This window comes from Dasypus novemcinctus, chromosome 4 (assembly GCF_030445035.2).
Source record: "Dasypus novemcinctus isolate mDasNov1 chromosome 4, mDasNov1.1.hap2, whole genome shotgun sequence".
NCBI lineage: Eukaryota > Metazoa > Chordata > Mammalia > Cingulata > Dasypodidae > Dasypus > Dasypus novemcinctus.
This window is the reverse complement of record NC_080676.1, coordinates 33,040,952-33,113,040: the sequence shown is the minus strand read 5'-3', so window position 1 is coordinate 33,113,040 and position 72,089 is coordinate 33,040,952. Positions and strand designations below refer to the sequence as shown.

The 72,089-nt window shown below is 35.7% G+C and overlaps 1 protein-coding gene across 1 annotated transcript; it reads left to right on the top strand.

The window, feature by feature from the left end:
- The first annotated feature begins 42,829 nt into the window (after positions 1-42,829).
- LOC131278345 (endogenous retrovirus group K member 5 Gag polyprotein-like) lies at positions 42,830-67,640 on the top strand. The gene is made up of 4 exons (XM_058296427.1): positions 42,830-42,925; positions 43,119-43,218; positions 65,585-66,475; positions 66,601-67,640. The coding sequence occupies exons 1-4, from the start codon at positions 42,830-42,832 to the stop codon at positions 67,638-67,640; spliced, it is 2,127 nt and encodes a 708-aa protein (XP_058152410.1).
- The last annotated feature ends 4,449 nt before the right edge of the window (positions 67,641-72,089 follow it).

Genomic DNA, 72,089 nt, shown 5'->3' with positions numbered 1-72,089 from the left:
AACATGGGAATTTATAGGGAGGGAAGGGAACGTGTACATCGGTGATAGGCTGGTCTTGTGGGTGGCAGACGTCCAAGGAGGGGATTGGCCGACAGTTCACACTGGGTCTGCGGAGTTTCGCGCCTTGCGCATGGGTATTGCTGTGGTCACCTGAGTAGTGGTGGGAGGGGGAGAACAAAGAAGCAGGGAGGAGAAGAATAAGGAAATGACAGGGCGGATTTGTGAACTCTGCCATGTTGTGAGAGGCTGTAAACAGACCTCACAGCGGGTGGCTCCCCACAGTCTTCCACACAACAGATGCAATCCCTTCTTATTTCACAGGGAAAACCTCAATCTTTTCCAGCCTATCAGATTGCCAAGAGACTTCTAGGGCAGAGGGATATTATTGCTTACAATGAAAACATCTTCATTATGCTAACTCGTTCAGGCTGGGTTTATAGCACAAGTGCAAACTCTGGTATTAATGAAGGACATGGAGGGGCAAATTTTAAAAATATTTGGCTAAGCCAATTCTTCTCACATTCAATTTCTCTGTGTTCAGTTTATTTACCATGAACTTGACCTTAGGAGGAGTGTTTTCAAATCACAGGACAAAGTGTTCAAAATGTCCCAGCTAACCAGAGCAGTTAATTTAATTTCAATAAAACAAATTCAAACTCTGGAAAAGATGATAAATGCAATCATAGATTGCAATGTTTTCATCTGTATGTGAAAAAAAGTGGGATAATCTTTTTACACTGTTCTTTAGAACTTCAAAACCAGTTTTAAAAACAAAATGAGGTTGAAAAAAACTAGATTCATATTTAAAAGTTCTTCTGCTTATAAAGCTTACTATTGTTTATATTCTCCAGTACAAAGATGTGGTCTCTGCAAAATAGTTACTGAAAAGAAAGAGGTTCCACAGAAATGTTCTTCGATATTATAGTCGTTCAAATTGAACCGTATGATGTCATTTTATAGGTCAAAAAAGTCAAATAGTTTCATATCTTTCACACTAATAGCTTCATAGTTACAATTTGTGTAATCTGCACATTTTGTTTTGAGTCATGCCAGCGGTTCACTAACTTTGGTGCACATTAGAGTTATCTGGAATAATTTAAAACCTACTGATGCTTTGGTGCCACCCTAGATATTCTGATTTAATTGGTATGTGGTGTTACCTGAGCATCATTTACTATTCTTCCCAGAAGATTCTAATATCCAGCAATGTCTAAACTATAGTTTGTTACCCATTGTTGTTTAATCGCATAGGAATCTGGTGGCATCTCAATAATCACAAACTCCATTCCATGAGAATCTGATTTAGAAGATATAGGGTGGTCTTCTGGGATTGGCATTTTAAGAAGCAGATAGTCTGATAACATTTTTGAAGAAACGTCTAGAGCAGTGGTTGCCACTATGCATGTACTCTAGAGTGCATCCAGTTAATAACAGAATACAGGATTTCTAGAGGTAAAGCCTAGGCTCCAAATCATCAAACTCCTTAGATGTTTCTAAAGTGATGTCAGAGCTGAAAACCACTTGTCTGCAGTTTCAATTAGGAATTATGATAAAAGCTTCAATTTCTAACCAGAAACCATAGTCTGAGTATGCAATTCACTTAATAGCCTTATGAGTTAGGGCCAATTCACTGAATCTTACATAATTTTTGTCATATGAATTGAATGAGGGTAGAAACCTAAATGTTATTCTTTAATGGTTGAATGAGAGGAAAAAAAGCATTAAATATGGCATGTAATTGATTTTGAAAAACAAAGTAAAATCATAACAACAACAAAATAATCTTGTCAAATTCCCAACCCATCTGCCTGTTTTAGCTCTTACATATCTTGAATGGGTTCTAGAGTCAGACTCAATCAATGCTCACTAATATTAATGGTAATTACTCATATTTCTACAAATACATTTTGTCCTCTGTCTTCGGAACACCAGTCTCCTCTTACCTCACTGGCTGTCACTTCTCAGTCTTTTTGGCTGGTTTGTCCTCCTGAGGAACTTCTCCAGGGTATGGTTCTGAGAACTCAGTTCTTTTCTACATTTGCTCTTCATCAAGTTGATGTGATTCGGTTAAATGAAAGTGCTGCTCTTAAAGCAGCTGTCATATTTAACCTTCATGTTTTTCTATAGGTAGACATTGATAGTTTAGCTAATTAAAAACAGATGGACTATTTAAACACAGAGAGTAATAAGAGCTCTGCCATTCCCAGGTTGAGTAGTTCATGAAAATAATATTTCCAACAGCAGGTGTTTAAAATGCCATCTATGTGATTGGAAAAATATGTGTTGTGCATAGATGTTACTCGCAACTTGTTCAGGATTTTTTCTTGTTTTAGGAAATGATGTCCTATTTAAATGTGATCTTCAAGTTGTATTTCTTCTAATAAACTTAACTGATCATTAAAAAATGATATTTATAATCATTCAGCATATAGATTCCTAGATGATTGTAGTAAAATTTTCATAATATATTGTGTTACTAATCTCTTTAGTTTTATAATTATTGGCTTAAAGCTTGGTCTTTGTAACACAATACAATAAACAAAGATACACTCCTTGTACTTTGGCCCAAAATTGGAATATAACTGGTAAAATGTGAATATAAATTCTGCCCTGTTTTCTTCATAGCATTGTTTAAAGAACCAATGCAATAAATTGAAAGTGTATTCTATTGTGCCAGAATTGTCTTTCATTATATTTTTAATACTTAATATTACCAACAATTTAATTTATATTTCTAAATAAAAGATGCAGACTGGTACTACTCATATTATTTTTGCTTAACATGTATGGATGCTAGCAGTTATTGTAATAGTTCCTTGTGTCTGTCCTAGGAATACCAATGACAGACTGAGAAAGTTACAATGAACGGTTTTCTGTATTTGACTGACCTTGCTTAAGCCTTTTAAGTGTGGCAAGAATCTTTTTAACATTACTTTTGTTAAGTAAAAATATCCATAATTTGTAACTGAAGCAAGAGGATGACTGCCTGCCCTTTCAATGTCACTTTTTAACAGGCTTACTCAAGAATTATTTAATTATGTAGGCGACTGCACCTGTTTTACTTTGCTATTTACTATTTTATTAGAGACCTAAACTGTGAAATTAAGTGTTAACTTACCAGTTGCTGTCAGGTAGAAAAGATAAGCTCAAAGGTTTGTTTTAAGGGCTATAGGACATTGACCAGTTTTATTTCTATTAGCAAATTTTTTTTCAAGTTTCCTTTGATAAATCTTTGTTCCTTGAATTTTCCTTTGAGCTAGATTTACTATCTTACTGGTTTCTTCCCTGATTAATGAAATGAAAGAAATCTTTGACACTTGTTTATTCTACATTTGCATGAGAGCCATGCTTTTAACTTTGAAAATTATACTTTAACTATTTTGGAAATACTAGTCAAGCAAAGTAGATTCACATGCTGGAGTCAGTTACATTAAGTTACCTGATTATTGCACCTCACAGTCTGTTTAAACCCAGGCCCATTCTCCCTTGGCTTCCAGAAAGATTCTCAAAAGATATTAGAAATTTAACTTTAGTGACTCTGTTTTCCTTTTTATTTTTCCTAACTTTTCATTTTAGACCTTGTTTCTAGTCCTTGGTTAAATTTGGTGATGTTATAGAATCAGCTCCAATTTCTGTGTGCCTCCCTATGCGTGAATCAAGATGACCTGTTATCTTACATTTTGTGAGTTGAAATATTTTCCACGTCTCAGATCATATTAGTAAATTAGATTATAAAGGCTCTTAAATTAAAGGAGTTCTGTCCTAATTGCTTTAGAGAGGATAAATGGGCTGACATAAATTTAATATAAAAAATAAATCAATTTTTAGTGTTTCACATTTACGAGGCTTTTAAGAAAAAAATATTTTAACAAAAGTTGCTATCTTAGGAGCCAGCTGATATGAGAATACAAGTTCACGAAACATTGTTGAATACTTTGATTCAGGCTACTCTAATAATTATGGCTTAAAAATATATTTCTCTGTGAGTTTCTTAGTACAGAATATACTATGTATACACTTTCTCTAAGATTTGGATTCATTATCACTGCATAATATTTAAGATTCTGAAAATGTAAAAGTAAATGTTCAATTAAATTGAATCATTTTCAAAACATTTTTATAACAACAATTATGCTTTGTAGTAAGTCAGCTTGAACACAATTTCCAATAGGGTTGAGAAATTTTAAAACATAAAATAATCTTAAATGAATTGATTAATGAATAATATTTTTAGATAAATTCTGAGCAAACTATGATATTAAAACTTTGCTTACTAAGGTTAGTTTTTAAATATATTTTTATTGTATAGTTATGTATATTTTTAATACATTATTTTTAAAAAGATACTTAGATTACACAAAATGTTACACAAAATAATGTAAGGGATTCCCACATGCCCCACTCCCCACACCTCCCACCATGCCCCACATTAACATTTTTTTTCATTAGTGTGATATATTCATTGCAATTGATGAATACATTTTAGAGCATTGCCACTAAGCATAGACTATAGTCTACATTGTAATTTACACTCTCTCCCACTCAATTCTGTAGGTTATGGCAGGATATATTATGGCCTGTATCTGTCATTACAATGTCATTCAGGACAAATCCAGGTCCCCAAAATGCCCCATATTACACCTCTTTTTCCCTCTCCCTGCCTTCAGCACCTCCAATGGCCCACTAATCCACATCAATAGTATAATTTCTTCCATTGCTAGACTTACAATGAGTCTATAGTAGAATACAAGTAAGTCCACTCTAGTCCATATTTCATTCCCCAATACTGAGGATTCTGGGATGGTGATGCCCACTCCCCCTCTAACTGAGAGGGACTTTGATCCCATATGGCTCATGGATGGGATTCTCTTTCTTGCAGTTGTAGATTCTCTCAGTTCCTTGGTATGGTGGTTGTCCATCCTCACTTCCTTGTTAGTTGTCCTGGATGAGTCCAATGAACTAGAGTGTTGCAACTCCACTAAGGATCAGTGCAGCTAGCACATGGAGATCCCAAAGATACAAGTCTCTTGGACATATATGTAACAACTCCAGCACCAATTAAAGGTTCAAATAGAAGGGACAGAAGAAGCATGTGTAGAGAAGTCACAACTGAACCCAACTTTGTCACACTTGGGAGCACAAACTCCAAAGTAGGGCCTACTGGTAAGGCACCAAACCATGGAGCTATCTGCCATGAGAAGACCATAGGACCTGCATGTCTCTAGAGCCCTCAGGTGCCCTGCTATTTGGGGAAGTATCTATTTGTCAGTCTATGAGATCCTGCTAGGACATGTGTAAGCATTACCTCTGGGATGAACTCCAGACTCACTTTGAAGTCTCTTAGCCATATAAATTCATTTGTCTTTACCTTTTCCCCCTTTTATTCAAGGTCTTTTTCTAGTTGCATTGCTAGTCAGTGCTTGATAGTAATCCCTTGGTGCCAGGTAGGCTCATCCCTGGGAGCCATGTCCTATGCTAGAGGAAAGATATTGAATATGCTGAATGGCTTAGAGAGAGGCCACATTTGAACAACATGGAGGCTCTTAGGAGGTAACTCTTAGGCACCCTACAACACTAGGCTAAATTTCAATTTCAAGCAGAAAGGCTCATAAGCATAATAGCCAATAACAAAGGCCTATCAATGGACCATCCTTTTTCACTAGTCATTGCCCTGTACTTGGGACATTTTGCTGTTCCACTAGAGAATGTGGTAGAGCTCCCCAGGATGGGAATTCAATATTCTTTGGTTATTGTGTGAATCTACACCCACCATGACAATGTTGCATGAACATTTGAACATATTTATATATCTTATATGCATGCCCAGGTGGACCTCCTCCCATGTACCCCCCATCACTGAAACCCCACACCAATGATCCACCCCTATCATAGTTGTAACCCTTCTATGGTCCAACACTTCTTTGAAAATGAAGCCAAAAATATTGCAAATACAATTAATAAGAAAATGACACTACAATGATAGGTCTAAACATAAGAAATAAAATACATAATATTTTAGAAAAACTAAAACTAAAATAAAATTTTAAAATTGGGACATTAAAAAAATGATGAAAAATATATTAAAAACTTTTTGACATTTTTCCTTTCATCACAGTAATATCTTTTGTCCTGCATGTACAGTGACATTTTCTTACCTTTCTTCCCCAGTGTCTTACATTTTTTCATTTTGTCTTCAAAGAAGTTTTAGGTCACAGTAAAGTCACATACAGAACACAGGGGACTCCCATATACCCACCATCCTCCCCCTTTCTCCCTTAATGTATCAATAACCTTTTTATATGGTACATTTGTTACAACTGATGTACAACTATTGAAACATAGTCACTGACCATGGTCAATGGTTTACATTATGGTCTACACTCTAGGCCTTACACTTTTATAAAATGTTGATGAAATTCAATATGACCTGACCCATCATTGAAAGATCATGCAGGACCCTTAATTGCCCCCTCTTCCATCTACTCTATTTCTCCATCCCCCTCCCCTCAGGGACAATAGTGACCACCAGGCTTCACTCTTTGAAGGGCAAACAAGATTCATAGTTACTTGCAACAACACTGAGGGCTTGATACACTGGTCTGTCCTCCCATTAGGAATCACTCATGCTCTCGAAAGACACCCTCCAGTCTGTTTGAGAACATATCTGGCCTCCCCAGGATGGGAATCAAACACCTTCTTTCTCATTATGTGGATCTCCACCCACTGATACAACACACTATGTCAAAATGATTACTTGCATATTCTCCAGAAGACTTCCCTACGTGAACCCTATCACATATGTCCCACCCATCCAACACCCTAAACCAGTAGCCCTTCCCAGTCATATTGCCATATAGCTTTCCCAACAATGTAGTTTCAACCACAACCGACCAGTCCCCAGTGTTCACACGTTCCCTCCCCCAATCCCACCCCAGTTCATTGGACCTTGCAACCCACTCTCCCCACTCTTCCCCCTGTCAAATTTGTATCACCCAACCCAATAGTATCACTACAGCCCTGTCATATCCCTTCACTGCACAATCAATCACTTCCACCTTATCAGAGATTTTGCCCATATAGCCATTGGCTCACAAACTTCTTCTTCCTTTCAATTTCCTGTAAATCTGTTTTCCAGACTCTAGCCCTCTGAGTCTGCTCAATTTGTTTAATTCATTTCAGTGAGGTCACATAATATTTGTCCTTCAATACCTAGATTTTTTACTTAATGTAATGTCCTCAAGATTCATCTATGTTATCCTGTGTGTTAGTACTGTATTCCTTCTTACAGTTAAATATTCCATTATATGTATATACATTTTATTCATCCACTCATCTGTTCATGGGCATTTGAGTTGATTCCAATTTTTGGCAATAGTGAATAATGCCACTATGAACGTTGGTGTCCATATATCTGTTTCAATACTTCTGTGTGTATACCCAGCAGCAGAATTGCTGGAACATATGGCAGATCTGTAGCTAGTTTTTGAGGAACTGCCAAACTGTCCTCCACAATGACTGGATCATTCTACATTCCCATCAGCAGTAGATGAGGGTTCCCATTCCTTCACATCCTCTCCAACACTTGTAGTCCTTTGTTTTTTTTTAAAGGCCACCAGTCTAATGGATGTAAGATGATATCTCATTGTAGTGTTTATTTGCATTTCCCTAATAGCTAGTGCTGTTGAACATCTTTTCATGTGCTTTTCAGCCATTTGTATTTCTTCTTTGGAGAAGTGCCTGTTCAAATCACTTGCACATTTTTAAAATGGATTGTTCATCTTTTTATTTATAAGATATAGGATTCTTTATATATGCTGAGTATTAGGCTCCTATCAAATATATGGTGTAGCAGTTTGATATGGTTAAGAATTCCAAAAATAGATATTGGATTATGTTTGTAATCTGGTCTGTACCTGGGCATGATTAAGTTATTATTAGGACTTTGATTGGGACACATCATTAGGGCATTGCCCTAAAAGGCATGGCAAAGGACAGAGCTGGGGGCTTTTGATGTTGGAGTTTGATGCTGAAGTCTTAAGTTGGTGCCCCAGGAAAAGAGACAAAGCCATTCACCTGATAGTCTACAGCTGACCTTGAGGAGAGAGGCAAAGACTAGAGAGCCTCATAGTCAACAACTGACCTTGTGGAGAAAACAGAGGAGCTGAGCCTAGAGGAACCAAGGAAGTCTGAACCCTGGCAGACATCCACAACTATTTTGCTCCAACATGTGGAAATAGACTTTGCCGAGGGAAGTATCCTATGCTTTATGGTGTGGTATCTGTAAGCTCCTACCCCAAATAAATACCCTTTATAAAAGTCAACAGGCTTCTGGTATTTTGCAACAGCATCCCTTTGGCAACTAATACATATGGTTATCAAATATTTTCTCCCACTGGCCAGGCGGTCTTTTCACTTTCTGACAAGCTCATTTGTAGTGAAAACTCATTTTGAGGAGGTCCCATTTATCTATTTTTTCTTTTGCTGCTTGTGCTTTGGGTGTGAAGTTCATGAAACCATTTCCTATTACAAGGTCCTGTAGAGGCAGCCCTACGTTATCGTCCAAGGTCTTTATGGTCTTGGCTTTTATTTTTAGATCTTTATCTTGAGTTTATTTTTGTATAAGGTGTGAGATGGTGTTCCTCTCTCATTCTTTTGGATATGGATATTCAATTTTCTAAGCACCATTTGCTGAAGAGGCCATTCTCTCCCAGTTGTGTGGGCTTGGTGGCCTTGATGTATATCAGATGACTGTATATGTGGGGAAATACATCAGAACTCTCAATTTGTTTCCATTTGTTGGTATGTTTATCCTTGTGTAAATATCACTCAGTTTTGACTACTCTAGCTTTGTACTTGTTTTAAAATCAGGCAATTTGATTTCTCCAATTTCACTTTTTTTCAATATAACTTTGGCTATTTGGGGTCTCTTGTCCTTCCAAATAAATTTCATAGTTATTTTTTCCAATTCAGTAAAAAATGCTATTTTGATTTTTATTCAGATTGCCTTAAATCTGTAGATCAGATTTAATGATGTTTATCCTTCCCAAACATGAAGAGGGAATATTCTTCCATTTATTTAAGTCTTCTTTGATTTCCTTTAACAGTGTTGTGTAGTTTTCTGTGTATAAGTTATTTACATCTTTAGTTAAAATTTACTCCCAGGTATTTTTTCTGTTAGTTGCTATTGTAAATAGGATTTTTTTTCTTGATTTCCTCCTTAGATTGCTCATTATAGGTGTAAGGAATGTTACTGATTTTTGTGCATTGATCTTCTAACCTGTGACTTTATTGAAATCATTTATATGCTCTAGAAGCTTTGTTGCAGAATTCTGAGGGCTTTCTATGTATAGGATCACGTTGCCTGCAAATAGTGAGATTTTGACTTCCTTTCCCATTTGGATGGCTTTTATATGTTTTTCTTGCCTAAGTGCTTGAGCAAGTACTTCTAACACAATGTTAAATAGGAAAGATGATAGTGGGAATCCTTGTCTTGTTCCCAATCTTAGAAGGAAGGTTTTTAGGATTTCACAATTGTTTATGATATTAGCTGTGGATTTTTCATATATACCCTTTATCATGTTGAGGAGTTTTCTACCTATTCCTATACTTTAAGTGTTTTTAGCAGGAAAGGGTGCTGTATTTTGTCAAATGCTTTTTCTGCATCTATAGAGATGGTCATGAGATTTTTTTCTTTTGATCTGTTTATGTGGTGCATTACATTGTTTGATTTTCTTATGTTGAACCATCCTTGCATACAAGGGATGAAACTCACTTGGTCATGGTGTATAATTCATTTGATGTGTTGTTGAATACTATTAGCATTTATTTTGTTGTTGATTTTAGCATATATGTATGTTCATTAGGAAGATTGGTTTGTAATTTTCCTTTCTTGTGGTGTCTTTGTTTGCTTTGTTATTAAGGTAATGTTGGCCTCATAGAATGAATTAGGCAATGTTCCTTCTACTTATATTTTTTGGAAAAGTTTAAGCAAAATTAGTGTTCTTTCAAGAATGTTTGGTGGAATTCACCTGTGAAGTCATCTGGTCCTGGGCTCTTCTTATTTGGGAGGTTTTTGATGACAAATTCTATCTCATTACTTTTGATTGGTCTCTTGAGTCCATCAATTTTTTTCTTTCATCAGTGTAGGCTGCTTCTGTGTTTCTAGGAATTTGTCAGTTTCCTCTAAATTATTCTTGTTGGCATATAATTTTACAAAGTTTGCTCTTATAGTGCTCTTTATTTCTGTATGGTCAGTGTTGACATACCCTTCCTCATTTCTTATTTTGTGTTTTTGCATCATTTCTCTTTGTTAGTCTAGCTAAGGGTTTGCCAATTTTATTGATCTTCTCAAAGAACCAGTTTTTGATTTTGTTTATGTTTTCTAGTGCTTTTAAATTTTTTATTTCTTTTAGTTCTGCTTTAATATTTGTTATTTCCTTCTTTCTACTTCCTTTGTGATTAGTTTGTTGTTCTAATTCTTAGAGGTGTGTAGTTAGATTTTCAATTTTAGCTCTTTTTTTATGTTTGTGTTTTTGGCTATGAATTTCCCTCTCAGTACAGCTTCTACTCTACCCCATAGGTTTTGATATGTAGTGTTATAATTTTCATTCATTTCAAGGTGGTTACTGATATCTTTTGTATTTTCTTCCTTGATCTACTGTTTGTCTAAGAGTGTGTTGTTTAACTTCCATATCTTTGTGTCTGATCTTCTCTGGCCATTACTTATTTCCAGCTTCCTTCCCTTATGATCAGAGAAATCATTTTATATGATTTCATTCTTCTGAATTCAATGAGAGTTGGTCTGTGGCTTAGTTTGTGATCTGTCTTGGAGAAAAATCCATGTGCACTCAAGAAGAAAGTATATCTGGCTGTATTTGGTGTATTGTTCTGTATATGTCTATTAGGTACAGATCCTCTAATGTATTATTCAAAGTCTTTGTTTCTTTATTGATTCTCTGTCAAGATGTTCTTTCTAATGATGGTAATGATGTATTAAAATCCCCCACTATAATTGTAAAGGTATCTATTGCTCCACTTATCTTTTTCCAGTATTTGCCTCATGTATTTTGAGGTGCCCTGGTTAGGTGTATAAATGTTTATGATTTTTTTTTTCTTGAAAGATTTCCCCTCTTGCTAATATATAATGTCCATCTTTCTCTCTTAAAACAGTTTTGAAGTCTATTTTGTCTGATATTAGTATATCTACTCCCTCCCTTTTTTGCTTGTTGTTTGCTTGTAAAATTGTTTTCCAGCCATTCTCTCAACCTCCTCAAATCCCTGGGTCTAAGATGGGCTTCTTGTAGACAGCATATAGATGAGTCATATTTCCTTATCCATTCTGCCAATCTGTGTCTCTTGACTGGTGAGTTTAATCCATTAACATTCAGTGTTATTACTATCAAGGCATTACTTACATTAGCTATATTTTCTTTGAGTTTATGTATGTCATATGTTGCTTTTATTTCTCTTTTCTTTTTTTTTTTTACTCTTTTCTTACACTTTCCTCTGACTCTGTCCCTCCCTTTTTTTTTCCTTTCAACTTGCAGCACTCCCTTTAGTATTTCTTGATGTGCAGGTTTCTTATTGGCATACTCTCTTAATTTCTGTTTATCTGTGAATATTGTGAATTCTCCATCATTTTTGGATGCAGTTCACTGGATGAGAATTTTTAGCTTGAAGGATTTTTTTCTTTTAGCACTTTGAGTATTCATACTACTGCCTTCTTGTGTCCATAGTTTCAGTTAAGAAATCAGCACTTAATGTTATCGAGCTTCCCTTGTACTGGTGGTTCTCTTTTCTTTTCTTGCTTTCAATATTCTCTCTTTGGCTTGAGCCTTAGACAATTTGAGAAGTATATTTCTTGGAGTAGGCCTCTTGGGATTTATACTGTTTGGGGTGTACTGCACTTCCTGGACATGTACATCCATCTCCCTCATTAGGGTTCAGAAGTTTACAACTTTATTTCCTCCAGTACTCCGTCTGGTCTCTTTCCCTTCTCTTCTCCCTCTGGTATGCCTATAATATGTATGTTAGAGGGTTTTGTGTTGTCCTTCAAATCCCTAAGTCCCTGCTGGATTTTTTCTATCTTTTTATCTATCTGTTCTACTATCTGTTTGATTTCAGATGTACTGTCTTCCACATCACTAATTATTTCCTCTGCCTGTTCAAATCTGCTGTTATGTGCTTCCAGTTTATTTTTGATTTCTTGGATTATGCCTTTCATCACCATCATGTCCATTATCCTTTTATGTATGTTTTACAATTTTCAGTATGTTCTCCAGTGTCTTCTTAATATCCTTAATCTCTTCTTTCACTTCATTAATTTGGTTTATGATATTTCTTTGGACAGCTCTGATTAGTTGTTCCATGTTCTTTATCTCTTTCTGGTTTTCTGTTTCTTGATTGGACTGGGCCATGTCTTCCTGTTTCTTAGTATGGTTTATAATTTTATTTGATGCTTAGATATCTCTTTATCTTGATGGGTTTATTCAATTGATTAGTTTCTCTCTCTACTCTAGGGTTTTATTTAGTTAATGTTTTTATTATGTTGTAAGTTTTCTCTTTGAAAGTTTTTTTCCTCTTATTCTATTTTCTTGCTGTTGTCTATGTTCGCTTGAATGAGAAAGTTTAGGGCCAGAGAAAGCAAAAGAGTTAAGAAAAGAAAAAGGATAATTAAGAAATAAAGAAAACAGAGAAGAGAGGAGATAGAAATAAAAACAAGAAAAATTAAAGACTAAGTGGAGAGGTGGAATGTAAGAACAAAAACAGATAGCAGAAGATAGGAAGATGAAGGAAGGAAAATAAATAGCATAGGTAGACAAAATTCCTATACAATTTCTTGTTAAGCAAATAAGAAACAAGACAGCAGCACATAATTTTTTAAAAATGGGGGTAGGGAGAAAGAGGAGGAAAAAAGAACAATAAACACTCAAGCAAATAATCAAGCAAAACTTAGGAAAAACAGCCTTCCCTCTACTCCCCCCATTGAGTAACTTCTCAGGCTGCCAGTGTTCATCAATCAATTACCCTGCAGCCTACCCTCTATAGGTTTTGAATTGGGTTTTAGTGAGTAAACAAGGTAAAATTTTTAAAACGAACCTTTAAAAAAAAAAAAACAGTAAAATAAGAGACCCAAGAGAAGCTAATACAAAAGAAATATCTATGTGTTCCCTGTCCTAAATTATCAGCAGTGTGTTTGATAACCCAGCAGATTACTACTCTAAGGAGAGCCAGAAATTAAACCAGGGACCTTATATATGCAAAGCACAGACTCCTCAACTGAGCTAAACTTTCTCGTTGGGTCTGTTAGCTAGAGAGTTATCCAGTCACTTTCATTAGCACAGGTTTGACTCTTTGCAATTGGGTAGATTCCTGCTGATTCTGAGTCTGCCATCCCTCCCTCCTTTCTATTCTTACTGTTTTCTTTCCCAGGGTAGCAGGGCACAATAACCTGTGTGGTTGGATCCCCTCTCAGCTCCTGTGGTCAGGTTGAGTTCCTTTCTGAAATTTAAATGTGATCCTGGTATCCGAACTCACCACAGAGAAATGACTCTCAACCCTCTTCCAGATTTCACCCTACTCCTAGGGGACCCCAAATAGGCCCTTGGGAGGTTATTAAGCACTTCCTACTGTCCCCCTCCCTCAGGAAGTAGGAATTTTGATAGTTTTCAGCAACTGAGCAGTCAATTGCATGACTCCGCCCTCTCCCAACCCAAGTTCCTCTCTCCTAGGTCAGGTAGGTAAATCCGGTTACCTGAGCAGATTGGCCTCTCCTCTCTTCCCTGGTCCACCTCTTGCCAGCTGGTATGTTCCTAAAGTTCAAAAGGGGTGCAGGTAACCAAACCCACAGAAAAGAAACACCTCTCCACCATTCGCCAGAACTCTCTTAGTCACAGAGAACATTCCCTCCTGCTTGGTGGCTGGTGTGTGTCAGGGGGTTTGCAGTGGCTTTTTGCCTTGAGGATGGGGTTTAGCCACCTGCTGTTTCCAGCCACCCAGGTGAGAAACTCATTGTTTCCCCTTGGGCTTTTTATCTCTTTGTCCTGTTTATTCCAGATTGATGGTTTGAAGTCTCCTGCTGTGTGGGTTCCCAAAACACCTCACTCAGGCAGGATCTTGCCCCTTCTCAGCCGTTTCTTGTGAGAGGTGTGGTGAGTGTCCACTTAAACAGACAACATCTTGCTAGATCTCCCTATAGTTATGTATATTAATATTTTATAGTTGTATATTACTATATATATTATAGTCATATATATCTATATTTGCACTTATATATTTATATATTCATACTTATACATTTATAAAATACATATTTTCCCATAAATAAAATTGAGTCTCTAATATAATATATAGCCATCTCTATATAATATTTAAATATAGCTTTAATGTAGGTTTCTTATTTTTATGTGCTATAGAATGATCAAATTATTGGGCCATGTTCAGGCCTGTTTTCATTTCTGCCACTTTTAAGAAGATTTAAAAGGATATTGTAGGCCATAGGAAGTGGTACTATATATATTTACACTAACCTGGAAAATGAGTGTATAGCATAGACAGTTCTTGCTTATCTATCTCCCCATTTTCACTGTGAAATTGAGGGCAGTTGCTTTGGTTAAATATTGTAGTTAATATAGGTAGTTGTGACTATAATAAGGTCGATGTTAACAAAGAAATGTATACAAAGTTATAAAATGAACTTATGATTTTTAAGAAAAAAGAAAGTAGGTTGTCTTAAAGTTTCTGTTTCAGAATTTGAAAGTTTCTGTTTCAGAATTTGAGTGTATATGGCAAGTTGTAGAGGAATAGAGAGATGTGAATATTGTCTTGATTTCTAATTTTTAGACTGAAAAGACATTTTGAAATTCATTCAAATTTTGACAATGTTTGCCCACTTTTGATGGGTTTGTTTATAAGAAAGATTGTTTGCTTTGTTTTGTTTTAAAGAAGATTGTGACACCTTTACTGTCAAATATTACATTAAGGCATAACTAGTCTTTGCTTTCTCTTAATTAAAAGGACAATTAATCTTGAAAAATTCATTCTTTCTCAACCACAGATATTAATTTTATTAACTGATTTTTCTTTTTTTTAATTTCTCTCCCTACCCCCACCAGAGCAGTTGTCTGCACTCTGTCCATGTGCTGTGTGTTCTTCTGTGACCATTTCTATCCTTAGCAGCAGCACCAGGAATCTGTGTTTCTTTTTGTTGCTTCATCTTTTTGCATTAGCTCTCCATGTGTGTGGCACCATTCTTGGGCAGGCTACACTTTCTTTCATGCTGGGCAGCTCTCCTTACTGGGCACACTCCTTGCACATGGGGATCCCCTATGCGGGGAACATCCCTGCGTGGCACGGCACTCCTTGTGCACATCAGCACTGCACATGGGCCAGCTCCACATGGGTCAAGGAGGCCCGGGGTTTGAACCTTGGACCTCCCATGTGGTAGGTGGACGCCCTATCCACTGGGCCTAGTATGCTTCCCTGTCTGTATTTTTTAGCAAAAATTTTATTGATACATATTAACAAAGCATACAATTTATTGAAAGTGTACAATAAAATGTATTTTGTATAATCACATAGTTGTGCATCCATTACTTCAATCATTATTAAAGCATTTTCAGTATTTCAATAATAAACATTTTTTTTTTAAATGAGAAAATTCCTCACATCTCAATCTCTCTGTTTCCCCTGCTCTATATAGTTGCTATTTCTAGCTATTCTTGTACAATTATTTATTTATTAAGCAGTTTTATTGAGAGATATTCACATATCATTTGATCTAGCCAAAGTGTACAACCAATGGCTTTTAGTATAATCACAATATTATATATTCATCATGTCAAAAAATATTTTAAATTCCATTACCCCAAAAAGAAACACTCCACAACATTTAACACAAAACCTATGGTACACTACAAAGGCAGGGCTGAGAGGGCAATTTATAGCCCTCAATGCATACATTAAAAAAGAAGAAATAGCTAAAATTGAAAGCCTAACTGCACACCTGGAGGAAATAGAAAAGGAACAGCAAACTAATCCCAAACCAAGCCTAAGGAAAGAATAGTCAAGATCAGAGCAGAAATAAATGAAATCAAGCACAAAAACCAATAGGGAGAATCTACAAAACCAAAGTTGGTTCTTTCAGAAGATCAACAAAATCATCAAACCCTTAGTTAGACTGACAAAGAAAAAAAGAGAAGAAACAAATAAACAAAATGAGAAATGAGAGGAAGGACATTACCACTGACCCCACAGAAATAAGAGAGATCATAAGAGGATACTATGAAAAACTATATGAAATAAAACTTGAAAATATAGAAGAGATGGGCAAATTCCTATAAACACACAACCATCTACACTGACCCTAGAAGAAATAGAAGACCTCAACAAACTAACCACAAGTGAAGAGGTTAAAACAGTCATCAAAAACCTCCCAAATATGAAAATCCCAGGACTGGATGGCTTCATGGGTGAATTCCACTAGTCATTCAAAGATGAAATAATACTGATCTTTCTCAAGTTCTCCCAAAAAATTGAAGAGGAAAGAATGCTATCAAACTACTCTATGAAGTCAACATCACCCTAATAGCAAAACTATATAAAGATACTATGAAAAAAAGAAAATTACAGACAAATATCTCTAATGAATATAGATGCAAAAATTCTCAACAAAATACTTGCAAACAGAATCTAAAAGCACATTAAAAGAATTTGAGTTTTATCCCAGTTAGGCAAGTGTGATTCAACACAAGAAAACCAATTAGTGTAATGGACCACATTGATAAATTGACAAAGAAAAAATCACATGATCCTCTCAATTGATGCAGAAAAGGCATTTGACAAAATACATCACCTTTCTTGATAAAAACATTAAAAAAGATAGGAATAAAAGAAAGCTTTCTCAATATGGTTAAGTGCATATATGAATTACCTACAGCTAGCATTTTACTCAATGGTGAAACATTGAAAGCTTTCCTGCTGTGATCAGGAACAAGACAAGGATGCCCACTGTTACCATTATTATTCAATATTGTGCTAGAAGTTCTAGCTAGAGTGATTAGGTTAGACAAAGAGAAAAAAAGGCACCCAAATAGGAAAGGAAGAAGTAAAACTTTCACTATTCTCTGATGTCATGATCCTATATCTAGAAAATCTTGAAATTTCAACTACACCTAGAGCTGCAGGGTGCCTAAGAGTTACCTCTTGAGAGCCTCCATGTTGCCCAAATGTGGCCACTCGCTAAGCCAAACTCAACATGTAAATGTATTACCTTCCTCCCAGCATGAGACATGTCTCCCAGGGATAAGCCTCCCTGGCAACAATGGATTACTACCAAGTACCAGCTGGTGATGAAGCTAGAAAAAGACCTTGAATAAAAGGGGAAAATGGTAAAGACGAATGAGTTTATATGGCTAAGAGACTTCAAAATAAGTCACGAGGTCATCAGGGGGACCATGCTTAGGCATGTCGCAGCAGGATCCCAGAGACAGCCAAAATAAACACAACCCCAGACAATTTTGCCCCTGAGGGCTTTGGAGACACCCAGGTTCTATGGTCATGGCAGAAGGCTCTGGAGTTCAGTGTCTTTCCAGTTGACTGTACTCTGGAATTTGTGCTTCTGAGTGTGATGGAGTTGGATTCAGATGTGACCTCTCTACACATGCCTTCCCTGTCACTTTTACTGGACCTGTGGTTGGTGCTGGGGTGGTTGTATGCTCAGGAGACTTGAATCTCTGGACTGTCTATGTACTAGCTGGGCCCTTAGCCTAAGCAGAGTTGTGACACCTACTCTCCAGTTCATTGGACTTACCCAGATCAGCTAACAGGGAGGGGAAGATGGTCAACCACCACACGAGGGAACTGAGAGAGTCTACCACTGCAAACAAGAGAATCACACCCATCAGCCATGTGGGATCCAAGCCCCCTCTCAATTTAGAGGTGGAGTACACATCACCATGCCAGGGTCCACAGGATGGAGGAATAAAACTTGGATTAGGGTGGACTTACTGGTGTTCTACTATAGAACTATTGTGACTCTACCAATGGAAGAAATTGTATCATTGGTGTGGAGACAGTGGTCACAGGAGTTGCTGAGGGTAGGGAGAGGGAAGAGGAGGTGTGATATGGAGGCATTTTTGGGTTTAGAGTTGTCCTGAATGATATTGCAGGGTTAGATGCAGGACATTATATATCCTGCCATAACCCACTAAATGGACTGGGGTAGGAGTGTAAACTACAATGTAAACTATAATCCATGAGGTGTAGCAGGGCTCCAAAATGTATTCATCAAATGCAATGAATGTGCCACACTGATGAAAGATGTTGTTGATATGGGAGGAGTAGGTATGGGTGGGAAGTGGGGTATATCGGAAACTTTCATATTTTAATGTAAACTTTTGCATGATCTGTGTATCTTAAAAAAGACAAGAATAAATAAATTTTTAAAAAACAAAAAAGTAAATCCTGACAAATCCACAATAAAGCTACTAGAATTAATAGACAACTTCAGCAAAGTGGTGGGATACAAGATTAATATGCAAAAATCAATAGCATTTTATACACTATTAATGAACCATTCTGAGGAGGAAATCAGAAAAATTCCATTTATAATAGCGACTAAAACAATCAAATTTTTAGGAATAAACTTAACCAAGGACATAAAGGACCTTCATTCAGAAAACTACAAAACATTGTTAAAAGTAACTGAGGAAGACTTAAATAAGTGGAAGGACATTCCATATTCATGAATTGAAAGAGTAAATATCATTAAGATGCTAATTCTACCCAAACTCATGTACAGATTCAATGAAATCCCTATAAAAAATCCAACAGCCATTCTTTGCAGAAATCATGAAGCCAATAGTCAAATTTTTATAGAAGGTAAGGGGACCAAATAGCCAAAAATACTTTGAAGAAGTTGGAGGACTCTCATTTCCTGACTTTAAAGCAAATTACTTAGCTACAGTGGGAAAAACAGCATGGTACTGGCATAAGGACAGACTGATTTACCAATGGAACTGAATGGAGAACTCAGAAATTGACCCTTACATCTATAGTCAAGCGATTTTTAACAAGGCTATTAAGTCCAACCAGTTGGGCCAGAAAACAGTCTAGTCAACAAATGATGCTGGGTATACACAACCAAAAGAAAGAAAGAAGATCCTTCTTTCTCACCTTATTCAAAAATTAAATAAAAATGGATCAAGGACCTAAATATAAAAACCACAATCATGAAACTCCTAGAAGAAAATATAAGAAAACACCTTTAAGATCTTGCGGTAGATGGTAGTTTCTTAAACCTTACACTGAAAGCATGAGCAACAAAAGAAAAAATAGATAAATGGGACCTCATCAAAATTATACACTTTTGCATCTCAAAGGACTTTGTCAAAAGGGTGAAAATGTAGCTGACTCAGTGGGAGAAAATATTTGGCAATCATTTATCTGATGAGGGTTTAATGTCCAAGATATATAAGAAGATCATACAACTCAACAATAGAAAGACACCCCATCCGATTAAAAAAAAGTGCAAAAGACCTGAAAAGACAGCTATCCAAAGAAGAAATACAAATGGTGAAGCAAAATATGAAAAAGTATTCCACATCACTAGCTATTATGCAAACACAAAGCATACTACAATAAGATATCATTTCACACCTTTTAGACTGGCTGCTATTAAAAAGTCAAACTGTAAGTGTTGAAGATCATGTGGAGAGAGAGGAATGTTTATTCACTGTTGGTGGGAATGTAGAATAGTACAGTCACTGTGGAAGACTGTTTTGCAGTTCCTAAGGAAAGTTGAATATAGATTTGCCATGGAACCTGACAATACCATTGTTTGGTATATAACCAGAAGTACTGAGAGCAGTGACACGAGTAGACATCTGCATATAGATGTTCGTAGAAACATTATTCATATTAGTCAAAAGTTGGAAACACTGAAGGTATCCATCAACTGATAAATGGATAAGCAAACTATGGAGTATACAAATGATGGAAGATTATGAAGCGTTAAGAAAAAATGAAGTTGTGAAACATATGACAACATGGATGAACCTGGAGGACATGATGTTAAGTGAAGCAAGCCTGACAAAAAAGGACAAATGCTTTATGATTTCCCTAATATGAACTAAATAAATTGTTTAATATAAATATATTATGTGAAATATGAATATGGGTAAAATTGCCTATATAACTGTTTTTCTTAGAAGCTGAACAAATATAGGGTAATATTACAAAATATTAATATCAGACAATAAAAACACATTATACTAAGTGAAGGAGACCAGGCACAGAGTACTGCATATTGTATGATTCCCTTTATATAAAATGTTAATATAAATCATTTTGCCTTGACTTAAATATCATTACTTAACTAACTTATCCCCAAATTATTCAACCTCAAGGATTATATGACCTGTTTGACATTGCTATTTACTATTATATGATACCTTGTAGATTTCTGTTAGGTAAAAAAGTTAAATCCAAAGGTTATATGTTATGGTCCTATTTACTGAATGGCTATTTAAAATCTCTATCCCTCAATGGATGTCTTCATTAATTAATGAATTGAATAAAATATTAGACACATGATCAATTTATATTTGGAAAATATCTGTTCAAATAGATTTGAAAATTTCCAGAAGCTGTTTAATATCAACCTGATTAATATACATAATTTTAAAATGACAATGAATAAAAGGTAATCAATTATGTACAAAAAATATAGTTGAAAAAATACATATTTATAAGAGAGGAGAGCAGTTTAAAGCTTGTCATGTTTTGTCAACTTATTACAATATACCTGGTTGCCCAAATTCTTATTTCTCTCATATATAATTATATTTTAGTGTCTCTGCACCAATACTATCTTTCAGGATTGCTATTAATTTATAGCATAACCTAAAATTAAGTTTCTCTTGCCTTTCTAATATAACTTCAAATGACTAGGAATGTACTACCTAGTATTGAAATTTATACACTTGCATTGTAAATGTTTATCTTACTTTTTTTAATGTCTTAATATTTCTTCTAACATTAAAGAATTGAGGCACCCAACAAAACATCAATTTATAAAAATGTTTCTGTATTCTTAAAACATACATATTTTAGTCTCTTATAATATGTGCCTAATTGAATTATTTAAAAGAATACTTATGATTAAAGTTCAGAAACAATTGATAGATCACATAGAACTCATATTTCTTATAATTGATTTTAAAAACCTCAAATAAAAAAATCTGTATTTAATTGGAGCATGAAGTCATAATGTGCTATGTAACAAATCATATTTTAGCTTTGACAATTTAAAAGTGGTTAAGATATAATTTTTAAAGGAAATCCAGTAAGGAAGGGAAATTTTATTTTTTTTCAAATTGTAAAAAAAACATTATTTTTCTAATATGGGAATCTGGACTAATATAAAATAGGACAAAGCAAATAGTAGGTCTTATGTATAATTCCAGACATAATCAATATGAACTTCAGAAAATATTTACTCATCCTTTCAACATCGCTCCTATTTTCAGCTGCAAAATGCATAAAGAAGTAAAGGAGGGAGAGAGACAAAGAGAATTGATAAAAAATACATTTTGGTAAAAATAACTAGTTTTAATCATCATAAATATTCATAGCCCAAATTTTCTGGTCTAAAAATTTAAAATGCTAGGGAAAAGATCACTTTCAATTTTAGAAGTTCTGTAGTTTTAATTCAGAAAGGTGAGCATATAATACACACAGCCATAACAAGGGTTACTCTTACATCTCATTCATAGATGTGAGTCAAACACCAAAACTAAGAAACTGAAATTATATTACTATGACTGATTTAGAGCAATTGGAAGATAAAGTTCCTAGGACTTAGATAGGGCTACTGTACCCAACCTATAGCACTCATGAACCCCACTTCAAATACAACCTTCTTTAACATACTGGTATGTCCTGTGACTACAGTCTGAATCAATATATAATATAACTTCTTTTTCTAAATAAAAGATTAGATGTGATCTTGAAGTCTATTACTGTTACTTGGCAATATAATCTGTGCTATTTTCTTGTCAGTAAATTTTTCCCCTAGAGTATTGTACTAATTGACTCTATATGATTCACACTAATATACTGAAACATTAATTTGTGGGTTTTAAAATATTTGCAATTTTTCAATAATAGGAATAACCTTTTAGTGAAGATTGTCATAAATTTTGCACATACTACTTATGAGAAAATGTCCTCTTTAGGTCTCATGTGCTGGTTGTGCCAATACCTGGCCGTGAGTGCTTGTTACTCAAGTCATTTCTCAGGACTGTGTTTGTACATGCTATATGTTGATTCCCCTCCACCAACACCACAGGACAAAGAGCGTACTTGTTTCCTGGTTCCTATAAATTCAGTGGATTCCCTAGGCTTAGTGTTGCTCAGCAGTGATGCAAACTCACCACTTATGCAGCTTTCATTTGAACCCTTCATGGTGTGCAAATGGAACTGGTACAAATGTGCAGATATTCATACTACTTGAATAACAAGGCCCTTGTTTATGATCCAGGAGTTTCACATCTTCTTTCAGCATTCATTTCTATTATTCTTTTAGATCCCGCACATTTCTGTGAAACTGATTTTTAATATTTTATATATTTTGCTTTATATATTCAACTAAAATACAAAATATTTTCACCAATTCCATTATGTATGTCAGTTTGATTTTATTTTATCTCATGCAACATAAATGCAGGCTGTCCACCTAAAAAGACTTTTTTGGAGTTGTATGGGGTACCTCATTTGTGAAAGGAAATTCATGAAAATACGATTCTGAGTTGATGAAATGAAATGAAAAAGAGTTTTAGTGTTACAGTTGGGAAGAACCAAAGAATCTTATCTTCAGTTGCTTCTACAGGTATTTATAAGCTTAAATTGTGTTGGATATTACTGGATATTTTAATATTTCAAACTCCAAAGTGAAAGCATCAAGGTGCTATCACTTGGTTATATGTCCACATTACCAGGAGGATTGGTGGTTTCCACAAATGGGAGATACTCCCCAGAGTAAAAGGGAAGCAACCCACCAATTCATGCCTACTACAGAATCAATATACTTTTTAAAATTTAGAGTTTGCTGAAATTTTCCAGTACAATTTCTGATTTAAATGAGCTTTCCATTTTGTCATTATTAAGTAGTATTTGGCTACTTATTTGAAAATAACAATCCTCATCATATTCAAATATATCTTTCCATTTCAGGTTTACTATGAACTTTAATCTGGCATGGATAATGAATATCATAATTTTCTCCTTTATTTTAGAAATACAGATATGTGTCATAATATTAAATAATACTTTCATTTTTGCTCTAAGCATAAATCTTTTAAGTTATTATAAAATGTATATACAGATTCACATTTCTTTAATGACTAATGATGGTGAGAATATTTTCATGTTTATTGATCTTCTTTGGAGAAATGGCTATTCAATATTTATTTTTTAATTGGTGGTATTTGTCTTTTTATCATGAAGTTGTTAGTATTCTTTATATAGTCTTGATATAAAACCGTTATGAGATAAATGGTTTGTAAATATGTTTTGTTCATTTATCCATTGGCTTTCCCCTTTCTAGACGGCACTATCATAGCATATGAGATTATAACTTTGATGTAGTCCAATTTATCTATTTTCTTTTGTCACTTCTGGTTTTGGTTTCATGTCTAAGAAATCAACCCTAAAAATAAGGTCATGAAGCTTTACTCCTATGTTTTCTTCTAAAAGTTTTACAGATTTAGCTCCTACATTTTGGTGTATGATCCACTCTGAGTTAATTTTTGCATATGGTGTGAGGTAGAGAGTTCAATTTTATTCTTTTCCATGTGAATATCCAGTTGTTCTAGTGCCTTTTATTAAAAGATATTCTTTCCCTGTTGAATTGTCTCACTACCCTTGCCAAAATCAATTTTAAGGACTTATTTGTGTATGCTCAATTCTATTCCATAGACCTACATGTTTATCTTTATGCCACTGGCATTTTGTCTTAATTACTATGGTTTTCAAGTTGGGAAGTGTTAGTCCTTCAACTCTGTCCTTCACTGTCAGGATTTTTATGATTATTCTGGGTCCCTTGCTTTTATGTATGAATTTTAGGATAAGTTTGCCAATTTTTGCAAGAGAGGCAGGTGGGATTTTGATAGGAACTGTGTTGAATCTGTAAATCAACTTTGGCAATATTGCCATCTTAACAATAAGTGCTCAGATCCATGGTCATAGGATATCATTTAATTCATTTAGATATTCACTATTGCAACAATGTTTTGACGTTTTCAATGTTTAAACAGTTATTTTGTTATATTTATACCTAAATATTTTGTTATTTTTAATGCCATTGTAAATGGAATGATTTCCTTAATTACATTTTTGGAATGGTATTTGCTAGTCTATAGAAATGCATTGAAATTTTTGACAATTGATCTTATATACTACAATATTGTTGAAATCACTGTTAATTCTAATAGTTTTAGTCTAGTTCCTTAGGATTGTCTATATACATGATCATGTTATCTGCAAGTATTTTTTTTTTTTTTTTACTTTCTTTCCCATCTTGATGCTCTTTTTAAATTATCTAAGTGCTCTAGCTAGAACATCCAGTACAATGTTGGCTACAGGTAAAGGGAATAGATATCCTTGTTTTCTTCCTTAACTTTGGGAAAAAACATTCAGACTCTCATTTTAGCTATGGTGTTTTCTTCTATTGTTAGCCTGTTGAGTGTTTTGTCATGGAAGTGTGTGATATTTTGTCAAATGCTCTTTCTGCTTCTGTTGAAATATCACGTAAATTTTGTCCTTCACTCTATATATGGTATATTACATTAATTGGTTTTTGGATGCTAAACTTACCTTGCATTACTGAGTTAAATTCCACTTGAACACAGTGTTTAATCCTTATTATAGGTCATTGGGTTTTGTTTAATAGTAGTTGCTTGAGGATTTTTGCGTATATTCTTAAGGTATACTGTTGTGTAGTATTGTTTTCTTTTGATATCTTTGTCTGGTTTTGTTATCAAAGTAATACTGCCCTCACAGAATGCTTCTAATATTTTGAAGCATTTGTGAAAGATTGGTATTGGTTCCTCTTTGAATGTTTACTAAAATTCACCAGGGAGGTCATCTTGGCATGAGCTTGTTTTTGTAGTAAATAAATTACTAACTCAATCTCTTTATTTGTTATAGATCTACTCAGAATTTATATTTCTTCTTGAGTCCATTTTAATAATTTCTGTTTGTTCTAGGAATTCTAGGATGAAATTTATAGTTTTATTTCCCCCAATTTTCACCTATATTTATTTTTTCAGGGATATGATTCCTCAGTTTTGTTACAAATATAAAAATCATATGGATTTAGCAAATACTGAAATCATTTATTGCCATTAAATTACAGTATATCAATATACACACTGCATGGAAATACACAGATAAAATTTTTCAAACACTTAAAATAAGATTTTAGGCATAAGGACAAGGGTTGGTTGTCTTGTGGTCATTAAAGAAAATGCCAAAAATTCTGAGTATTGAAATTTGTAGTTGATCTAAGTTATCTATTTTGTTTATATACATTTGATAGTATTCTGATATAATTTTTAATTTTTCTTAGGTCATTAGTGATATCCCTTCTTTCACTTCTTATATATTATTTTGAGTGTTCTATATTTTTCCTGGTTTAATGTTTTGTTAGTTTTGTTGATCTATTCAAAGAACCATCTTTTTGTTTTATTCATTTTCTCTCTTGTTTTTCTATTTCATTTATTTTTGCTCTACTCTATTTTTTCCTTACTTCTTACTATGGTAATAGTATGCTCTTGTGCTAGTTTCTTAAACTAAAAGTTTAAGCTGCTTATTTGAGGTTTTTCTTCATTTTTAATATAGACATTTACAGCTATATATTTCACTATTAGCACAGCTTTATGTGCTCCCTATATGTCTGGTATGATGTTTTCATTTTCATTCATCTCAAAATATTTTATAGTTTTTCTTGTGATTTCTGTTCAACTCATTGACTATTAGGAATGTGTTATTTAATTTCCACATGTTTGTGAATATCCCAGTGATCTTTCTGGGATTTATTTTTAATTTCATTCTGTTGTAATCACAGAACATAATTTGTATGATTTAAAACTTTTACATGCACTGAGGCTCATTTTATGGCCTAGCATATGGCCTCTCCCAGAGAATGGTTCATGTGTTCTTGAGAATAATTTGTACTCTGCTGCTGTTGGATGAAGAGCACTAAAGATCTAGTTAGATCTACAGTAGTTGATTTAAAGTTCATCTTCTAATTTAATGCTTTCTGCCTAGTTAATCTATCCATTATTAGAAGTGGTATATTGAAGTTTCAACTATTATTGTTGCATTCACAGTTTCTGATTTCAGTTCTGTCAGTTTGTGCTTCGTATATTTTGAGTTGTGTTGTTAATTATGTATATATTTAGATAAATATATTCTATCATATTAGATGATTATATTTATAATTCATATGCTTTGCTGGAAAACTGATCCTTTATCCTTATGAACTATCCCTCTATCTCTAGTCAATTGTTTAAAATATATGTTTGTATGATATTAATATAGCCACTTCAATTCATTTGTTTGTTATTTTCATAGTATATCAGTCCATCCTTATACTTTCAAACTAATTACATCTTTGAATGTAAAGTGTATCTCTTTAGATATTATATAATTGAATCATTAATTTTTGATATAATTTTATCATTAGATTGTTTAATTCATTTGCATTTATGTAATTATTGATGTGGTAGCATTTATATCTGCCATTGGACAATTTTATTTCTATATAACCCATGAGTGGTTCTTTTATTCATTGTTTCTCTATTCCTTTTTTATTAAGTGGAATTTTTGTGTAACTTAATTCTTTCAATGATTTTAACTCCTTTTTGATTTTTAGTTGCTGGATTTAATTTTTATTTGCTGGAGCTTAAAATATACATCTTGATTTCTCAAAATCTATTTTAGATTTGTACTGATTTAGTTCCAGTGAAATATAGACTGTTTACTATTATATATTTCCAGACCCTCCACATTCTGGTGCTAATATTATTATACATTTTACATCTATGTACATTAGAAGCCCAACAATAAACTTTTTTTATTTACTTATTTTTAAAGATTATATAAATGTTACATAAAAAATATACAGGATTCCATATGCCCCACTCCCCCCACACACAGTTTCCCACATTAACAACATCCTTAACAACATACACACATACTTTCCCACATTAACAACATCCTTCATTAGTGTAGTACATTTGTTACAGTTGATGAACACATATTGAAGTATTGCAACTAACCATGGATTATAGTTTACATTATAGTTTACTCTCTGTCCTGCACAATTTTGTAAGTTATGGCAAAATATATACTGACCTGTATTCACCATTGCAACATCATGAGGGACAAATCCAATGTCCTGAAAATGCCCCCATTTGTTCCTCTCCTTCCCCTCAGAACCTCTGGTGTCCACTGCGTCCACATCAATGATAAAAATTCTTCCATTGCTGGAATAACAATAAGTCTATAATAAAATATTATTAAGTCTACTTAAGTCCATTGTTCATTTTCCAATCTTGAGGATTTTTGGATGGTGATGACCACTTTGCTCTAATTGAGAGGTGTTTAGACCCCAGGCACAGATGGATGGGACTATCTTGCTTGCAGTTGTAGACTGTCTCTGTTCTTGGGATGGGTATTGTCCATCTCCTTGTTAGTTGTCCTGGGAGCATCTAATGAATTGGAGAGTAGGTGTTGCAATTCTGCTGAGATTTAGGGTCCAACTGGCATATGGATAGCCCAAAGATTTAAGTCTCTTGGGCATACACCTATCAATTATAGTACTAACTATAGGTTCACATAGAAGGGGCAGAGAAGCCATACATAGGGAAACCACAACTGATTCCAACTCTGTCACACTGGGGAGCATAAATTCCAAAATAAGGCCCACTGGCAGGATGCCACACTCCTGAGCTGTCTGCCTGTCTATAGTGTCTAGATTTCTTTAGAGCCCTCAGGAATCTCTCTATTTGAAGCAATATTTACTGTGGCAGTCAAAGAGATCATGCTGAGACATGCATAAGTGAAATATCTGGAATGACTTCCTGACTCATTTTGAAATCTCTTAGACATATAAATTTATTTGTATTTAGACTTTCTCCTTTTTGGTCAAGGTCTTTTTCCAGGTGCATTGCTAGTTGACCCTTGGTAGTAATCCCCCAGCACCAGGGAGGCTCAACCCTGGGAGTCTTGTTCCCTGCAGTGGGAAGGAGGCACACTTATATGCTGAGTTTAGCTCAGAGAGAGGCCACTTTTGAGCAACAAGAAGGCCCTCAAGAGATAATTTTTAGGCAACATATAATACTAGGCTAAGGTTCAAATTCAAGAGAAAATGTTCATTAGTATAATCATCAATATCAAGGCATCATCACAATGGTCCATCCTCCTGTCCTAGGCATTGCCCCTGTACTTGGGGGATTTTTGCCTTCTCATTAGATAGCTCTACAGGATGGAATTCCATAAACTTTCTGTTTTTGTGTGGCTCTCCACCCACAGTGAAAATGCCTTATGAACACTTGAACACATGTATATGCGTTATAGCTATTCCTCAAGTGAACCCTGTTCAGTGCATGCCAATATGTCGAACCCTCAATATTATTGCAAATAACTATGAATCTTATTCTTCAAAAAGTGAAACATAGTCCTCTCCATAGGTCCCAAAGGGAAGGGGAGGGAAGAATGTAATTGATGGAACATAGGGCATTTTTAGAACATTAGAATTATTCTGTATAATGTTGCAACATCAGATACAGGCCATTTTAAATTTTATCCCAATTTATAAATGTGGATGGTACAAAATATAAATTATAATGTGAACCTTTGGCTATGGTTAGTAGCAATGCTTAAATATTTGTACATTAATTATAACAAATGTACCATACATATGTAAAATGTTATTAATAGGGGAGAGGGAAAATGGGGAGGGCCTTGCATTAATGGGAATCCCCTATATTCTGTACATGACTTTTCTGTAACCTATTTTCTTTGAAGATAAATTGAAAAAAAATTAGACACTGTGGTAATATACGGGGAAGAAAATATCATTGTACATACAAGACAACAGATCTTACAGTAATGAAAGACATAATGTGTAAACATTTTAATATTATTAGAAAATTTATTTTCTTTCTATTTTATTTATTTTTAAAACCATCATTATCATTTCAATTTCTTATTAATTTTATTTGGTTATTTTGTTGACTTCATTTTTGGAGAGGATTTGGATCACAGAAGGGTCATATATTAACCTTCTTATTTTTCATTTGTAGTTCTCTTGATTTCTTCCTGTGGATTCAAGCTACTAGCAATATTATTTCCATACTCCAGTATAGTTTTGTTCCCACCACCTTCTTTGTGTTATTTTTGCATATGCTGCATTTTTAGATAATATACTATATCATACTATTATAAATTGTATACATATTATAAACAATATGTGTGCAAATACATATATCTTATGTTATGCAAATGCTCTTTAAATCAATCAAGACAAGGAAGGAGAAGAAATGTGCAAACTTACTGTCTTTTGCAATTGCCTACATAATTACATTTACAGTTCCTATTGACCCCTCCCCACCCCATTGTTTAGAAATAGAGTTTGCTGTCACATGATTTCAACCTGAATAACTGCCTTAATATTTCTTGTAAGGCAGTTTTGCTGGCAATGGATTCTTTCAGTTCTTGATTACTTAATAAAATGTTCATTTCACCTTCATTTTTGGAATACAGTTTTGCTAGATGTAAAATCTTTTTTCACAATTGTTGTTTTGTTTTTTCTTGTCTTGTTTTGCTTTGTTATAATGTTCAGAACTTTTAATTTTCCATCCTCTTTCTTTTCAGCTTCTGTCATTTCTGATGAGAAGTCAGCTGTTAATCTTACTGGGGTAATTCTTCTCTTCCTGTATTCAAGATTTTCTCTTTGGCTTTGTCTTTCAACATTTTGTTTATTATATGTTGCTGTATTGATGTTTTTGCATTTCTTCCAGTTGGAGTTCATTGAGCTCTTTGAATATGTAGAGTTTTTTCCTCAAACTTGGAAAGTTTTCAGTCATTAGATCTTTCAATATTTTTCTGCCCTTTTTTCTCTCTTCACACCCTCTGATACTCCCATTATATATATGTTGGTTAGGTTAATGGAGTCCCATATTCTCTGCAGCTCTGTTAATTTTTCTTTATTATTATTTTCTCTTTTCTTTAGATGGCATAATCTTTATTGCTCTATCTTCAAATATTTTGACTCTTCTGCCACCTCAAATCTACTGTTAAGTCCCTCAACTAATTTTTCATTTCATTTATTATATCTTTCAACTCTAGAATTCCCATTTGGTTCTTTTTAGCAATTTTGGTGTTAATATATGCTATTTGATGAAACATTATTATCATACCCTCCTTAAATTCTTAAGCTTGGTTTCCCTTAATTTTGGGCATATTTCTAATAACCATTTTGAAGTCTTTTGTCTGCTGACTCCACCACCTGGGCCCCTTTAAATGCAAATTCTTTTGGCTGCTGTTTCCCTGCATATGAGTCACATTCCTATTTATTCACATGTCTCAAAACAATTGTTTGATACTCGACATTTTAGACAATTTATTAGGCTAGATACTGATTCTCACCTATTCCTAGGAGTTGTTATTGTTGTTATTTGCATTGTCATTTGTTTACTTATCCTGTAATTCTCTTTCACTCAAAATATGTCACCTCTGATGTCCTACTTAAATCTTACCCCTTGTTTTTATGACTTGGGCTGGGTCCCTAGGTTATGCTTAAACCTAGTTCACCAGTTAGACTTTCATCTTTTACCACTAGATGTGGGTGTGTGGCTTGGAGGCTTTTGATCCACATCCAAGCAGGGAATAATAACTTGGAACTTTCCTCTTTAACTACTCCTTGGGTGTAGTCTTGGACATGCACAGTCTTCCAGACCAACAGAAAAGGGTCTGATTTTCTTTTTAAGCTTGGCTTCCTAGAAATCAACCCTGGATCAGAGTAGCTTATTGTTTGGTCAGTGTTTGGTCAATTGTTGTATTTAAGCCTCTTGTGTCAGTGTGCTTCCAACCTTCTGTTGACTTAGTGCATTGCTTGGGGAATGCTTTTAGTAATGTTCCATATGCTGCTCTGATTGCTAATTCGTAGTTGCAGTTTACCATTTGTGCAGAACAGTAGGACAGTTGACTCATCCCCCAAGGGTTCTTCTTGTCTCTTTCTCTAGATCTCTATTAAACCTCTGGATGGTCAGCATTGTGCTTATATCATGGATCTCTCAGGTTCTTTTGAATTACTTTCCACCAAGATAGCCACTGATTTTGATAAGTCCCTTAGACATGGATTTCTCAGTTTTCTTTTGAAAATAAAGTCAATATCCTTATGCAGAAGATATGAAGAATTTGTCCTCATAACCTGCCTTTTCCCAGAGAAAGAATCCCTGACCACTTGTGATGGTTAGGTGATTATATCACTTTGGTCAGTCAATAGTGCCCAATTGTTTGATCAAGCAAGCATTGGCCAGGTCCTGGGCCTCAGCAGACTTGCAGCTCCTATCCTCTGTTTCTTGGACTTACCCTGGTCAGCTGGCAGGGAGGTGAAGAGGGCCAACCACCACACCAGGGAGTCAAAAGTGCCTACAGCTACAAGCACGAGAATTGCATCCATCATCCATGTGGAATCTAAACCTTCTCTTGATGCAGAGGGGGACTGGACATAGCCATTCCAGGTCCACAAGATGGAGGAATAGAGAATGGATTAGAGTGGACTTACTGGTGTTCTGCTGGGGAACTATTGTGATTAGTAAGGGAAGAAACTGTAGTGGTGATGTGGAGAGGGTGGCCACGGTGGCTGCTGATGGTCGGGAGAGGGAAGAAGAGATATGGTTTGGGGGCATTTTCAGGATTTGGAGTTATCCTAGGTGGTGCTGCAGAGACAGATGCTGGATGTTGTGTGTCCTGTCATGGCCCACTGGGTGGACTGGGGGAGAGTGTGGACTACAATGTGGACCACTCTCCATGTGCTACAGCGGTTCTCCAGAATGTATGCACCGGGTGCAGCGGATGTGCCACAATGACGGAAGAGTTTGTTGATGAGGGTGGGATAGTGTGGGTTGGGTGGGGGGTATATGGGGACCTCATATTTTTTTAATGTAACATTTAAAAGAAAATAAAGAAGAAAAAATAGAAAAAATACATATTACTTTGAAGACATTTTGTGGACTAAGTCATTAGTAAGTTGATTGCATTTATGGGTGGTTACATCTACAACCACCTGCGGAGATTAAGACATCTCATTCAATTAGTTGAAGGACTTAGAAGAAGTGATGATTTCAGCAGTTGGAAGGGATAATTTTAATTTATATTTCTGCGAGCCAGCCTCTGCTGGAAAATTCATCAAAAACCTTCACTGAAGTTCCCATGTTGCAGTCTGCCTATGGAATTTGAACTCATGCATCTTCATATTTACATGAGACAACATAATAAAGTCACATAATTTTCACAGATATCTCCTGGCAATTCTGTTTCCCTAGAGAACACTAATACATCACTGCACTGTAGATGGCAATGGGAGCCCACTTTTCCTGGTTTGAAACTCCTTCTGTACTGGTGGACATGGGGGGAATGGTATAGCACCTGATTTTCTCAGCTTGCCTCTGATAGCATGAGACCTCTGCCCTATGAGTTAGCTTTGGCAGGGGGAATCATGAACTCTGTATTTTCCCTCTGTTATGCTTAGGGTAGAGCTTCCACCCTATTAGGGAAAGGTGGTTTGGGGTAGAGAGGTCCTGTATTTCCAACTGTCTCTGTCTGCAATAGGCTTCTGCAACAGAAGGCTGTGAATTGGGAGAGGAATGAGAACTGTTAACTGTCTGCCTCTCCCAGAGTGAAACTGTAGGTCCCAGACATGTATCTTGGGGGAAAGGGAGCTTCAGATTTCTTGGCTGCCCATTCCCAGAGTAGAATACCTGGTATAGAGTTTCCATAACAAAGAACTACAGCGGGCTGGGAATAATGGAGTGAGTCATGGCTCAAATGCCACAAAGTCTTGTAGTTCTTATTAGGTTTAGAGTATTTAATATAATGAATGTTTCTCAATTTGCTGTATATTTGAAATTAGTTCCTCTTTTTACAGTAGAAGCACTTATTCAAAATCAAAATAGTTTCCACACAGAATTGGTATTATAAATAGCATCTCCAAAGTAATCTGTAGCTTTTACAATTGTGGATTTTTAATAATCTGAGGGAGGGATTTTTTTGTGACAGTGATTTGTTCAGAGAATGTTCTCAGGAGAAGGAAAGCAAAGGAGGTAGAATAGGGCAGGGAAAGAAAGCTAAACATGATTATGATTTAAGCTGGAACAGTAGCTTAAATGGGAAGATATAAAGCTCAAATTGCACCATAGAATTATCCTCTCCCCTGAGGCAAGTGTATCATCTTTCTGTACCCTGAGATGGTCAATTACTGTCTACTGGCTGCCAGGGGTTTGGGTGAGATATAACATCCTGGGCATGGGAACCCCCGTTTGGCCAAGAACCATTCTCCAGAGAAGGCAGTCTTTAGCAAACAAGCTTCACAGCTGCTAGGGGATGGGTGTTCCACCATGGTAAAGCAGATTTTGGCAGACCACAAACCATTTATACTATCGTGACATTCTAACTAGCTGGTGTCATTCCATAAAATGTATGGTAAAAAAGAAATTCTGGAATCACTATTTTGAGACTGATATTCTCCAGTTAAATTAATCCCTAGCTACCCAATCCAGCACACTACAATCTTCACCAAAATACATAGACAGTAGGTATTGACAGACAAGTTAACTTCAACTGACTCTCACTAATTCACAGAAAATTTGTTCACCAAATATTTTAGCTTGATCAAAGCTTTTCTCTTTTCTTTGTCACCAGTTTTCTCTATGTACAAATATTCTTTTGAAATTTTCCACTAATTTCCTCTTCTCTTGGAGAAAGAAGTGATTGCCCTCCTTCCTCTTCTTTGTTAATCATTCACCCTTGCTTCTTCTCATATTTTATCTCCCAAATGGCTTTTCTCTGTTAAATCTTCAGCCTTACTTTTGTTTTTCCTCCCATGTGCTTCTTTTCTTCTGACCACAGACATGCTAAATCTCCCCTAACCCAATGATAATTTTCTTTGAACAAATCATCCACTTTTTATGAGTTCTTTCAATAAAAATCTTTATTTTTATTTGTCTGTTTTGTACCTTTAAACATTCAACTATCTAAATTCATGTTGTTGTTGTAAGGCTATCTATTACCTCCACAATATGAAACCAAGATACCTGTTCCTTTTTTTACATAGTCTTTCGTTGCATAACCATGTCCTCTCACATCTTGAAAACTCCCTTCTCTTTTGACTCCTAGAACACTACATTATATAAGAGTGCTTATTCCTTTGGTTTTATTCATTCCCATATATTTAACTACTCTTACCCTTAAAGACTATTTTTGGCTTTTTTATATTCACTTTCTTTCTTTTTTTTTTTTTTTATTGACTTTGTAATAATATTACATCAAAAATATATATGTGAGGTCCCATTCAACCCCACTCCCCCACCCCCCCTCTCCCCCCCAAAACACTCGTTCCCATCATCATGACACATCCATTGGATTTGGTAAGTACATCTTTGGGCACCTCTGCACCTCATAGTCAATGGTCCACATCATGGCCCATACTCTCCTCCATTCCATCCAGTGGGCCCTGTGAGGATTTACAATGTCCGGTGATTGCCTCTGAAGCACCATCCAGGGCAGCTCCATGTCCCAAAGACACCTCCACCTCTCATCTCTTCCTGCCTTTCCCCATACCCATCGTCCACCATGTCCACTTTTCTCAATCCAATACCACCTCTTCTATGTGTATATTCGCTTTCTATATGAGCTTTCTCAACATTTTTTATCTGCTCATTATTACACTTATAAGACTAGCACTAAAGTTGACTTATTTTTGCAAGCCCTAATGCTGCACTTTGAAGATGATGTTCTTCACCTTTCCCTGGAAAACTCAATAAACTTTCAAAAAATTCTAAGATAAAGTATTTCAACCCCTCCTCACTTTGGAGTCTCGTCTCTCTTTGTCTTTCTCTGACTCTCTTTACCTTTTTCTCTCTCATTTTCCTAGTCACATTAAGTAATTAAGAAAAATATTTGAGAGATATTTAAATCTTCTCTTTAACATTTAAATGTAGCTCCAATCCAAATTACATAGTTTCTATTTAAAACATGCTTCTTTAATCCTTGTGACTTATCTAAATTTTCACTATGATAAGAAAATGAATGGCCTTTCAAATCACTATTCTTTTCATAGTAATGATGCAGAAAGTGATAACCAAAACACGGAAAAGACATTTGTTGTTTGGTATTTTACATTGGTTCTTCTCTAAAGGTCGGTAATTGTACTTAGAAGTTAAAGTAAGTGTTAAGAAATGATTCATAATTATCCTTTAATTGGAGAATAGATTGCAGATGATTAACTGGATGCAATTTATACATAATTTCAATGAATGTTAATATCTCAAAAATAAATTTAATATTCATTTTAATAATGGTAAAATTAGGAAAAAAATAAGCCTTAAATTAAATTCATAGTTAAGAAAATACTAAATATTTTGAATGCAATAACTGTAATACTATAAAGTCTCATGGATTCTATTCCAGGGGAAAATTTTTTTAAAGTTATATTTATTACTTTTGTTAGTTCTTATATATGATTATAAACAAATTTTCTGTGATTTATTATATTTTTGAAAATACATTTTAATATAGTACATTTTAGTCTGAATTAATATATATAGTTGCATTCTTTCCACTCTTCGAAAAGAGAAAAAATTTAAAGAGATTTCTTTTGAGGTCATTCTCAAAAATATAGTAGATGGTATGTTATAATTAATATTGATATTCAATTTGCATTTGTTAAATACATATTTTATTTAATAATTACTTATATGATTGCATCATTACATGCATCTAAGATTATTAATTTCATTTGGTTAAACCAAAATAGGCAACAAAAACTCAAGGTTTTACATTCCTAAAATAGTTTATACTCTTAAATTATAATACTAATTTTAAATATAACATAGTTTATCACTCTCACAGGATATTTTATATCTATATATATTTTAAAGTCTATAGTAAAGTTCTTAATACAGCAAGTTAATATATACTTAGGACTTTTAAGATACCTGCAAATGTGAAACATCTGAAAAGTTGTTTTTTCTTGTATCTGTTAAGAAAATTAGTGAAGAAACTTTCTGTAGATAATATTAAAGTGTCAAACAGAGATAATGGTATCATTTGAAGATAAATGTTCAGGGGATGCATCTTCATTCAAATCATGGGAAAGCAGGGAAGCTGAAGCCTGTGGGGAGAAACAGTTTTTGTTTTGAAAATACATTTATTTTCCTTTCCTAGAAGCTAGGTCTTTATTGCCACTTATTGCTATATTACCCACTGCCTTACTTAAAGGATAATTCCCAAATGAGAAGTTCTACCTAGGTCAGAAAGTAAGGTTTTCCTTCACACTGTTTTTCCCACAAAACATGAAAAATTCCCCACCTCTTGTCCTGAAAGTGTATCCAGGTAGACTGTATTAAGGGGAGTTTGATACTGTGCCCTTCTATCCTACTCCCCAGTCCTCAAGGTGCATGGTCCTTTTTAACTCTTTTACTCCATTCCTTCCATTCCAGGTCAACCTTCTGCCTATTCCTCCAATTTCCTCTAGCCCTAGTTTTATCTTTTTAGTATAAGCAAACTTTCAAGTTTTTCTGTTATCTACGTAGGCCAGAAAATTTTTGTGTATGCATTTCTGCTTCACTGAAAACTGGGGGAAGGAAAAATTTTCCATTAGAATCCCAATGAAAGACTAATTAAGGAGGGAAGTAATTACAAAACTCAAAGATTAGTTCCTGGAAATATAATGCTACCTTCAAATCCTAAGTAATTTCAGACTTGGGCCTCTAGGTTACAGGATATTGTGATCGCAAAATTTAATGTTACTAGATAACAAAGATGCAAATTTGTAAGGACTTGGAAATTGTTAAGGTAGAGTTGGGAGCCAGAAGTTGAGTGAATACTGTTAAGCACAGGTAAGTAATTGAGTTTGTGAAGAGAAAAAACTTGGCATTCAAAAAGCAAGAAGACCCACATAGTGAAACGCAAGGCACAGAAGTAAGTCAAAATTATTGCAAATAAATTCAAACAACTAAGTAAAAAACTGAGCTGGGAACCAGAAAGATAGTACAGACAACCAGGAAACAGGAGTCTCATTATGCAATTCAGGTTGCATCGAATGTAACAGAAACACAAACCAATAAAGCAGTAAACAGGTTAGTATTTCCTCTCAAGAGGGAAAAGAAGAGTGACTAGCTAAATATAAATGGTAAATACAAGTCCATTTATTTCAAACCAGAAATTTTTTTTTATGCTTTCTCCTAGAACAAAAACTAATCAAAGACAAAGTATAACATTTATATTCCAGTTAGGCTCATTTAGTTTTTCAAAAGAATGAAAAACCAAGGACAAAAGAGAAAAAATGTAAATATTAAAGTTCATTTAATAAAGGTATAATTTAGAAGATTATACATTAATTTCACTCTAAACATCTATTATTTAGATCTTCTACAATGATAAAAGAGGGAAAAAAAGTTTTATTCCAGATTATGGTATAACAGTTAACTTGTCATCCAACAAGCTGTCAAGCTGTTTACAAGTCAACAGGCATCAAGTATTGGCCAAGGATGAACTTTAGGAATTGGAACTTCCTTTGAATTTTGCCCATTAATCATTAAGTTGTGTTACTGTTACCATCTGCTCAATTAGGACAAAGAGCTTTTTTTTTTTGACGAGCCTTCCATGATGACACATAGATGAGTATCAGATAACATGAAATACTTAATCTAACATGTATTTTTTATCATGCACTCTCTCAATTAACTGGAAAGTTCCTTGTCCAGGAGAAAACAAAAGGTACTAAGATATTTGGATACATGAGGCTGATGGATACTGTAATATATTACTCACTATGATCACATCTAGATTCAAGCCCCTCCAATACTATAATGACTATAGCAATATTAATGGTTGTGAAATTTTTATATCAAAACTTTAAGAGGTCTTATCTAATAATTTTTTCTGAAGCAAATTTAATTAATCCTTTGCATTATGCATGCTGTGTAAATGAAGATGAGATTTATTATTTCATATGACAAGAAATTTATTGACAAAATAAGCTTCAGCTTCAGTATATCTCACCATTCAACTTCAGTATATTCACCATCTACTCTCCTATGATTCTCTGGATATTATATCACTATAGCTTAAATGCTTTATTTTAGGGCTGATTACAGGAGGGTGGCAGTAGTTCCCAGAAATTATATCATGTAAAGCAACAACCCCATGAGGAAGCATGAAGTCATTTCTTCTGGTGACATGGTTTTATGACCAAAGACACTAGGTATTGCGTCAGGGGTTATTTGCCAGAATTGGGCTACAAGCACATTCTTGATCCTAAAGGACAAGGAGAGTAAGTGTATTTTGACTAACTTCGAATAATCAGGGTCAACCACTTAGAGCTGAAGTTGGAATTACAGAGTAATGTGGAAAAACTGGATACATAAACATAGAGCTTTCAATTAGAAATAAATAAAAGGAAGTGAATGAACAAATGACAGCACTCCCTACTAAAAGTTTTATTTTTTTATAATTAATAAAAGTGGGAAGACAAAAGCAAGAAAATATCAAATTTAAGAAATGTGCAGGGAAGCAGACTTGGCCCAATGGATAGAGCGTCTGCCTACCACATAGGAGGTCCGTGGTTCAAACCCCGGGCCTCCTTGACCCGTCTGGAGCTGGCCCATGCGCAGCGCTGATGCGCGCAAGGAGTGCCCTGCCACACAGGGGTGTCCCCCATGTAGGGGAGCCTCACGCACAAGAAGTGCACCCTGAAAGGAGAGCTGCCCAGCGCGAAAGAAAAGTGCAGCCTGCTCAGGAATGGAGCCACACACACGGAGAGCTGACACAGCAAGATGAAACAACAAAAAGAAACACAGATTCCCAGTGCCGTTGATAAGTATAGAAGCTGTCACAGAAGAGTGCACAGTGAATGGACACAGAGAGCAGACAACTGGGGGGCGGGGAGGGGAGAGAAATAAATTAAAAAAAAAAAGAAATGTGCAGGAACACCATACAAAAAGAAGCTTAACAATTCTAAGAAAATAATAAAATGCTAAATATTATGTAAAACGATGGCCCTAGATATACCTCAATGTGAATATATAATATAATAAACGGGCCAGCCCTTCCCAAATTAATTTAAAATTTTAATAGTTTTCCAATCAAATTCTTGTAATGTTATTTTTGGAAATTAAAAATAGATTGTAAAGTTAATGTGACCTAGTAATCAAGGAATAATAAACAGGCAAATACAAAATTTAAGAAGATCTATTTATCATAAGATAACAGGAAGTTTAATGTCAAGGTAAACACAGGAATTCGATACTTGACATACAAACAATGAACAAAGAATTAATAATAGAACATGTAAAATGGCCCCTGAAAAATCAATGAGGAAAATAAAAATTACTCCAAAATATGTCTCATAATCAAAAAAATTATGCTGTTTTTACACTATCAAACTGACACTGCTCCAATAAATGCCAAGCTTTTACAGTAATGTTGTAGTATAGAAACTCTTGAACAGTGTGTGTGAAAGGTGAACAAATTTTAAAAATTTAAGGGCATATTGCTCCATGCCTTAATTTGGTAATTTTAATTCTAGGAACAAATCCTAAAGAAATAAGTAATGATTTGCACAATTATTTCCATATTGAGCAAGTATTTAAATTTTAGCTCTATTAATGATATATTTGAAATGAAGACCACTAAGTAACTAACAAAAGGAAATGAATAAATAAAAGGTAGCACATCTATTATTAGTAAAAAGCCTACACTTTTAAATGATCCATGATGTTACAGAAATACGATCACATGGTAATATATTTGAATAAAAGCACAGAAATGTAAATGAGGTGTGACCTACAAATTTTTATGTAGAGATAGATGAGAATGAGAACAGAGAATTTTAATAGAATAATTACTAGAAAAAATGCAGCAATATATTAAAAATGACCCCTTTGAGAAGTGAGAAATCCATGTTTTCTTCACTGTACTCTATATAATTTTTTGGTTGAGCCAGAATTATGTAAATAAACTTGAAGTATTCATGAAGGTTTTTTATATATATATATATATATATATAATATATATTTGTATCCCAATGGTTTAGAACAGTGTTTGGTACATAGAAGATATGCAGTGTTTGTTAAATGAATGAATCATAGCAGTGGGAAAAAAAGACAACTATATTTTAAGGTGAGCTTAAAAATTCAGAGGCAATCATTTACCACTCAAAGTGAAAAAAAATTGATTACAGGTATCACAGTAATTTAGTAAGCAATATGCAGTTATTTATATGCAGATATTTAATATTTCTCCCTGACTTAATCCATTTTAAAAATACACTATTTTCATTACTACTTTGCTCTCCTTTTTACATTAGTTCCTTATAATATTTATTCTAGTTGCATTTTCCATAACCAAATCCAAATTTTCAACAGATAGGATCTTGTTACAGAATTATATATAAGGCCAAACTTTCTATTGTAACATAGCTTAATAAATAGCATGTAAAATCAGTCAAATAATTAACTTAAAAAAGCATTCAAATACTATTACTAGACATCTCAAGAAAAATTTAAAAATGAAATGTCTTCAATTTTTCTGGAATATATTTCCTTTTAAATGCAAGGAAATTAATGTATAAAGAGCATGATATAAGGAATACATTAATTCTTACCTATAGCATTAATCACTAGCTTTTTCCATTAATAATTCTTACTTTAAATGCTCAGCAGGGAAAGCATCCTGGCATAATTACATTAATTCATGTATTCCATTGCTTATAAATAACCTTGGAAGGGTATGGATAAAATTCATGAGTTTTTCATCTATCTGAAAGCTCCATCCCATCTCACACATTCAAAAATAATTAATATTATGCTGTAGCCTAGTCCCACTTTGATCAATTTCAAATTGAACACATTTTACAATTCACCCCTCCAAACTGTGGTTGGAGCCCAAGTATACTCTTAAGTTTTGGAGATGAGAAGTAAAAACTTGAATGTCTGACTAATGAGGCACTGAGCTACATCCTAAAATAAATCTTTTTATAGCATCCTTTGAAGGAGCCACTGTCAATCTTAAGAAAACTGCAGCCAGAGCAGATAATAAATGTAGCATTCAGTGACATTATTCATGAGCAGTGCCTTAAATAAAACAAATAGGATCATCTTTTGTTTGTCCTGAACCATCACTTCATGCAGGTCGGTATAAAATGAAAATATAAAAAGGTTACTTTAGATGAATTCCTAACCTCAAAATCCCCTAATCACTTATGCTGGGAATGTCCGTCCCCCTGTCTGTTCCTTGGTGCATAAGTGGGTGACAGAAGTATGTGTCCTTTCTAGCCCTGCAGCACCTCCTTATGGTAGCTGATATTTTAGATATACAGGTTAAACTGTAAGAGTGAGTATTCAATACGGCCATTAATCATGAACAATAAGTTAGAAATAGTAATATCCTAAGAGGCCTAATGCTTCATTGATGTACATATTCACATTAACATAGACTTTTTTTCCTGTTTTCATTTGTAGTAATATATTTACCATGAATATTTAAAATACGCTAGCTAGTTACCACTCATTTACCTGTAACATTTACCTGAAATAATGTTTTAAAGTTGCAATAGAAACATTTAGATTTCTGAATCCTAATGCTTTTCAAAAACTGAAAATGAAGGTGCTGGTGCCAAAGCAATGCCTTATAAAACAGAGAAGAGAGAAATAGAGAAACCAGAAAATTTCAATAGTGAATAGAGTTTAATAGATAATTGTCCTTTCTACTATCTAGTGAGCTATAACATGTAATCCATTTCACCCTAGCCCCAATTCCTCATAGTAAAGATTAGAGTAAATATTATTATTATTATTATTATTATTTTCACAAAATTAAATATTTGAGAGTAAAAGAAATGAAATTGCCCCAAGGTCACACATTCCTTAAGAGATAGATGCAGATTTCAACCAAATGGTATTTGACACCAAAGTCAAGTCTCCTTCCATGGACTCTGTGAAACTGAACTGGATTAGATTCCTATTGAAATGTTTTTGTTTAGCTTAAGGTCGTGCATACAGTGAGAAATAGACAAATCTGAAAAATTCCAGAGAGTATATTGAAACCAAAATTAGGAAAATAAGTAATATTAAAATGAGATTTTATGAAATTTTTCTCTCCTTTTAAAATAATTTTAATAATACAGTGAGAATTTGCCCATTTTTTCTATTCACAGAAAATGTTCCTGTGAAATGTGTTAGAGAATGTTGCTTCCCACTCATGGTGGTTTATAGGAAACCTAAAACCCTGAAAATTGTAGATGCATAGTTATTCCTCAAGAAATACTATCCAAACCCTCAGTAAATAAAGGGGAAAAAAATCAGCTGTGGGAAAGTAAAATCTAGACAATTTTATATTTCCGGTTATTAGTCAGACGTTCCATCATTTATCAAAAAATAAACAATAAAAGCTGAGAGAAGAGAAGAAATGTTGGGAATCACATCTCATTACAATAGAGTGAAATATCACTCAGGAATGTCCGGGGCTTTGTGCAGCCAGCATGACGTCTGGGGTCAGAAGCCCTGGTTCAGCTCTCAGCCCTAACGTGGCAGTTATAGACCTCCCTGATGTTAGCTTCCTAAGCTACACAATGCAGGTAGCGTCGCCAGTTCTCCCAATATTCCCTGGAAGCAAATATCACCATTACTCATAAGCCCATCATAAACTGTACAAAGCTTATTTTCAATTAAAAAAAAAAAAAAAGATGTGCCTTTTACCAGGCTGTCAGGGCTGTGAGTAGCAACTGTAACATTAAAGTTCTAAAAAGCTGAAAAATGTTCCATCTTCAGCCAAAATCATTCAGGCATAACTGGATCAAAGATAATATGCAGAAAGCTGCTGCCTTCAGTGAGAGCAAAGGACCAGAAGGCTTCAGATGGCCCTCAGCCAGTTCCGAGCCCTGCAGCTGACAGGAATTATCGCAGCAGTCCAATTGCCATTCTTTCCAACTCTTCTTCCATTTTAAAGTCTATGTAAGTTTCCAAGGCTGTCCAAATATCATTTATCTTGAAGAATATTGTCCCTTTTATAAAGCAGAATGGACTGAAAAGCTCAAAAGGAACTAACAGAACTTTCCCATGTAGCAACTCAAGTAAATGTATAAACTGAAAATCCTGTTGTAATCAGCATAGTCATGGTGAAGTGACAGTGGGAAAACATAAATTCAAGACTAAATACTGCCAGCAATGTGGACTGGGGGACAGAAATTAGTGGAAGGAGAGATCATGGCTAATAATTTGAAAGGAGATTATAAAAATGATCTAGTCTACTTCAGCACCTCTTTCTTCCATGTGATACTTTAGCTATTATTTCAGCATGCCATGGAAATCCTACAACTTTCCAGATGTGCATTGGAAAACCACTAATTCTTAGGGCTCACATCATCTCATGTGTATAAACAGATCTTACTGACATGACAAGAAAAAACTGAATGAAAAACAAAATTATATCATCTGTTTGCACATTCGTTTTTCTATTTCTTAAATTTCTTTAAATTTTTAAAATTAATCTATGCAACTTTATTTTAATCTTTAATGTAAATTTAAGGTGTATTCCTGATGTTTTATAAACTGTTAATTAGACCATTTTAATAGATATATCAATGCTTTTTTTTAAGATTTATTTATTTTTATTTATTTCTCTCCCTTTGCCCCCAGTTGTCTGCTCTCTGGGTCCATTCACTGTGTGTTCTTCTGTGAACGCTTCTATCCTTATCGGTGGCACTGGGAATCCGTGTTTCTTTTTGTTGCATCATCTTGTTGTGTCAGCTCTCCATGTGTACACTTTCTTTTGCGCTGGGAGGCTTTCCTTACAGGGCACACTCTTTGCGCATGGGCCTCTCCTACGCGGGGGACAACCTGAGTGGCTTAGCACCCCTTGGCGCGCATCAGCACTGCACATGGGCCAGTTCCATATGGGTCAAGGAGGCCCGGGGTTTGAACCATGGACCTCCCATGTGGTAGGCGGACGCCCTATCCATTGGACCAAGTCCACTTCCCGCAATGCTTTTATTAATTTATAAATTAATACTAAATATTCTGTAGTGCTTTAAAGCATATATATATAACACATCGAAGAAGTATTGAGAAAATTGATACAAACTGTTTTCTCATTTTTAAGTTCACCATGTAGAGATTAAGACATCTGATGTAGTCAGAGAAAATATTCAAATATAACATTTCATTATATTGTTCATCAAAATATACTTTTTATTGAAAGGGAAAACTGAATCAGTGATTCATAATCCAGCTTTTAATTTTCTCTAGAAAATGTTTTGTGTGTAGATTCACAAACAGATTATTCTCTTATTTCTTATTATTGTGCTTCCCACATAAAATTCTAGCTTAAGTATTAATAATAACCATAAATTCAACATAGATACATAAAAGCAATAGTCCTTTCTTGTACAAGAAGAATGGATTTTTCAATTCCTATTAATCTTTCACTTCCTATGTTAAATCCTATGTTCAAATAACTTCTTATAATAATTTGTCAATTTTTAACTCTCTTCTTTAGTTCTGTTTAAGTTTCCTCTGGCTGATCAAGAAAATACCATGCAATACTTGGTTTAAACAATGGGAATGTATTAGCTCATGGTCTGGAGGCTAACAGAAATTCCAAATCACAGTGCCATAAAGGTAATGCTTTCTTCCTGAAGACTAGCATTCTGGGGCTGGCTTCTAATGATCCTTTGTCCTTAGGTTATCACATGGCAAGGCAAATAGTGGTCTCTTCTGGCCCAAATCTCTTCTCTTCCAAATTCCATTGGTTTCAACTTCTGACTGCTCCCCCTTTGGGTTTCTTTTTGTCTGTCTGCATTTCATTTTGCTTATAAAAGACTCCAATAATAGGATTAAGACCCACACTGATTGAAGCAACCTCATCAAAATGTCCTACCTACAATGGGTTTACACCTGCAAGAATGGACTAAGTTTAAAACAAAGTTTTTCTGGGATACATAGAGCTACAAACCCTCACACCCCACCCCACCCCCAAAACGCATGTTCTTTCTACTTTCAAAATATATTCATTCTATCAAAACATCCCCAAAGCCTTAAGTCAATTCAGTAGCCAAGCTAAATACAGTCTCCTCAAAATCAGTTATGGGTGTAGTCTATCCTGGGGCACAATTCCCCTCTGCCTGTAGACCTGGGAAACCTGAAGAGCAACTTATCTGCTTCCAATATATAAGGGAAGGATAGGTATAGAATAGACAATAAAATTCCAATAAGTAGAAATTGGAAGAAAAACAAGTGCCCCATGTCCCAAACAATTCTGAAATACAGCAGGGCAAACTTCACCAGATTTCAACCCTGAAAGTCATCTATAGAAAGATGTTTTGTCCTCTGAACCTGATGGAGCAGCAGCCCCACCCTTCCAAGTGCTTATGCAGCATCAGCATTGCTTTCCCCAACACTGGACGCCAGACTTTATGCAAATGCTGGGGGCATAGAACTTGGTTAAGATTAGGTACATATCTGTACTCAAAGCTGATCTACAGTTATTTTTTTTGTAAATGGGAGGATAGTATGTTGATTCTTAAAATCAATGTGCTTAATGGTTTTAGAGACAAGATTCTTCTTTGGGTTCTTGAATCCTCCCCAGTTGGCACAATCATTAGAATTCTAAAAGCAACTGATGCCAGTATTGAGATAAATGCTAAAATAGAATACCAAATTATTGATGGTGACAGGACTCATATGTTTGACATCCTGAGAAGGACATGCAAGAAGGCATCATAAATGTGAAAAAGCTATTTGATTGTGAGAGCCAAAGACTTTATTCCCTGAGGTTTGAAGTAGGAAATACATATTTGGATCCACATTTTTATAACCTAGAGGCATTTAAAGATAATACAATTGTAAAAATCCCTATTAAAAATGTAGATTAACCTCCCTTTTTAGAAGATATTCCTGGCTGTTTGAGGTTCCTGAAGATATTGCAGAGAGCACAAGCATTGGTATTGTAATGGTAAGAGACCGGAATTCTACTTGTAGCCCTGTTAGATATTCCTTGGACTGCTGTCTGGACCTTCACAAGATCATTAACATACATTCTGGAACTGGATCTCTTTATACATCAAAGCCACTTGACCAAGAACTAGCTCAGTGGCACAACTTACTGTTATAGCTGCTGAAATCAACAATACCAAAGAGACCATTTGAATGGCTGTTTTTGTGAGAATTTTGAATGTCAGGGACAATGCCCCAAAGTTTGTTGTGTTCTATGACACTTTTGAGGTGAACAGGTCAGGCCAGGACAGCTAATACAGATGTAAATGCAATAGACATAGATGACCCTTTAGATGGTCAGAAATTTTTCTTCAGTTTAGCTGCTGTCAATCCAAACTTCACAGTACAGGACAATGAAGATAACACTGCCAAAAATTTAATGGAAAAAAAAATGGATTCAATAGGCATGAACTAAGTACTTATCTCCTGCCCACAGTGATATCAGATAATGATTATCCAATTTAAAGCTGCATGGGCACACTCATCATCCAATTGTGCACCTGTGATGGCCTAAGCAATATGCACTCTTTCAGTGCTGAAGCCCTGCTCCCTCCCTCTGTGGCTTTCTCTCTCTGTGTCTGAAATTGTTCTGCTTTTAAAGGACTCCAGTAATAGGATTAAGACCCATCCTGATTGTGGTGAGTCATACCTTAACTGAAATAGCCTCATCAAGAAGTCCTACTTCCAACATCCATCAAGTTATGCACTTGTACCCTTATTTTCTAAATATGGGAAATAATGTTCAGGAAAGTGAAGTAACTCATCTAAAGTTGCAAACGTAGCAACTAGTAAAGGCAGATTAAAATTCAGTTATGTCTGCTCCAAAAACTTCTAAACTGTTCTTCCACTATAACAAGTGAGGATTTCTTTAAGAATTTGTATGTGTTACAGAAATACTAAAAACAGGATAAAAGGATGTTATTTTTCTGTTAATGTCAAAACAGCAGTACACATTCAGAAAATAATGGGGTTGTTTTCTAGGAGCATGGTCAATTAGAAATAAGAAAAAATTGCAAACAGGTTCTAGTAACTGAATTGTATACGGAATAGTCATTTCTAAAATTGTAAGTATGCTGTATGTTCAGCATTAGTAGATATTTGTCATTTTACACACACCTTTCCACACACCTATGTAACCAAGGGGAGTATCTCTACTGTCAAGAAGTGGGTTTTCTTTCCACATCTTTACTCTTCATGAGCACGTCCAGAACATCAATTGTTTAAGCATATTGAGGGAGGCAAATGAGTCTTCTGGGTTGTTGACATAAAGCAGAGTTGACAGGTGCTGAGCAAAACCTTAAAGGACATGAAAATCCTTCTGCCATATAATGACCAGGTCCCATAGGCAGCAAGGACATAGCGCACAACTGAAGTGTCCTTGCAAGAATGATGTCACATATTCACATTAATTAGGAGGGATGGTCTGCAGACATGTTTGGTTTCATCCTTATTTCCACCTACTTCAAGGCTTTCCCTCTCCTTAGTGTTCATGATTTCACATGCTGTTACTCCCCTTATAGCTCTGGGGACCTTCATCTTGGGAGAAGAGGGTTGAAGTACCTCCACTCCCCATTCCCCTTAACATGTTCCAATCTTGTTATAGGATTATCTGAATACTCCCCTAGCCTTGCTTAGAAATAAAAAACATATTAAACAAAGAATAATCTGAACATGAATGAGCTTCCTCTTGCATTCCTGCTTTCATATTCCTAATTTGCTTCTAGCCAATATGAATTTTTCTTTCTACCAGGGGGAGATTTGGAATAGCGGGAAAGAAAGAAAACATAAACATAAATAGTTGAAGACTCTATCTGGCTACACCCGTGTATATGTATCCTTATAAACCATATCAGTTTAAACACACATGCGCATTTATACATAATACATTAAAATATGCAATACATTGGGTGCTCTAGGGAGGACAGGGGCTGTGCCATACTTCTTCACCATTGAATCCCCATTGCTTGTCAGAGCACCTATAACAGAGTAAATATTTCTTAATTGCGTATCCTGCTTGTATTTCTTAGACATGTTTGTTACATGTCGTGGCTATTTTCTATTGGTCCCTCAAGATCCACTCACCACTCTTCATGGCTCTTCTCTGTGCCACGTGGGGATACCTCTATGGACTATGTCAAAGGGCTCCCTTGCTCTCTGGCTTCTGGGTTACTTCAATAAATGGAAGGCTTGGGCAAAAGATTGGAGGATAGGAAATAAATTTTTTTTTCCTACATCCCCAGTCTAACCAAAAACCTAATTTGACTACAGCTTCTCAGGTGAGGCAATACAACTATTTAACTATAACTTTACTTTCTGAGATCTAGTGCCTATTCACTCCTATTACAGCAGAAGTAGAGGTGGTTACAGCACCAGCTAGGCTCATCAGTCTTTGATAGTTTCCCTTATTCCCATCCACATTGTAGCAGTTTGTCATTGTTTATGAAATCCAAAAATAGATACTGGATTATGTCTGTAAACTGGTCTGTTCCTCTGGGCTTGTTCCCCTTAGATTGTATTAAATTCAGAGGTTTCACTTTTACTTGATTAAATTAGGATTAGGATTTTGATTTGGCCACATCAGTAGGATGTTGAGTCCCCACCTCCTTGGTGGGTGGGGACTTACAGAGAAAAGCTCACAGCAGAGGAGAGAGTTGGAGTTTTGATGCTGAAGGTACAGGAAGTAAACCCACAGGAGAAGAACACGGAGGAATAGAGATGGCCACGGGAAGGGAGAGAGCCTGATAGTCTACAGCTGACCTTGTGGAGAGAACAGAGCAGCTGAGCCCAGACAGAAATAAGTCTACAGCCGAGACTGGAAGAAGCTGGGACCACAGAGGCTTCAGAGGCAGAGGAAGGCCTTGCAGACATAAGCAGCCATCTTGCTCAACACGTGGCAACGGACTTCGGTGAGGGAAGTAACTTAAATGTTATGGCCTAGTAACTGTAAGCTTCTACCCCAAATAAATACCCTTTCTAAGTGACAACAGATTTCTGGTACTTTGCATCAGCACCCCTTTTAGCTGACTAATACAAACATCTGCATAATAGTTCATTTATTAAACTCCACTCATTTTTTATTTGATTATATCAATTGCTTCCCATCAGGACCATGACTTATATTTACCTCTTTTATTTTTCTATCACTGCTAAAGTCAAACATCTACTTCATCCCCAATCTCACCTAAATAAATAATGATGAAGCTATATTAGTCCTAGTTCTTTTAAAAGCAAGAGTTCTTGCTAAGATTCTCCATTTGTCAAAAGTCTACCCTTTAGAAGGTCTTGCCATATGTTTCCCTGATTTGAAACAAAGATAATATCAGAGACAGGGCTAAAAATACAGAAGATTGTAGATAAAAGAAAAGATTGCAAAATATGATAGATGCACACACTTTTTCAAAGATAAATCACATCACCTTACCAAAAAGAGTTAGCTGAACATCAAATAACATAAAATAATTTCCCTGAAACAAATTACCGTGGACCCATGTAAACATGTATCCATTCCTAACATTTCCCCAATCTCCTACTTTTTCCACTAGCAATACTCAGTATAAATCAGAGAAAAGAATCATAAGCCTCATTTTAAAACTCTTTTCCTCCTAAGTCAGGATAGAGTTCTCTTTTTCTGATGAAGAATTTCTTCTGAAGTGTTTTGGGAAATCACCTATTTTTGCTGTTATGTTGTCCTCCTCTGATTCATCAAAAGGGTGTGTTTTGAATCCAGTCTTCTAATGAATTCATGTTATTCTACCATCTTCCTTCTCTTCTCTACTTCTTTTAAACAGTAAGAGTTCATGCAGCCCTCCACAGATTATAACTATGCTCCTAATAGTCATATTGTTTTAAACTTCCAAACACAATGGAGGAACCAGTAACTGCAAATGTGATGCAAGGCATCATATACACAGAAAAATTACCTTCCTAAGCCTCTGAAGGGATGGAAAAATGACTGTAAGTAAGTTATTTCTTTCTTGGACTGCAAAGATCTCCAAAAGGTAAGGTATTATTTAGGGATTACTTCAAGAGGAAGTCAGAGGCATCCATAAATAGCCCTTTTTCTATAGTCTTCTAGCGCAATCATTACTCTAAAATTATTTTTATGTATACCCATTAGAAAAAGTATAACTTCTTAGATACAAAATTGTATAAAAATGTAAATAGAAGCATAAAAGAAAAAGTATATTCCTGTCAGTTTTGAAAAATTTTGTACAATTTCTTCTTAAAACCAAATGTCGGCTTACAATCAACTTTACCTAGTGTTCAGCAGTTACCTTCACTTTTGCAATATTGGAGCACCAGTCAGTCAGAAATGCCCAAGCAACTCTATTCACATACATGGATTTTTTAGCCACTTTGAGGTTTAAAGATTTAGTGGAAACTTAAAAGTCAACTGTAGGTTGATAATTCAATAACTATACTGTTATAGTTAGGTTAGGTACTACAATTAGTTATTTTTACCAATGCAAGAGCAAAATTGCTAGAACTGATAAAATTCACTTGAAAACTAAGTAAAATAATATACATGTAGCCCTTTTCAATCTTAGACCTCAGGTAAACTTAACTAATAATGGTGATTTTTCTTAATTCCTCACTTTAGTTCATCACTTTAGTTCATCAGAGTCATTAAGAAGCTTGTCAATAGCCAAATGGAAGCTTAGATGATACAAAAAGCTTTACAGTTAATATCGCAGCTGAGGTATAAGAGGACCAACTTTAAGGCAAATTAGTAAAAATAATAACAACATACATCAGACATTTTTCTAAATGCTTCATATGTCTTACCTTTATTAATCTTCAAAATTTCTCTAGGATAAGAAAATCATTATTAGCTGCATTTTAAAAATAGGATGAATGGAACTAAGAGGGTTAATAAGTAACCCAAATGGCAGATTTGGCATTCAGAAACAGATTTGCCACTGCTTCAGAGCATTCTTCTACTCAGTGTACTATATTTTAAATTTTAAGAAAATTCATTTTTGTTACATGTTGTGTTGGTACACTTTTCAAGGTCCCAAGAAAATCACTGGTATATTTTAAATCATACTTCAGTTATCTCAACAAATACTTTCTTCTTCTATTTATTTCATTAGTGCTAGCCCAACAACTGATGGACGTGTTTGGAAGAGTTTTTAAAAATACATAATTTTAGTATATCGTTATCGAATAACTAAGTACACAAAGTTTTACATCCTGAAGGAACCATCTAAGTGTCACTATGGCTCTTAATTACCAGAGTTGTTTTTAAAATACAAGCTTTAATTGCATTCAATGTTTGAACTCTTAAACTCAAAGGAGTGTGATATATTTACATTTCTAAGACCAATAAGCATAAATTACAAGACAACATTAGAATCAGAGGTCTTGTCTCTTGGCCATTACAAATGAGGGCAGATGTATACAAACATCTGTTCAAGTTCTCTTTCAATTCATTTTGGCTGTGATCTTATTTTGTCTAACAATTCTGTTTCTGGCGAGCATTTAGTGAAGCGAAAACTGGCTATTGTTTTCCTTTACTAGACAATGGTCACCTATTTTAATTCCTTCTAGAACAGTTATTTTTAAGTTTTAAAAATATATAAATTTAATTTTGTTTAAGATTTTCCTTCTGTAATTATTGCATTTAACATAGAAATGAGGAAAACGACTGTTGAATGCTAATATGCAAAAAAAACTTATTTATAATGAGAGTGTAAGCTGAATTAGAAGAAAAGTGACAAATTGGGACTATTTGCAAACTTATCCAGAATGAATGCAAAATCCAGAATGCCTACACGTGAATAAGGAAATGCAAAGAATTTAAGAAAACTATGTGAAAAATAAGAAAAAACAACTCACAATAGAAGAAACATAAGTGGTCATTAAATCTATTAAATGATGCTCTAATTTATCAGAAAGCAAGAATGCAAAACTGAAATGAAATGGACCATCATATTTAAATTTCACATTTAAATAAAGACACTGCCAATCTCTAGTATCGATAAGAAATACCAATTTGGGGGAATACCCTTTTTAATCTCAAAATAACCAAAATTTGGAATACAATAATATTCAATATTGGTGAATTTGAGATAATTATTAATCTCACTATCTGAGAAATTGGGGAGAAAGGTGATATAATATCTCTAGAGGGCAATTTGAAGTTCCACTAAAATTTTTTAATTAGTAGAATTTTTAACCCACTTAAAAGTTTTATAACATAGGGAAATACTGGCATTTGTGTACAATGAGATACAAAGAAATGAATTAATTGCATCATTTATTTTTTGAGCAATTTTTTGAAATAATCAAAACATTCATCAAGAGAGTAAACAAACACAAGGCCAGGGTTCTATTGAAAGAAATTTCTGATTTTGAAAATTCTTGATACACTGATATTGAGAGATCTTCCAAACATGGGTAAAATGGATAAAAGTAAAAATCAGAATTGTATGTGAAATATGATTCTATTTATCTATCCATGCATCCATCTATCTGGATATGTATTCTAGAACCTGGAAGAGCACACACTATATTAATAACATTGGATACTTATAGGTAAGCTCTTCTTTACTGGTTGAGTTTCTAACAAAATAATTTACTCATATATTTTTATGTAAGAATAATTTTTAAATGAACAATTAAAAGAAAGGTGGTTTATCTTAAGTTTTTTAAAGTAATGATCCAATTTTTTCTTCTAAATAGAGGTTTTAGAATGACATATTAAATAATCCACTGATGAAATTCACTCAGTTTTTTTAAGAACAAGGAAATATACTTAGATTGTTTTTTTTTTCTATTTTTTCAGGTATTATTACTAGTTTTCTAGAAAAAATATATAATTTTCTGGTCAGTGGAACATGTGAAAAACAAGAGCTAAGCCGTTAAAGGATGTGGGAAGTTTGCATTTGACGGTCTTTAGTCCTCTCTCAGTTGTGCCTAGAGTCAATGATCCAATGTTTCTTGCCTTGTTATACTCACCACTTTCAGCTCAGCAGGGTTATTTCAAGAATGCATCAAGAAAGAAGATGTGTTTCAGTCTTATGTTTAACACACTGATCTCCTTCTTTAAATATGCTGAACTCTTTTTATGGCAATAGTTTCCAAACCTGTTTTGACAAAGGAAATCATTTGGGAAATATTTTTATTTATTTATTTATTTTTTAAGATTTATTTATTTATTTTATTTCTCTCCCCTTCCCTCCCCCCACCCCAGCTGTCTTTTCTCTGTGTCTATTTGCTGTGTCTTCTTTGTCCACTTCTGTTGTTGTTTCTTTTTGTTCTGTCATCTTGCTGTGTCACTTCTCCATGTGTGCGGCACCATTCCTGGGCAGGTTGCACTTTCTTTTGCGCTGGGCGGCTCTCCTTACGGGGCACACTCCTTGCGCGTGGGGCTCCCCTACGTAGGGGACACCCCTCCGTGGCAGGGCACTCCTTGTGTGCATCAGCACTGCGCATGGGCCAGCTCCACACGGGTCATTATATTTAAAATGTAGACACTTGGAAATTCTGACTTAGTAAGTCTAAGATCAGCCTCAGCAATACATAAATGTGTATAAGTGTATGTGTGTATATAAAATGTACATAAAGTATCGTGCATTGTGTCTGGAAGATGGAAACTACATAAATTTCAAAGCATCCCAGGTAACTTTGATGATCTGACAGATTTGAGAATCATTGCAATGTTTGAAGGAACATTGGTTGTAGTGTGCAGACCAAGTGGTGTTATTTTCATTTATTGTTTATGTATACCTCTGCTTGAGTGGATAGTGGAAGAGTATTTTTAAAATTGTTTATTGAGACCTATTAGCAATTTCGTATATTACAACTCAAAAAATTTAATAGCCTAGAGTAGAACTAGAAATAGATTGGAATATATAATTTTATGAAGACACTGTGACACAAAGAAAGAATTACCAAATGCACTTTTAAAATATGGTTAGCAGTTGAATTAGAGGGCATTCAGTGTGTTGGCTCAGAGCAGTCTGGGTATAATTCATGGCCCTAACATGCACTAGCTTTTTTGAATTTGATCTTTTTTTAAACCTCTCTTGGATTCTTTTTTTCTTATCATATAATATAAATAATAACAGTAATGATGTGAAAGAAATTTGTGTGGATAAAATGAGTTAATATATATTAAATGTGTAGAAAAGTGTCTAGAACATACAAAGCTCTGTATCGGTGCCTGCTGTTATTATTTGTTCAGACCAAGTTTTCAGCTCAAAATTTGACTGAGAAAGAGACCAAATCTGTATGTACTATGCTATCAGTCAGGGTTCTCCAGAGAAATAGAACCAACAGGATGTATGTTAAGAGATTTATCCTAAGGACTTGGCTGATAAGACTGTGGTGGCTGTCAAGTCTAAATTCTATAGGCAAGTAGGAGGCTAGAAATTCTGGTCTAAGTGATACTGGGGTTTAGAGACTGAATTCCTTAGACTAGAAGTTTAGGAAGGAGTAGGGGATGGAGTCCTCAGTCAAAATTCATTCTGATCCTTGAAACACTCAATTCTCACTCTTAAGACCTCCAACCTATTTATTGGATGAGGCCCACATGTGTTATTGAGGGCATTCTCCTTCACTTAAAGACAATTGACTGTAAATGTTAATCTCATTTATGAGATATTTCCACAGCAACAACTAGGCCAGTGACCAAACAACTGGACACTGCAACCTAGCCAAATTGACACATAAAATGAACCATCACTACTTTCATAGAAAAAATATTAGATAAACCATAAATAAATCTGAAATGTTATGAAAAATTGAATCATTATAATTATTTTACTATTCTAAAATGCATGAATCACAATTTATGCTTTTGATAATAACTTTGAACTAATTTATCAGCACTCCCAAATGTGAGACTGCTCTTTTGATACTAAACAGACATTAACTTTCAACTGAGTTTGATAGAGCACAAGATATTGGGGACTACTGTAGTTTTCTGAACTCTTTCTTCTCATGGTCATGCTATTAAAATTTTTGTTATGGGGTAGTGGATTTGACCCAATGGATAGGGTGTCCAACTACCACATGGGAGGTCCAAGGTTCAAACCCCAGGCCTCCTTGACCCGTGTGGAGCTGGCCCATGTGCAGTGCTGATGCACGCAAGGAGTGCTGTGCCATGCAGGGGTGTCCCCCACTTAGGGGAGCCCCACATGCAAGGAGTGCGCCCCGTAAGGAGAGCCACCCAACATGAAAGAAAGTGCTGCCTGCCCAGGAATGGCGCCGCACACATGAAGAGCTGACACAGCAAGATGACACAACAAAACGAGACAGAGATTCCGGGTGCCACTGACACAAGTGGACACATAGGAACACACAGCAAATGGACACAGAGAGCAGACAACTGGGGGTGGGGAAGGGGAAAGAAATTTAAAAAAAAGAGCTAAAAAAAATCCTTTGTTATGTCTGAATTATCTGAATTACTATCAATTTGTAATATAAACTCTTGAGGTTTTCTACTTTGTGAAACTGTGAGCATTAACAAAGATGAAACTTCTCTTACCTTCAGTTTTCTCATGTATAACATACAAGTAAAAATAATAATTCATATTACAATGTTTTTGAAAATTAAAGACAATTTATACAAAGTACTTAGCACTGTAATTTAAAGATAGAAGCTAATAAAACCGGGCAACAACTGTTAGCACTATTTGTTCAAGAACTTTGTTCTTTCCTGATACTTTCTATATTTATCTGCCAAAAAATATTATAAATTCATGTCCCTTTTGAATAATCCTTATATCAGTGACATTCAAATATGTTGACCATGATCCACAGTAACAAATACATTTTATAATGTAAGGAAGTTGAAAATTGGCTTCAACCTTGACATTTGGGCAAAAGCAATTATTTGACTTTGACTTCAACATTCAGAAGGCCAATGCCTATTTTAGTGTTATTTTTAGCATACTTTTGTATATGTGTGATTAATTATCATTATATAGACCCATTTTATATATTTTCCAATTATATAAATAAAGCAAGTATAAAAATATAAATAAAGCAAAAAGATGTTATGGGGACTCCCTTAGCTTAATTCAACTAACTCAGCATTAACCTCAGAACAATATAATTTTTTTTATCCAGAATACTTTTCTTGTATTCCCTTAGGAAAAAATGTACTCTTTACTGTATCTTGTGTGTTTATATTTTCTGTACCCCAATCTAGAAAATTCTTCGTTCCTTAAGTTGCCACAACCTTCCTCTTCATTAACTACTACATCAATCATCAACTTTTGCATAATAAACTGCAATAAAACTAGTACCTTAAAATGATAATGTAACATTTCTCATAGTTCTATAGGTTGGCTAGAAGTTGGCTCTGCTCCTTTCATCTGGGCTCAGTCATGTAGCCTCATTAAGCTGTAATCTTGGCTTGGCTAAAAGATTCAAGATGTCCTCACGCACCTGTCAGTCAGTTTGTGCTGGCTATCTACAAGCAATGTTTCCTTCCGACTGTCTACTCATCTTCTAGTAAGGCAGCCCAGCTTCCTAACATTATGGACTCAAGGCAGGATTCCAACAGGTGAAGATGGAAGCCACAATGTCACTCTATCACCTTCTTTTGTTCCAGGCATATCAGAGGACCATCCAGATTCAAAAGGGGAAAGGAAATAACACTTGATGGGAGGAGCTGTACTATACTATGGTCATGAAGTTTTTCATTTGTTTGTTTTGTTTTTTATTAGAGAAGTTGTAGGTTTAAAAAACAATCATGCATAACATATAGGATTCCATTACATCACCCTACCACCAACACCTTGCATTGTTGTAGAACATTTTTTACAAATTATGAAAGGACATTATCAAAATATTATAGCTACTTGTGGTATATTTTTCTCATAAACCACACTATCGATACCATGTATTATAATTGTATATTTGTTATAGTTCATGAGAGATTGTTCCTATATTTGTTTTGTTAATCACAGTCCATCATACATCATGGGGTTCACTATATCATACATGCCTTGTACAATCCATCCAAAGTGTACACCCAGTGACTCAATTTCCTCAAAGATGTACTGTCATCACCTCAGTCAGTTTTAGAACACTTTCCTTGGTCCAAAAGGAAAAATTGTATACTCTTTATTACCCCCCTATTTTTGACCCTTAGAAATGATACAGTACCTTTTTTGCTGTTGATGCAAGAATATTATATTACTGTTAATTATAATCTATAATTTGCATTAGTTGTATTTCCCATGTGATATACCCTTGTTCTAGTTCATAGACATATTGTATTTGTACAGTTAACCACAATTCTCATGTACTACCAAGTTCACTATGTTATATAGTCCCAAGATTATCCTCTAGCTTCCTTTCAATTGACATTTATATTCCTAGACTACCCCTTTCAGCCACAGTCACACTTATAAACCAGTGGTGTCATTTATAGTCACCATAATGTATTACCATCAACTCTATCAATTTCTCCACATTTAAAAGCAACTTTATTGAAAATTCTACTTACATGGACCATCAGCTCCCCCTTTTCAAACAGCATTTTATCTCCTAATAACCTATAATCTAGAGTTTAATTCCATGAGAATTAAATTATGGAATATTCATAGTATTTAGGTCATAATAGTGAGTTCATATAATATTTATCCTTTTGTGTCTGGCTTATTTCACTCAATGTAATGTTCCCAAGTTTCATGCATATTGTCATAAGCATTCCAACTTTATTTCCTCTTACAGCTAAATAGTATTACATCATAAGTATATGGCACATTTTGTCCATTCATCAGTTGATGGAAAGGGACTGTTTCCATCTTTTAGCAATTGTGAATAATGGCACTATGAACATGGGTATGCAAATGTCGGTTTGTGCCCTACATTCATTTCTCCTGAATAAGTTCCTAGTAACAGAATTGTTGGATCTTATGGCGGTTTTATATTTAGCTTCCTGGAGGAATCTCCAAAGTATCCTCCACAGTGGCTGCACCATTCTACATTCCCACCAACAGTGAAGGAATGTTCCTATTTCTCCACATCCTCTCCAGCACTTGTAGTTCTCTGAGTTTTTAATAATGGCCAGTCCATAGGGTGTGAAATAATATCTCATTTTAGTGTTGAACTGCATTTTCCTAATAGCTAGTGATGTCGAACAACTTTTCATGTGCTTCTTGGCCATTTGTATTTCCTTTTTGGAAAAAATGTCTATTCAAGTATTTTTGACCATTATTTAATTGTGTTCCTTGTCTTTTTATCATCCAGTTGTGAGATTGCTTTATATAACATGAAAATCAAACCCTTATCAGATATGTGGTTTCCAAAGATTTTCTCCCATTGAGTGTACTCCCTTTTCACCTTCTTGACAAAGTTTTTTGAAGTGCAAACATATTTGATTTTGAGGAGGTCCCATTTATCTATTTTTTTCTTTCATTGCTCATGCTTTGGGTATAAGGTTTAAGAAACCATCACATACCACAGGATTTGAAGATATTTCCCTATATTTTCTTCTAGGAGTTTTATGGTTCTTTTATATTTAGGTTGATGGTCCATTTTGAGTTAATTTTTGTATAAATTGTGAAAAGAATAACTATTTCTTTATTTTGGATATGAATATCCATATCTTCCAGCACCATTAGTTGAATAGACAGTTCTGACACAGATAGATGGATTTAACTGGTTTATAAAACATCAATTTCTGAGCTTTCAACTTGAGGGCATTGTACTCTTTGTCTATTTTTAAGCCAGTACCATGCTGTTTTTACCACTTTAGCTAAGTAAAATGCTTTAAAGTCAAGAAGTGAGAGTCCTCAAATTTTGTTCTTCTTTTCAAAGATATTTTTGGGGTATTCAGGGCCAGGGCCCCTTACCCTTTGAAATAAATTTGATACTTGGTTTTTCCATTTCTGCAAAAAGGCTATTGGAAGTTTTATTGGGATTATGTTAAACCTATAGACCAATGTGGGTAGAATTGACTGAATGATATTCAATCTTCATTTCCATGAAAACAGAATATCCTTCCATTTATTTAAGTTTTCTTTGGATTCCTTTAGCAATGTTTTGTAGGTTTCTGATGACAGTCTTTATGTTCTTGGTTAAGTTTATTCCTAAATATTTTATTCTCTTAGTTGCTATTGTAAATGTAATTTTTTCTGACTTCCTACTCATATTGCTCATCAGTAGTGTATAGAAATATTACTGATTTTTGCATATTAATCTTATTTTCAACTACTTTATTGAACTTGTTTATTAACTCTAGTATTATTATTGTGGATTTTTCAGGATTTTCTAGGTACACAATCATATCATCAGTCAATAACGAAGGTTTTACTTCTTCCTTTCCAATATGGACACATTTCAGTTCATTTTCCTTTGTCTCAAGATATTTACTGATTTCTTTTGCAATTTCTTTTTGTCCCACTGATTGTTTAAGAGTGTTTTGTTTAACCTCTATATATTTGTGAATATTCCCTTTCTTTGCCTGTTACTGATTTCTAGATTCATTACATTATGATCAGAAAAAGTGCTTTATATAATATCAATCTTTTCAACTTTATTGAGTCCTATTTTGTGATCTAACACATGTTTATCCTGGGAAAGATCCATGAGCACTTAAGAAGAATGTGTATACTGCTGTTTTCTGGTTCAATGTTCAATAAATTTCTGTTAGGTCTAGTTCATTTATCATGTTATTCAAACTCTTCCTTATTGATCCTCTGTCCAGATATACTATCCAATGATGCAAGTGGTATACTAAGGTCTCCAACCTTTTCTCGAGAAGTCTATGTCCTTCATCAAGTTTGCCAGTGTTTACTTCAAGTAATTTGGGGTACCCAGGTTAGGTACATAAATATTTATTGTTGTTATTTCTTCTTGATGAATTGCCCCTTTTAATTAATAACAACAGCATAATAATGTTGCATTAAAATCTATTTTGTACTGTATTAATTGTAGCTAATCTAGCTCTTTTATTGGTTAATGTTTGCGTGGAATATCTTTTGCCAACCTTTTACTTTCAGTCTATTTGAGTCCTTACAACTAAGGTGAGTCTTTTGTTGACATAATATAGATGGTTCATAATTTTTATCCATTCTGCCAGTCTGTCTTTTTTTAAGGAGTTCAATCCATTAACATTTAATATTATTACTTTAAAGGCTTTCCTTACTTCCTCTATTTTATCTTTGTCTTTCTGTTATCATATCTTACTACTGTCTGCCTTTTCCCCTCTAATAATCTTTATTTCTACACTCTTCTCCAAGTTTTTCACCTGTCTTTTCCTTTCAGACTGCAGTACTCCCTTTATTTTTTTCTTGTAATTCCTGTTTCTTAGTGATGAATTCTTTGTTTTTTGTTTATCTATGAAGACTTTAAAATCATCCTCATTTTTGAAGGACAGTTTTGCTGGATAAAGAATTATTTTCTGGCAGTTTTCTTTTTCTTTCAGTATCTTAAATACATAATACCACTTCCTCTAGCCTCCATGGTTTCTGATGAGAAATTGGCAGTTAGTCTCATTGAGCATCATACTTGGTTGTGATGAATTTCTTTTCTCTTGCTTCTTTCAGAATTCTCTCTTTCTCTCTGGTCTTTGAACTTATGAATAATATGTATCTTGGAGTAGATTTATTTGGATTTATTCTGTATGCTGTACATTGTCCTACTTGGATATTGATATTCAAGTCTTTCATAAGGACTGGGAAAATTTCAGCCATTATTTCCTCAAATATTCTTTCTGCCCTTTTCCATTCCCTTTCATTCTGAAATACCTAAAACATGAATATTTATATGTATATTTGTGCATTCCACACTGTCATTCAATTTCCTGATACCTTGTTCATTTTTTCCATTTGTTTCTCTCTTTTGTCTCCTGACTTTCCAAGTTCAGATGCTCTGTCCTCTAATTCGCTTATCCATTCTTCTACCATTTCAAATCTGCTGTTAATTTATGTTTAAACTCTAATTTATGTTTTAAACTCATTCATTGTCCCTTATTCCCAAAAGTTCTGTTGCTTTTTGTTGCATATTTTCAAAATCTTCTTCATGCTCACTGAGTGTTGTCTTCTTTTTTTTTTTTTATTTCCTATCTGGTTGCATCATCGACTTTTCGTTGTGTTGCTTTGCCACACAGGGGCCTGTGCCTCTCCACACTATACAAGAACCTAAACCTCATTGTGCAGGTCTATGATGCCTTTTTTCTTTTTTTACCAGGAGGTCCCTGGGATTGAACCTAGGTTCTCCATATGGTAAGCAGGAGCTCAATTACTTGAGCCATATCTGCTTCCCATGGTGTCTTCTTAATATCCTTTATCCCTTTTGCCATATTTTCCTTCAACTCTTTGAACTGATATAGGATATTTATGTGAACATTACTGATAGTTATTTTAAATCCTGTGTGTTATCAAGGTTTTTAATTTATTCCTTTGGGCCATATCTTCCTGTTTCTTAATATGGCTGCTTACCTTGAGAGTGGGGAATAGACACCATTCTCAGCCATGGGATCAAGTAACTCACAATTTTCATTTCAGCCTCTTCCTTCGTTTCCATATCCCTCCTGGATGATGTGTGTGGCATTCTCTTGGTCTGCAGATCCCCAAAGCAACTCCTTGATGATGAGAAAGAGAGAAGGCCCAGGAAGAGAGACAAGCCATTTGCCTGATAGACTACAGCTGCCCTTGTGGAGAGACCAGAGCAGCTGAGCCCAGAGAGGAATGAGTCCTGGGAGAGAGATGAGACTTATCCCAGCCTACAGCTGACATTGAAAGAATCTGGGACTGCTGAGTCGAGAGAGGAAGAGGGAACCTGAGCCCTTGCAGCTGTCAGCAGTCATCTTGCTCCAACATGTGGCAACAGACTTTGGTGAAGGTAGTAAATCATGCTTTATGGCCTGGTTTACTGTAAGCTTCTATGCCAAATAAATACCCTATATAAAAGTCAACAAATTTCTGATATTTTGCATCAGCACCCCTTTGGCTGACTAATATACTCCCCAATGCAAAATATACTCACACCTTCTCCTAAAACTCTTATCCAATATAATATAAGGCTCAGGCTCAAAGTCCCTTAGCTGAATATACTCAACACTAATCCATTGCCTCTAGAAAATTATAAGTTAAATGACATATAAGCTGCCATAGCCACCATTCAAACACACAAAGCATCCAATTGTGAGATAAAGATAGGACAACTACATTTTGACACCATCTTTCAAAAAGTGGAAGGATTGCAAGCACATATTAATCACTACTTAGCAATTTTTAAATCCACAGTGTGGGGTGATATGGAGTATCATGCAGCACAGTTTCCTAGAATGCACTTTGCTGAGGTTCTGTTTCTGCTCCCTGGGTGTAGTTCCTTTTGTCCAGAGGTTTCACTCATGGGTCTAGCAGTAGGTGCTCACTATCAGCTAGGGTGTCTTGCTTCTCTCTGGATGGCCTCTCCTCCTCCAGTAGGCTATACCAGCCTCCTTATGTGGTATTTTCAGAACAGTTTCTTCAATAGAAGAAAGGCAGAAGCTGCAAAGGTTTTTGAGATCTAGAACCAAGAAGATAAAGAATGTCCCTTTTTCTGTTACTTTCCATTAATCAAATCGATTCAGAAGGTCATTCCAGTTTCAAGGAATAATGGAAGTGCTGAAAATTATTGTTGCTATATTTGCCAATCTACCACAACAGCAAATAAATTGAAAGTCTAGTGTAATTGCTGTATACACCATAGCATTTACTATTTATTTCTTTACCCACTATATTTCTTTAAGAGGACCCCTTTCCCAAAGTCTGTATTGATCTCCCTTTGCAAAGGTTAAGAACAAATATGTTTCCATTCCAATTCAGGTGATCATGGCATTTGAAATGAATAACTCTATCATCTTCTGTATCTGTGCAACTGTGCAAAATTACCCATTTTTTGCTCTTCTGATAACTATTTTTTAATCCTCCTTTGTTCACTTTTTTTTTGGCAAAAAGTATCCTTAAATCTATTCCATAAAGCTCAAATCACAATACAATCCTTTTTCTTATCCTTCTTTTACTACTCCATTTGCTTCTTTTTATCAAGTATACAGGATTAACTCCCAAAATTCTAGACCAGATGTAGAACTCTTTGGATGATATACAAATATTTCTCAATCAACAATTCCATAATAAACTGATTATTATTCATCCCCTATGATATATAAGATATTTTGATTGATTCCATTTTAAAGTCACTAACTGGAAAGACTAAACCTAAGACTTTTGTCTGACTTAGTAAACTACATCCAGCAAAGAATCAGAGTGGAACAGTAAATGTTTTTGAAAATATTAATAAGTAAATTATAGAATTATTATATTTTATCCAATCAGAAATAATATTTGGAGCATAATCTTTCATGCTAAATATTTTTCTAATTAAACCTTAAATACATAGATAAAATAAACATTGTTGTTTGAATTGGTAGAAAAGAGTATTTTCAGGAAGTTGTGTGCCCACAAAATACAATTGTCATAACATAAGTCATTACCCCTTGAAGCAGTTTGTTATCATTTATGAATTCCAAAAATAGATATTGGATTATGTTTGTAAACTGGTCTGTTCCTCTGTGTGTATTAGATTGTATTAACTTCAGAGGTTTCACTTTTACTCTATTAAATTATGATTAGAAACACTCAGGCACTTACCACAGACTTCCCTGTCTTCAAATTTTAGCTCAAAGCCCATTTCCTCATTATCTTGCTCAATTAAAATGTTCATTGACCTGAACCCAATATTATTTTTGTATCTACTTTGACAAACCAAATAGTCATTATACTCTCATTTATAACTTTCTGGACTTTTGTCAATATCCCATCCAGTACTGGTTAAAAATACTTTAAGAATTGAGATTTTTAAAAAAATATCTTCTATGTGTTTGTAGTCTCAAAATATCTGCATTCAAGAAATTTTGCTTGAAGAACTTCTCATTTTAATCCAACAGATAACCTATAAAACAAACGAAGTTTAACAAGAAGATTCAAATTTTTAGAAAGTGTTTTAATTTTTTTTATCTAAGTATGCATGTCTTTTAATTTTAGTAAATTTAGCATAGTGTATTCTTCTTATTAGGGAAACATTTCTGGTTTAACATAACTAAAGCCCTTCCAAAAGGTGAAAATAGTTTGCATTATAGAGCAAACTGTCAAAGATACACCTTCAGAAATGCATCATTTATACTATGCTATAATAAAAGAGGAAAATTGTTATGTATGAGTTCGTTTTTTAAAATCTCATGTTAAATAGTGCTTATTTCTCATATATAGTTGCTTTGTCATACATAAAAGTTTAGTAAGATATATCAAAAGACATTTAAAGATAAAATATAAAATAAAATAAATATTTAAAATACTATCAATATTTAGAAGAACAAAGCTATTTAAAGACAAAAGTCCATTTAACTACCATAAAATTACTCTAATATTTTCCCCAGAGCTCCCCTTCAAATCATAACCAATTTCTGAATAATAGGAACATGATAAAACAAATACAGAGGTTTCAGTACAAGTACTAAAAACTAATACAACTGGGGAATTTAATAGATACTTTGAAACTGTAAATGTTTTGCCATTTATCTCCTAGCCTGATGTTGTGGGCGATTAAGGCAGCATGCATAGAATCTACCTTTCAGCAATGCCGGTAACATGGCCACCCGGGCTATTACAACAATAACTTAGGTTACCCTCCCCCTTCTTTACAGAACCAGTTCCCACCAAAAGTTCTTACTTCAAATCTGCCTCCCACCCTAGCAACAGCAGCGACCAATCCCAGACCGCCATCTATCCTTACCCACCATCCCCCCTCCTCCCTAGAGTATATATGCTCAGTCCCCTCAATAAAGTTTTGCAGCTTGATCAGAACACTGTCTTGCTGTCATTCCTTGTGTCTCTCTTGTCCCATACCATTCTTCCCTCCTAGGATTCGGAGCTCCCATTGATCGTCCCGCTGGCCGGGACATTCTGGCACCCAACGTGGGGCACAAAGCCTCTGAGGGATAGAACGCCACACTAAAGAAGAGTGCGCTCTCACCCACCACACCCGGGATCGCCACGAGGGAACTCACCCGTGAGACAGCAATCACCCAGTGTCGGCGAAAAGAATAAAGAAAGAAAAAAGAAGAGCAAAAAGGTAGGCTCCCCCCTTCCCCATCATGAGACAAGGAACTTCCCAACATAGTTTATATATGAAACAATTGAAAGAGGCACTCAAGGCATGAGGAACTAGAGTTAAGAAAAAGGATCTCAAATGCTTTTTTGAATTTTTGTTAAAAACCTGCCCTTGGTTCCCTCTAGAAGGTACCATAGATCATAGGTGTTGGAAAAGGGTTGGAGACTGTCTACAAGACTATTACAAAACTTTGGGGCCAGAAAAGTTCCCAGTTACTGCCTTTTCTTACTGGAGTCTTATTTCTGAAACCCTAAAAGTCCATTCTTCTGCTCCAGACATTCAAGAACTTTGCAAAAAGGGAAAGGAAGCTTTGAAGGAGCACTCTCGTCCTGCTTCAGCATGCAGCTCAGTAATAATTAATAAGCCTGAAGGTGCCCTTAACAAAAACCCCAATGAAAGTAGGCCAAATACCCCAACCAGTCAAGCTAGTCTATCGCCCGATCAAGCCAAAATCGAACCAGAGGCTAAAACCCCCCCTCTTTTTGAAAACCCAGAGACAAAACCAAAAGCTAAAATCCCTTCCATGTTTGAAACTAATTCCCTTCCCCCATTTCGACCACCCCCCTATAATCCTAATTTTCCCGACCCGTATCCTTATTTTTATCCAGCCACATCTCTGCCTCAATTCCACGCTTTAGAAAAGATAACAAAAAATCTCCGGCTACACGCCAATAACTTTAAAGAAACTTTTAATCAAGAGTGGCAGCTGGCCGCCAATTTACTCGCCGAACTCCGGTCGGCAGCTCAAACCATTGCTGCCCTAGCACTCCCAGAAAATGTCCACTCACCCCTCCCCCATTGTACTCACCATACCTATGCTTTCCCAGTCATGCATAGTCAGAGCAAAGACCTTACCACTAGCTCTCAAAATGGTGCCACCAGCTCTCAAGATGGCACTGCCAGCTCCCAAGATAGCACCACCAGTTCCCAAAATGGCACCGCCAACTCCAAAAATGGTACCGCCAGCTTCCAAAATGGCGCCGCCAGGTCCCAAAATGGCACTTTGAGTAGCGAAAGTGAGGAAGACCCCCCAGCTCTGACGAGGGAGAACAAGAGGAAGTTAGTACTACACGGAGAGAGAAAGAGGAGGTTAGTACTACAACAACAGCTAAATATAAGAAACTTAGTTTAAAATATTTAGAAAAATTTAAAAAGGCGGTGAATGCTTATGGCGCCACTGCCCCCTTCACGCTCGCCTTATTAGAAAGTATCAGTGAGAAAGAACTCACTCCCAACGATTGGTTTCAATTAGCTAGAGCTGCCTTGTCCGGCGGCGATTTCCTTTTGTGGAAATCCGATTATGAAGAACACTGCAAAAAGTATACCACCCGTAATGCCCATAAAGCCGCCTCTAAAAAATGGACATTAAACAAATTTTTAGGTCAAAGCCCCTACCATCAAAATGACAAACAAGCCCAATTTCCCCCCAGCCTTATAGCACAAATACAAACAGCTGCGCTTAGAGCATGGAAAAAACTTCCACAAAAGGGTGCTGCCACTGCCTCTCTCGCTAAATTAAGGCAAGGACCCGATGAACCATATACTGATTTCCTCAGCCACCTACAAAATATGGCTGAGCATTTATTTGGGGCCAGCGAGAGTGATAGTGATTTCATTAAACATCTGGCTTTTGAAAATGCCAGTGCTGCCTGCCAAGCTACAATCCGTCCTTTTCACAATACCGATCTTAATAACTACATAAAACTTTGTTCTGTCATCGGGCCCACTCAAACTCTGGGAATAGCCATTGGCGCCGCCCTCCAAAATTTTGCAGCACAAACTAAGCCTCTTACATGCTATAACTGTAAACAACCTGGCCATTTTTCAAAAAATTGCCCCATACCAAGAGTCAACTCCTCCTCATTCATCTCTAAGAAACCCTCATTGCCACCCTCTATTTGCCCCCATTGTAAAAAAGGGTTTCATTGGGCATCCGAGTGTCACTCCCACGCAGATATTAATGACCAACCCCTTAGGCCTAAGCCCCAGGGAACCTTGCAATGGGGCCAGCCCCTGGTCCCGACCAGAACAAACCCAGGGGCAATACGGTTTGTTCGACCTTCCCCAGTCACAGTCCATGCGCTCCCAACCATAAGCCATGCTGCCACATCTCAGACCTATGGAGGGCCACAGCAGGGAGCACAGGAATGGACCTCTGTACCGCCTCCAAGTCAATATTAACCCCAGAAACCAGCCCTCTCCTCATACCTACAGGAATCTATGGGCCCCTGCCCCCAAATACCTTTGGTCTCATTTTAGGAAGAGCTAGTGTCACCCTGCGCGGAATCCAAATTATCCCAGGTGTGCTAGATAATGACTTTAAGGGTGAAATACAAATAATTGCAACCACCTCAAACAATATTATTCATATCCCTTCTGGCACTCGAATAGCACAACTTATAATATTCCCCATTTGACATGTCAACTCAAACTTCAAAAAGCCCCAGCACCCCACAGAAGGACCTGGATCTTCCAATGTTTTTTGGGTACAACCAATATCCCATAATCGGCCCACCTTAAAACTAAAACTTAATGGCAAGCTATTTGAGGGAATCTTAGACACAGGAGCCGATTCCACAGTTATATCCTCAAACCACTGGCCAAAATCCTGGCCCCTCACAGCCATTGCCACCCACTTAAAAGGAATAGGTGAAGCCACAAATCCTCTACAAAATTCACAAACCCTAAAATGGGAAGATGAGGAAGGAGACACTGGTACAGTTATACCGTAAATTATCCCCCATCTCCCCATTAATCTCTGGGGCAGAGATATTCTAACTCAAATGAAAATTTTTATGTGCAGCCCCAGCGATGCAGTTACTGCTCAAATGCTCAATATGAACTTTCTCCCTGGCAAAGGCCTGGGCAAAACTAATAAGGGATAAAGCAGCCCATCTCTATAACACCTAATACAGCTAAAACAGGACTCGGGCTCTCCCAAAATTTAACCTGATGGCCACTGACATCCCTGTACCCCATGCTGAAAAAATCTCCTGGAAATCCATGGAGCCAGTATGGGTTGATCAATGGCCCCTAACTCAGGAAAAAACCCTAGTGGCTATGGAGTTAGTACAGGAACAACTTAATGCCGGACATATTGAACCCACTCAGTCCCCTTGGAACACCCCCATTTTTGTTATAAGAAAAAAGACAGGCAAATGGAGACTATTACAAGATTTACGAGCTGTCAACAAAGCAATGGTGCCCATGGGGGCACTGCAACCCGGTCTCCCTTCACCAGTTGCTATTCCTATTGACTTTCACAAAATAGTTATAGACTTAAAGGATTGTTTTTTTTCCATACCACTTCACCCAAAAGACTGGCAATATTTCGCCTTTACCATTCCTCAAATTAACTTCCAAGGCCCTATGCCCCGATTTCAATGGAAAGTCTTACCACAAGGCATGGCCAATAGTCCAACTTTATGTCAAAAATTTGTTGCCGACGCTTTTAACCCCATCTGGCAACTATGACCACAAATCTATAACCTTCATTATATGGATGATATCCTGTTAGCAGGTCAAAACTTGTCCAACCTACACCTTTGTTTTCAAGACCTTCTAAAAAACTTAACTGCAAGAGGTCTTCAAATAGCCTCTGATAAGGTGCAAACTTCAAACCCCTTTTCCTATTTGGGTTTCGAGCTTTGGCACCAACAAGTTTTAACACCCCGCGTTCAACTGCGAACCTCCCATCTATTAACTCTAAATGATTTCCAAAAACTTTTAGGAGACATTGAATGGCTCCGCCCCTACCTAAAACTACCCACTGAAGCCCTTTTGCCACTCTATAATATCTTAAAAGGTGACGCAAACCCCTCCTCTCCCCGAAGCGTAACTCCAGAGGCAATGCAAGCGCTTATCTTACTAAAGCAAGCTATCCAAAGTCAAACCTGTTATCAAATAAATTACCACCAACCCTTAATCTTTATAATTCTAGCTACAGTTCATACACCTACAGGAGTTTTCTGGCCATCAAACATAAAACAGCAAAATGGACAAGGTCACCCATTGCTCTGGGTTCACCTCTCCGCTACTCCATCAAAGGTGCTCTCATCATACATTTCTCTTATAGCTGCTCTCATAATAAAAGGCCGGCAAACTAGTCGCCAATTGTTTGGAAAAGACCCTGATTCCCTTATCATTCCATACACTCAGGATCAAATCCATTGGCTCTCCCAAACCGACGACGAATGGGCTATCGCATGCTTTTCGTTTCCAGGCAATATTGATAACCACTACCCTGGTGATCCACTAATTTAGTTCGCCAAAATCCATCAATTCACCTTCCCTAAAGTCACTAAAACAAAACCCATAGACTCGGCCACCTTAGTCTTTACTGATGGATCAGCTAATGGGACTGCAGCGTACGTCATCCAGGGTCAAGCCTTTTCCATGCGTTCTCCCTATACCTCAGCTCAACTTGTCGAGCTCTACGCAGTCCTGCAAGTTTTTTCCCGCCTTCAAAACCAACCTTTTAATTTCTACACTGATAGTGCATATATAGCCCAGTCTATACCGCTATTAGAAACAACTCCATTTATCAAGCCCTCCTCCACTGCAGTCCCCTTATTCTCACAGCTGCAAAAACTAATTCTCAAACGACAACACCCCTTCTTCGTAGGGCATCTCCATGCCCACCAAAATCTGCCAGGCCCTCTTGCAGAAGGCAATGCATTAGCAGACGCTGCCACTCAGCTAATATGTCCCAATCTTTGCAACTCTTTTACCTTAGCTTCCCAAGCCCATGCACAACATCACCTAAATACAAACACTCTCTGACTAAAATTCCATATTACTAGAGAACAAGCAAGGGAAATTGTTAAAACCTGCAAAAATTGTGTAACCCAATTGCCAGTCCCTCACCTAGGAGTCAACCCAAGAGGACTTATCCCAAACAAAGTCTGGCAAATGGATATCACACAGTTTGCCAGTTTTGGGCAACTCAAATATATTCATGTTTGCGTTGACACATACAGCGGATTTATTTTAGCCAGCCTACAATCAGGAGAAGCTTCAAAACATGTTATCTTTCATTTACTACATTGTTTCACTATTCTAGGCCAGCCTAAGCTCATTAAAACAGATAATGGACCTGGATACACTGGAACAAATTTTCAAGCCTTCTGTCAAAAATTACAAATCGTACATAATACAGGGATACCATACAACCCCCAGGGCCAAGGAATAGTAGAACGAGCACATCGCACCCTAAAAAATGCCCTGTGCCGTCTAGCTGATAGCACTCTTGATCTCACAAAACAACGCCCCCGAGATCTTTTACATCATGCTCTCTTTGTCCCCAACTTCCTAACTCTGGATTAAGAAGGGCGCTCTGCAGCTGATAGGCACTGGTATCCCAAAACACAAATGCAACAAGCCACCGTTATGTGGCGCGACCCCTCAACATCGAAATGGAATGGGCCCGACCCCGTTATCATCTGGGGGCGAGGCTCTGCTTGCATATAAGACCAAGAAAAAGAAGGCCCTCGCTGGCTGCCAGAAAGATGAATAAGACATGTTAATCCTCCACTATCAGAAAAAAAACCATCTCCCCTTTAACAACAACCTTTCCAGGGAACAAACCCCTCCCTGAGAAAAGAAATCTTCTTCTCTTCCAGCACGTCACCAACAAAAAACCGCCAACCTTGCTGTAACCTGCGCGGAGAAACCTCATTGGATTTCAAGTTCCGCACAGAGAATCTACATACAGCATGCAATTTAAAGAAGCTCAGCATACAGGTTTGCTCCATCACTAAAGCCATATGAATTATTGCCACAAAAACTATTGGCTCCTGCCAATTGGTTTCCTGGCATTGCTGTTCACAGCCGGATTAGCAACCATTGCCCCAAAAGATTGGAACCTACTAGAAAAAACCCTTCTTGCCGTAACGTATTTGTGCATTGTAGGGTGCTTCACCCTGCTAGCTTGCCTTCTTTAAATACCTACAGCCCTTGGTAACATGACCTTATTAAGCCCACTGCCATTTAAGGCTGTCGCCCTACATTTTTTCCTGCAAAGTGTGCTCAATAACCTAAGCACCACTTCCCTCGAAACTAACCCCCACCATCCTTGGAATTGGTCCCTAATACGATGGGAAGATTCAAAAATTGTAAATTCCACCATTACCGTGGGGGCACCTTCCTTTATCTTTAATGTCACTACCCTGTTCCTCCCTGGCACTTTCCCCAATGCCAATAGCGGCTCCAGTACTTCCCGTAGAGGAGGCCGTGCTGGCGTACACCAAAATCTTAACCTCAGCGAGGTCTACATGTGCCCAGCCTCAAATCCTGGAAACCTATTGCAATGCTCCCAATCAATACTATTGTGCATACTGGGGGTGTGAAACATTAGCCACTGATTGGAAACCTAGTACCACCGATCAATATCTTACCCTAACACGAACTCCCCCTCGCTGCAAACCTTCTTCCACTGATGGGCTCAGCCGCACTACCCCAGGGACCTGCATAGGATTAAATATTACTGTACAGCTCCCCAATAACCTCGCTTGGACAATCAGTCAAACCTGGGGTATCAGGCTCTATGTATCAGGAACTAACCCAGGGAGTCTTATCATGATAAAAAAGGAAGCAGTACAGCAACCATCAATCGCCATTGGGCCAAATGTA

Coding starts and splice junctions, on each gene's coding strand:
- LOC131278345 (XM_058296427.1), top strand. CDS start 42,830: ATGACGTCTGGGGTCAGAAGCCCTGGTTCAGCTCTCAGCCCTAACGTG. Junction 42,926..43,118: donor TCCTAAGCTACACAATGCAG/GTAGCGTCGCCA, acceptor TTCCATCTTCAG/CCAAAATCATTCAGGCATAA. Junction 43,219..65,584: donor CTTCAGATGGCCCTCAGCCA/GTTCCGAGCCCT, acceptor GGTTCCCTCTAG/AAGGTACCATAGATCATAGG.